General features: G+C 39.1%; 1 long non-coding RNA gene across 1 annotated transcript; it reads left to right on the top strand.

Annotated features, from left to right (window-relative positions):
• The first annotated feature begins 11565 nt into the window (after window positions 1–11565).
• Window positions 11566–64516, top strand: LOC132649299 (uncharacterized). The gene is made up of 2 exons (XR_009587736.1): window positions 11566–11667; window positions 64210–64516. It is a non-coding gene; the product is annotated as an uncharacterized LOC132649299 (long non-coding RNA).
• The last annotated feature ends 7573 nt before the right edge of the window (window positions 64517–72089 follow it).

The raw sequence follows: 72089 nt of genomic DNA, 5'->3' as shown, positions 1-72089 counted from the left end.
CCACCATCCCAAATGCTAAGATTATCAGATAATATAAAAAACTATAAGAGATTTCTCTATTTTTCTGCATCCTACCTACTTCACATTTCCACCAGTGCATTTGTAAAATCCCTCAATTTATGATTTTCATTGTTCTATTACTGTAGAAACCTCATGGAACTGTTACCACATTTGAAATCCTATTTTGGGTAACCTACATCCGTATTCCTGGGTCATGGATGATCATATTTGGCTCCAGCATAAACCACCTCTCATTTTCTCTGAAGAGAGGACTATTTTGTTGCTAGTTTTTTGTTGTTGTTGTTTGTTTGTTTTTGTAACAACATACTTTTCTACTTGTTTACATGTATGAACTTAGATTTTACAGCAACCCTACTAGGTAGGAATAGTGGACCTTGCTTTATAAATAAAGACTATTGCCATGTAAAGAGAGATTGGGTGCTTGCCTGAAGCTATGGGGAAGTTTGGCTTGAAAGTCACACAGAGGGCAGAGCTCATCATCTTCTTTTTCTGGTCATCACTACACACCATCTTGAGCCATCTATGGCACTGGGTTCTGAGGAAGGTGTTCCCGTGTTGTCAGTACCGGCATTCTCAATGTGCCTTCTGGTGACTTTTTTTTTTTCCTTCTTGGACCACAGTATGGTGAAAAATGCAGAAATACCTTGTTTTTAAAAATCAAATCACTACACATTACTATAGTTATATAGTCACAATTTAGTTAGTCAAGTAGTAACTCTCATTGCACACATGTATATACTCAGGTGGATGTAAGACAAACACTTGGACAACACAAGGGTAAGCTAGGTTCTACTTGGTTTTAATGCTGGGTAATTCATACAGCTCAATATACCTGGTGATGATAATCTAGGGAAGGACATATCTGTCAGAGTAAGTGATTGAAATCAAGGAGATGAATGGAAGATTCTGGGCTACCTGGACCTAGGGTATATGCTGAGTGTCTGCATAAGAGGATCTGGGCTGAGCAAACCAGTATAAAGCCCAGGCTAATCTATGCCTATGGTTGTGTGTCCTTGCCTTGGCATTCAGGCTGTTATTCTCTAAAGAACTGACTTGACTGTGGGCCTCCTTCCTAAACCTTATGTTTGATCCCCTGCCCTTGAACATGGTAATCTTAAAGAGAAGCATGAATTCTGCGAGAAGTAGATAGCTAACATAGCCTAGCACAGAAGTCAGAGATTGGTTTTGTATCTGTGGCTCTCTAATAGTGAACCAGTCAAATCAAAGTGTTGAAGACAGTTGTCTTACCAGAAACAGTTGTCTTTCTCAGAAACTCTGTACCCATGTCTCCTTTTCTTCAAGTCCCTATACTAAGTTTTTAAGGATACATTCATCCATTTTTGCTTTCACCATGGGTGGGCTTTTTAGGCTTGTCTTCAGCCTTTGCTTCATTATCATATCCTATGCCACGACAGTGACCTAGACCTTGCACAAATGTCAAGCTCTAGTGCCACAGGCCAACATGATACCGCTCATTCCAGAAGGATGCTTTTTGTTCCTTATCTAATTCCTTCTCCAGAGAAAAACACACACACACACAACCAACAAAGCACCCAAGGAACTGAAAGGCAGGTTTAAGTGAGGCAAGGTAAATCTTTATTTGTGTTGACTTTTGTTCAATGTCTTTAATTTTTCCTTATTTTACTACTACCTTCTACATTTCCCTTTAAAACAACTTGGGGAAATACTGAAGAGAAGCTAACTTCAGTATGTCCAGTCACACTCAGAACAGGAAAGAGTTCTGTGTGGGTTAAGTTGCTGGAGTCATGATCACATGGCAATGTCAAGAGCAATTAGCTATTCATGGGCGAGACAAGAACGGAATGTCCCTAAATAGAGGAAATGTTATTCTTAGATTCCAACTGAGAGAAGGAATGTGGAAAGTTATTGACAGGGAAGCTTTTGCATGTCTAACAGGCCTTTATTTTAGAATTGCACACACACAGTTACATACATTCCTGATCACAGAAAAATAGATACACACACAAACAGATACACACAATCAGACAATTACAGTCACAAGATAGTCATGTACATACACATACAAATACACAGTCATAGTATATACACATAGGAAAACAGATTCAAACACACAGAGATAGATACATACACAGACAGAAAAGTGCATAGTCACATACACACACATAGAGAGACACACATAATACAGAGACACACATACACATACATGTTCACAAACTAAGACAAATTATACACAAACACACACATACACACAGACATTCACAAGTCACATATGTACACACACACACACTCACAGTCATAGAGTTCTCCTGCTTTTTCAAACCTAAGTATATGTGGCTATGTTTTGCATATTTATTGATCATTTATGATAGAGCAGTGTTTTTTTTATTAATTTTTATATCAATCGCAGGTTATTTACTTTGTATCCCAGCCGTAGCTCTCTCCCTCATTTCCTCCCAATCTCACGTTCCTACCCTCATCTCCTCCCTGCCCCTTTCCAAGTCCACTGCTAGGGGAGGATCTCCTTCCCTTCCATCTGACCCTAGCTTATCAGGTATCTTCAGGACTGGCTGCCATGTCCTCCTCTGTGGCCTAGCAAGACTGTTCCTCCCTTGGGGGCAGGGGGAGGTAAAGGAGCCAGTCGTTGAGTTCATGTTAGAAATAGTTCCTGTTCCCCTTATTAGGGTACCCACTTGGCTACTAAGCTACCATGTTATGGAGACTGGTTACAACTGTCTTCCATTGTTAAAAATCTCTAAAATCCTATCTTTATTTGCAGTTTCACTAGATTCCATGAACAGCCATTTGTTGTTGATAATTCTAGTGCTCGTCCTCAAATGTGTTATTTTAAGAGGTTCATATCCTCCATGTGGGCTCTGAAACATCTGTTCAGACCAGAACATATCAGCAAAAACCATATTTTGATCTCCTTAGTCTGAGTCCAGATGGTTACATTTATGTACCATGTACCATAAGTTTCAATTATGTACTGTGATTTAATCTATTTTATTTTTATATGCCTAATGAAGCTAATTATTTAAGAAAATAAGGACTCCTAATATATTCATAATGGGCTGTGGTGAAAGTGAAAATAACACATGTGTGAATGTTTTTGCTTTATTTTAGAAGCTATCCTTAAAAAGGATGTTTCACATTTAGTATTTTTTTTAAAAATAAATGTGTAAAATCCATAATTAAATAGAAGTTTAAACATTCCCTTTGAATGGACATGTTAAATCTAAACAAAACCAGCTTCACCAGAAATGTAGTTTCTAAAAGGAAAATCATTGAAATTGCAAGGGATTAATAACTTAATTAAAACATAATGATTCATTTATCATAGAAAAATAAAATGAAGTGATTTTTCACACAGTGACCAGAGGAAATGAATACAAATGTGGAGTTGGGGATAGCATTGCTTCAGCAAGGATGTTTCAGTATGTTACAGAAAAAAATATCTTCAAGGTTTATTGCAATACTCTTACTTTGAAACTAGAATTAATTTCTTAGCCTGTATGGGAGTGTGTGTATGTGTTCATGTGTGTGCATGTGTGTCTGTGCATCTGCCTGTTTTCCTTGATAGTTTCCCATGTTGTTTACCGAATGTGGAAATTTCTGATTAGTCTACCTAGCCAGCCTGCTCATGGGAATCTCCATCTTTCTCTCCTAAATGTTGGATTTCATGTACACTTCCAAAGATCCCCCTCAGATTTTACAAGGATCCAAACTCTTATCCTCATGTTTGCATAATAAATCCTTTATTTACCTAGCCATCCAGACATCCTCTGGATCATTATGAAATCAACACAGATTGTTATATTTGTTTTTTCTCATGATAAAGAGATAATGAAAATTTCAGTCATGATGACAATAGTAAGAAATTGTCTCAAAATAATTCACCAACAAAAAGAACAAAACTCAAATTTATAAAATTGTTCCTTTAGAACCAGAAAGGCACACATGGTATATACTTACTTATAAGTTGATATTAGGCATATAATATATAGGATAAACATAATAAAATCTATAGTCTTGAAAAAGTTAAACAACACTAGGACCCTAGGGAAGAGGTTGAATCCTCATTCAGAAGGGCAAACCTAGACATTGGAATTAGGAGAAAACAGGGAACATGACAGGAGCCTTCCACAGAGGGCCTCTGAAAGGCTCTACTGATCAGGGTATCCAAGGAGATGCTGAGACTCTTAGCCAAACTTTGGGCAGAGTGCAGGGAACCTTATGGAAGAAGGGGGAGATAGAAAGACCTGGAGAAGACAGGAGCTCCATAAGGAGACCAGCAGAGCCAAAAAATCTGGGCCCAGGGTTCCTGCAGAGACCAATACTCCAACCAAGGACCTTGAATGGAGAGGACCTAGAACGTCTGTTCAGAGAAAGCCCATAGGATGCAGTTTCCCAGTGGGTACCCTAGTAAGGGGAGCAGGGCTCTCTCTGACATGAACTCAGTAGCTGGCTTTTTGATCAACTCTCTCAGGGGCAGAGGGGGTAAGGTGCAGCGCAGCCTTGCCAGGCCACAAAGGAAGAGGATGCATCCAGTCTTGATGAGACCTGATAGGCTAGGGTCAGATAGAAGGGGAGGAGGTCCACCCCTATCAGGAGACTAGGGGAGGGGCATAGGGAGACCATAGAGAAGGTGGGTGGGAATGGGAGGAGGGAGAGCTACAGCCAGGATAAAAAGTGAATAAATTGTAATAATTAATTAAAGAATAAAATTGCTCTTTTACATGCAGTCAGTAGAATTTTAATAAAAATATGATTTGGCACTCATCATTTTTCATAGAAAAGTGTGTCATGAAATGCTGCCTTTGTATGAAATTGGACATTCTTAAATTTATTTATTTATTTTATTTATTTATTTATTTATTTTTTTATCAGTTACATTTTATTAACTCTGTATCCCAGCCGTGTCCCGATCCCTCATTCCCTCCCAGTCCCTCCCTCCCTCCCTCCCTCATCTCCACCGTGCCCCTTTCCAAGTCCACTGATGGGGGGGACCTCCTCCCCATTCATCTGATCCTGTTTTATCAGGTATCTTCAGGACTGGCTGCAAAGCCCTCCTCTGTGGCCTAACAGGACTGCTCCTCCCTTCGGGGGTGGGGAGACCAAAGAGCCAGTCATCGAGTTCCTGTTAGAAATAGTCCCTGTTCCCCTCACTTTGGGAAACCAATTGGTTACTGAGCTACCACAGGCTACATCTGAGTGGAGGTTCTAGGTTATATCCATACATGGTCCTTGGTTGAATGTCAGTCTCAGAAAAGACCCTGTGCCCAGATATATTTGGTCCTTGTGGAGCTCCTATCCTTTCCCCATCAGACTAACTCCCCTTCTTTCTTATGATTCCCTGTACTCTGCCAAAGGTTTGGTCATGAGTCTTTGCTTTGAAAACACTGCTAGTTAGAGTCTTTCAGATGCGCTCAGTAGACTCCTGTCATACGTTCAATGCATATCCCATCTGTCTTTCTAAATGAGGATTGATCATCTTACCCCATGTCTGCTCAATTGATTAACTTTTTTAGGTGTATAGATTTCATTATGTTTATCATATCTTATAGGTCTATATAAGTGAGTATATCCCATGTTTGTCTTTCTCCTTCTGGGATATTTCACTCAGAATGATCTTTTCTAGATCCCACCATTTGCCTGCAAATTTCATGATTTCCTCCTTTTTGATTGCTGAGTAGTATTCCATTGTATAAAAATACCACAATTTCTGTACCCATTCCACCGTTGATGGACATCTGGGTTGTTTCCAGGTTCTGGCTATTACAAATAGAGCTGCTATAAACATGGTTGAGCAAGTGTCCTTTTTGTGTACTTGAACAAACTTTGGGTATATACCTAGCAGTGGTATAGCTGGGTCTGGAGGAAGCACTATTCCTATTTGTCTTAGAAAGCGCCAGATAGCTTTCCAGAGTGGTTGTACCAGTTTACATTCCCACCAGCAGTGGAGCAGGGTTCCCCTTTCTCCACAACCTCTCCAGCATGTGTTATCGCTTGAGTTTTTCATCTTGGCCATTCTGATGGGTGTAAGGTGATATCTCAGGGTCGTTTTGATTTGCATTTCCCTGATGGCTAATGAGGATGAGCATTTCTTTAAGTGTTTTTCTGCCATTCGATATTCCTCTACAGAGAATTCTCTGTTTAGCTCTGTTCCCCATTTTTTAATTGGATTCCTTGGATTGCTGCTTTTCAGCTTCTTTAGTTCTTTGTATATACTGGATATTAGTCCTCTGTCAGATAAAGGGTTAGTGAAGATTCTTTCCCAATCTGTAGGCAGTCGTTTTGTTTTGATGACGGTATCCTTTGCTTTACAGAAACTTTTCAGTTTCATGAGGTCCCATTTATTGATTGTTGCTCTTAGAGCCTGTGCTGTTGGTGTTCTGTTCAGGAAGTTGTCTCCTGTGCCAATGAGTTCTAGGTTGTTCCCCACTTTTTTTTCCAATTGATTTAGGGTATCTGGTTTTATGTTGAGGTCCTTGATCCACTTTGACTTTAGTTTTGTGCAGGGTGATAAATATGGATCTATTTTCATTTTTCTGCATGTAGACATCCAGTTGGTCCAGCACCATTTGTTGAAGATGCTGTCTTTTTTCCATTGAATGGAATTGGCTTCTTTGTCGAATATCGAGTATTCATAGGTGTGTGGATTTATTTCTGGGTCTTCTATGCGGTTCCATTGATCCTCCTTTCTGTTTCTATGCCAGTACCATGCAGTTTTTATTACTGTTGCCCTGTAGTACAGCTTGAGATCAGGAATGGAGATACCTCCAGATGATCTGTTGTTGTACAGGATCGTTTTGGAGATTCTGGGTTTTTTGTTTCTCCATATGAAGCTGAGAATCTTTTTTTCAAGGTCTGTAAAGAATTGAGTTGGTATTTTGATGGGAATTGCATTGAATCTGTAGATTGCTTTTGGCAGTATGGCCATTTTCACAATGTTAATCCTACCAATCCATGAGCACGGGAGATCTTTCCATCTTCTGATATCTTCTTCGATTTCTTTCTTCAGAGACTTGAAGTTTTTCTCAAACAGGTCTTTCACTTGCTTGGTTAGGGTCACACCAAGGTACTTTATGTTATTAGTGGCTATTGTGAAGGGTGTTGTTTCCCTAATTTCTTTCTCAGCCTTTTTGTCTTTGGTATATAGGAGGGCTTCTGATTTTTTTGAGTTGATTTTGTATCCTGCCACTTTGCTGAAGGTGTTTATCAGCTGAAGGAGTTCTCTGGTTGAATTTTTGGGGTCGCTCATGTATACTATCATATCATCTGCAAATAGTGACACTTTGACCTCTTCCTTTCCGATTTGTATCCCCTTGATCTCCTTTAGTTGTCTTATTGCTCTGGCTAGGACTTCAAGTACTATGTTGAAGAGATATGGGGACAATGGACAGCCTTGTCTTGTCCCTGATTTCAGTGGGATTGATTTAAGTTTCTCTCCATTGAGTTTGATGTTAGCTATAGGCTTGCTATATATTGCCTTTACTATGTTTAGGTATGTGCCTTGTATCCCTGATCTCTCCAAGACTTTAAACATGAATGGGTGTTGGACTTTGTCAAATGCTTTTTCGGCGTCTAAGGAGATGATCATGTGGTTTTTCTCCTTCAGTTTGTTTATGTAGTGGATTACATTGATGGATTTCCGTATGTTGAACCACCCTTGCATGCCTGGGATGAAGCCTACTTGGTCATGGTGGATGATATCTTTGATGTGTTCTTGGATTCGGTTTGCAAGTATTTTATTGAGTATTTTTGCGTCAATGTTCATAAGAGAGATAGGCCTAAAGTTCTCTTTTTTTGTTGGGTCTTTGTGTGGTTTAGGTATTAAGGTGACTGTGGCTTCATAGAATGAGTTTGGTAGTGTTCCTTCTGTTTCTATTTTGTGGAATAGCTTGAGGAGAATTGGAGTTAGCACTTCTTTGAAGGTCTTGTAGAATTCTGCGCTGAAGCCATCTGGTCCAGGGCTTTTTTTGGAGGGGAGACTGTTAATGACTGCTTCGATTTCCTTGGGAGATATAGGGCTATTCAGTCTTTCTACCTGATCTTGACTTAGTTTTGGTAGATGGAATCTTTCAAGAAAATTATCCATTTCATTTAGATTCTCAAATTTTGTGGCATATAGGCTTTTGTAGTATGACCTAATAATTGTTTGGATTTCCTCAATGTCTGTGGTTATGTCCCCATTTTCATTTCTGATTTTGCTGATCTGGATAGTTTCTCTCTGCTTTTTAGTTAGTTTGGCTAAGGGTTTGTCTATCTTGTTGATTTTCTCAAAGAACCAGCTTTTTGTTTCATTGATTCTTTGGATAGTTTTATTTGTTTCTAGTTGATTGATTTCAGCCCTTAGTTTGATTATCTCCAGCCGTCTGCTCCTTTTGGGTGTATCTGCTTCTTTTTGTTCTAGGGTTTTCAGTTGGGCCATTAAGTTGTTTGTATGTGATGTTACGAATTTCTTCTTGCAGGCACTTAGTGCTATAAATTTTCCTCTGAGCACTGCTTTCAGTGTGTCCCATAAATTTGGGTATGTTGTGCCTTCCTTTTCATTGAATTCTAGGAAGTCTTTAATTTCTTTCTTTATTTCTTCCTTAACCCAGCTGTCATTGAGTAGTAAGTTGTTTAGTTTCCATGTGCGTGTCGGCTTTTTGTTGTTTCTGTTGTTGTTGAGGTCGAGCTTTAGTCCATGGTGGTCAGATAGTATACAAGGGATTATTTCAATCCTTTTGTATCTGTTGAGGCTTGCTTTGTGGCCCACTATATGGTCTATTTTGGAAAAGGTTCCATGGGGTGCTGAAAAGAAGGTGTACTCTTTTGAGTTTGGGTGAAATGATCTGTAGACGTCTATTAGGTCCATTTGATTTAGGGATTCTGTGAGTGCTTTTATTTCCCTATTTGGTGTCTGTCTAGTTGATCTGTCCCTTGGTGAGAGTGGAGTGTTGAGGTCTCCCACTATTAAGGTATTAGGATCAATGTATGATTTAAGCTTTAATAATGTTTCATTTACAAATGTCGGTGCTCTTGTATTTGGGGCATAGATATTCAAGATTGTGATGTCCTCTTGGTGGATTTTTCCTTTGATGAGAATATAGTGGCCCTCCTTATCTTTTTTCATTAACTTGGGTTGAAAGTCTATTTTATTAGATATTAGGATGGCTACTCCAGCTTGTTTTCTGGAACCATTTGCTTGAAAAACAGTTTTCCAGCCCTTTACTCTGAGGTAGTGTTTGTCTTTGTTGCATAGGTGTGTTTCTTGGATGCAACAGAATGTTGGATCCTGTTTCCTTAACCATTCTGTTAGCCTGTGTCTTTTTATTGGTGAGTTGAGTCCATTGATATTGATAGATAATAGTGACCAATGCATGTTAGTTCCTTTTGTAATGGAGTCGATGATCTAACCCTGATTCATTGCTTGTTTTCTTTTCATTTTTGTTGGGATATTATCTGTATGCCCTGTTTTCTTGGGTGAATTTGTTTTCATTGGATTGGAGTTTTCCTTCTAGTATCTTCTGTAGGGATGGTTTGCTGTGTAGATATTGTATAAATTTAGTTTTGTCATGGAATATTTTGTTTTCTCCATCTATGTTGATTGAAAGCTTTGCAGGGTATAGTAGTCTGGGTTGACATTTGTGATCTCTTAGAGTCTCCATGATACTTGCCCAGGCCCTTCTGGCTTTCATAGTTTCTGATGAGAAGTCCGGCGTGATTCTGATAGGTCTACCTTCATATGTTACTTGGCCTTTTTCCCTTGCTGCTTTTAATATCTTTTCTTTGTTCTGTAGATTTAGTGTTTTGACTATGATGTGACGTGATGTGTTTCTTTTCTGGTCTAGTCTATTTGGAGTTCTGTAGGCCTCTTGTATATTTATGGACATCTCTTTCTTTAAGTTGGGAAAATTTTCTTCTATGATTTTCTTGAAAATATTTTCTGGACCTTGGAGTCTGGAGTCTTCTTTTTCGTGAATTCCTATTATTCTTAGATTTTGTCTGTTCATAGCATCCTTGATTTCTTGGATATTTTGTGATTGGAACTTTTCTGATTTTACTTTTTCTTTGAGAGAAGTATCCATTTCTGCAAGTGTGTCTTCAGCTCCAGAGATTCTCTCTTCCATCTCTTGTATTCTGTTGGTGATGCTTACTTTTGTGGTTCCTGATCTTTTCTCCAAGTTCTCCAGCTCAAGGGTTTTCTCATTTTGTGTTTTCTTTATTGATTCTAATTCTGTTTTCATGCCTTGCACCATTTCTTTCATGTGTTTGAATTTGGATTCCTGTCTCTCTACGATGGCCTCTATTTCTTTTTTCATTTCCTTCTTATATGCCACTAATTTTTCCTCTACTTGTGTATCTATTTGTTTGGCTATGTTTGCCTGTGTTTCTTTAAGGATATTGTCTATTTCTTCTTTCTTTGCTTCCAATTGACTGGCCATCTCTTTGAAAGACTTGTTCATTTCCTCCTTATGAGCCTCAAATAATTGGGCAAGCATGGCTTTAAAATCATTTTCCTGTGCTTCTGCTGAATTGGTGTATCCATCGATTTTGGGGTTTGCTGGTGAAGTCATGATGTCCTGATTTATGTTGGAAGTGTTCTTTCGCCTACCTCTGGCCATTGGCTTATCTGAAACCTTCCCTGTTTGTTTTTGGATTCTGCAGATCAGACTGGTGCTGTCTCTCTCTGGTGTCTGGAGAGTTCTTCAGGAAGCTGAGCACTCTCAGCGGGTGCTGAGGACTAGCTGTACCTGTGGGAGGAAAGTAAGCAGGCGCAAACGGGGCAAATGCAAGCGTGTGTGTGTGTGTGTGCGCGCGCGTGTGTGACTGTGTGTGTAAGTGTGCGTGGATGAGTTTCTCGAGGGACAGAGTGATGGCTAATGTTGAACCCTTGAGTGTGTGGGAGGGGCTCTGTACTGTATATGTCGCAGGCGCTAATGATGATCGCAGCACAATTTCTGGTATTAACTGTCTTAGCTCCTCAATCAGGCCCACAGGGCAGGAACTTCAATGTCCCTAGTGCCCCTCTGTTTCCCAAAGTGGGTATGTGGGTGGGAGGGGGGTTCGATGCCTGGCTTCTGATTTAGAAGGACCCAGGATCTGGGGAACTGCAGATTCTCAAGGGTGCACTCACTTACAGGCAGGTCTCTTGGCCGAGATCGTGGTATCCGGGGCTCTCTGCTCTCTGGTTTGGCCCTGCTTCTTTGATGTGTTCCGCCAGTTCTGTGCTGCTGTCACTGCCAGGTTCTGAGGTCTTGCTGCAGCTGGAGATTTCAGGGTGGTCACTTCAGCAGGGATGGGGTAATCAGGCTCTCTGTTCTCTGGTTTGGCCCTGGTTAGTCTTAAACTGGAGGGCTGTGGTGCCCCGCCAGTTCAGTACTGCTCTGCTGCCACGTCCTGCTGTAACTGGAGACTGGCTTGCTAGTCCCAATGCTTTCTGGGAAGTCCTGGGATCTCTTCGTTGTGCTCTCCAAGCTTGGGAGGCCCAGTGCCTGGTGTTTCCAGGTTGTATGACGTTTCTGCCTGGTTTCGGTGAGTATATAGCGTATTCTCTGTCACTGTGGGATTGGGCGGGTCGTAAGTACGTGATGGCGATCCTGCGGAGCTAGTATGGTGTCTAGCAGATTCGCGCCCTGGGAGGATGGTGCAGCCGCTGCGCGAATCTGGGACTCCGGGGTACGTACTGCTGGCTTTTGTCTGCAGCTAAATTGTTTGGGGCTCCGTCTCAGCGGCTGTATACCCCAGGCAGTTAGGTCTGCGCTGAGAAAGATGAGTCCGCTGTGCCGCTGTGCTGAGGAGGAAGGAGGTCTGGGGGAAGGGAGTGCAGCAAGAACAAAGGATCTTTTCTCTCCCTCCCCAAGCAAGTCTCCAGGTGACTGGAGGCCAAAGTTTTCACCTCCTGAGATGTTCTCTGGTATTCAGAAAGCCTCGCTGTGGTTTTCCTGGGTTGGGGGTCCTTCCATTCTCCAACTCAGAAGATCAGGTATCCCACTGCTCAGAAACTGTTTGTGCTAGTCACCATCTTGGCTCCGCCCCCATTCTTAAATTTATTCTTGAACTTGTTTTGACTTTATTTCCTTATAGATTTTTCTTTGATGTAATATTATTTTTGAATTTTGAATAACATTTTATTAATATTTTTATTATTTTGTAATGTGTTATATGAATAATACACAAGTTAGAAAGTATTCACATTTTGTCGAGATAGATTCAAATGTTACATTTTCCACAGTCAATGATGATTATAATGAATATTTACAAAAGACTAATCAAAACAACAACACATTATATAAATTAATATTCAGTAAATTAAGACTACAATTTAATTAGTGGTGTGAGCCAGGCTCTGCTGTTTTGTGACGCTCGTGCATTCTGACTAAACTGGGATAACTCCTGAAACTATAGTGACTACATTTCCTGAACCCAAGTAGCTTGCTTTTCTAGATCCTTGACATCTTCATCTACATAGCTCCTTCAAAGGCAGAGCGGTGGCGTGTGCTCATCATTCTCATGGCCTAGTCCTTCTCCCTTCTCTGCAACCTGTAAGAAAGTACTGACACAGAGGCTTGAGTGCACCTCAGAGGCTGTGCTATGCTATGCTGCTCTCTGCCTATAGCATTAATTACTCTTTTAAGAAATTTCTTACCCAAAAGGTCACTAGAATTAATCATACCTGGTTCAATTACTTTTGGGGGGCGTGTTGAGATGATGTGTGGTTTTTTTTTTTTTTTCTGTATAGCCTTGTCTGTCCTGGACTCCCTTTGTAGACCAGGCTGGCCTTGAACTCACAGCGATCTGCCTGCCTCTGCCTCCCTGAGTGCTGCGATCAAAGAGTGTGCCACCACGCCCGGCTAATTCTTTATTATATTCATCTGGCTCTAGAAACAAATTGTTTTGGAATGTTGCAGAATTTCACTAAAGTCTTTACAACATTATTTTGTCAACTATGTTAAAAACCAACAGCAATGGACTAAAAATTTAATTAAATATGACTTACAAAAACAATGTACTACCCTTTAATATCAGTCCTTTAAGAGTGTCTTCACTGCTGGTTCTCTGTAAATTATCATCTGCTTTTTCTTCTTTTGGACTTTGTCTTTATTTCTCCATGAAAAGATGAGGCTTAGTGAAGTGGGCCACACCTTCCTCTGTTGCCCAACTTTCATCACCTTTGTTTCTCCTCATGTTCCCCTTTCTCATCTCATGTTGAGGCTCTCTTTGATTTAAATTAATTTGGGGAAAAGTTTTATTTTTTAATTTTAAAAATTTATTTATTTATTATTTCTTACAATTTATTCACTTGGTATCCCCACTGTAGCCCCTCCTCATTCTCTTCTCAACCCCACAGTCTCTCCCTTTTCTCTTCCCATGCCCCTCCTCACATGCACTGATAGGGGAGGTCCTCCTCCCTTTTTATATGACCCTATCCTATCATGTTTTATCAGGACTGGCTGCATTGTCTTCCTCTGTGGCCTGGTAAGGCTGCACCCACAGCAAAGGTGAACAAAGAGCCAGCCACTTAGTTCATGTCAGAGACAGTCCCTGTAACCATTACTAGGGAACCCACTTAGACACTGTGCTGCCTATGGGCTACATCTGGTCAGGCTTTATTTTATTTTCATTTTTTTTTTTTTAGGTCCTCTCCATGCATGGTTCTTGGTTGGAGTATCTGTCTCTGCATTGACTGATGGGCCTAGATCTTTTGGCACTATAGGTATTCCTATTTTCTCCTTCTTTTATAAAATTCCCTGCACTCTGCCCAAGGTTTGGCTATGAATCTCAGCTTCTGCTTTGATACCCTGCTGAGTGGTCTTTCAGAGGCTCCCTGTGATAGGCTACTGTCCTGTTTCCTGTTTTCTCTCTCTTCCAATGCCCATCCCATTTGCACTTCTGAATGAGGATTGAGCATTTTCCCTAGGGTCCTTCTTCTTACCTACCTTCTTTAGGGGTTAGATTTTTAGTATGTTTATCCTATCTTATAGGTCTAGTATATACTTACAAATGAGTATATACCATGTGTGTCTTTCTGCTTCTGGGATACCTCACTCAGGATGATCTTTTCTAGATCCTACCATTTGCCTGCAAATTTCATGATTTCTTTGTTTTTAGTTACTGAGCAGTATTCCATTGTGTAAATGTACCACAATTTCTTCTTCCATTTCTCAATTGAGGGACATCTAGGTTGTTTCCAGATTCTGGCTTTTGCAAATAAAGCTGCTACAAACACGGTTGAACAAATGTCCTTGTTGTAAAGATGAGCATATTTCAGGTATAGGCCAAGGAGTGTTATGCCTCGATCTTGAGATGGGAAATGTTTTAAGTCATTGAATAAATAATTTTCTGTGTAAGCATATGGTAGATGAATACATACATTCCAGAGAATTATCTTTACTTTTATATTTGTAGAAAAATAAGTATTACTGTTATTGCTGGTAAATTCCAAAAGTAATCTTTAACAATGCATAATATTCCTTTTTCAATATTTTACTCAGTTTATTATTTAACATGTAAATCAAATTATTGGCTTTAATAAATCAGAGATTCTTGCTAAGTTCACAGCAAGCAATTCTTTTTAACCACTATTAAAATCTCTGTCTTGGGAATCCAACATTTAACTGGATCTCATTGAAAAAATTACAAAAAGCATTCCATTTAGACACAAATGCATAGTATTGAGGGATGACTATCAGGCCTCACATACAAAGAAGCTGTAACAGAAGCTGCCATCTGTCCTCTGGTACTGCCTCTTCTGTTTGTATATATCTCTGCAACTCAGGCTAGAAATGGAGTATCTTCTTTTTAGATCTTTATTATTGCATATAACATTGAACTGATCCTGTTATCAATGTTTATATTTTTATTTATAAAGATGTTCTTTTCTGTTATTTTTCTGTTTTCATTTGTATTTTAGTGAATCATTTTAAAACAGTGTTATTTGTTGGAAGGGGTTGAAATTACATCTTAAAAAGCCATAAAAATGCAAAGTAGAAAGATTAACTCATTAGATGGGGCTGGTGTTGCAAGTCAGTGCTAAAATACTTGATTAGCTGTATGAAGCCTTGGTTTTTTTGTATGCCTGTTTGGTTGGTTTTAGAACAAAATATCACTATATAGCACAGGCTAGACTGAAACTCACATTTCCTGCCTCGGGCTTCTTGTTAGACTTATAGGCATGGAAGATCTTTCCATCTGATAACTTCTTCAATTTCTTTCTTCAGAGACTTGAAGTTTTTTCAAACAGGTCTTTTGCTTGCAAGGTTTGAGTCACACCAAGAAACTTTATGTTACTAGTGGCTATTGTGAAGGATGTTGTTTCCCAAATTTCTTTCTCAGCCCCTTTGTCTTTGGTATGGAGGAGGACTTCTGATTTTTTTTGAGTTATTTTTGTAGCTAACCACTTTATTGAAGGTGTTTATCAGGTGAAGGAGTCTCTGGAGGAATTTTTGGGGTTGCTCATGTATACTATCAGATCATCTGCTAATAGTGATACTCTGACCTTCTTCCTTTCTTATTTGTATCCCTTTGACCTCCTCTAGCTTTCTTTTTGCTCTATCCAGGATTTCAAGTATTATGTTGAAGAGATAGAGAGTGGACAGCCTTGCCTTGTCCCTGATTTCAGTGGGATTAATTTAAATTTCTCTCCATTTAGTTTGATGGTGGCTATAGGGTTGCTATATATTGTCTTTACTATGTTTAGGTATGTGCCTCATATCCCTGATCTCTCCAAGACTTTAAACAAGAATGGGTGTTGGATTTTGTCAAATTCAGCATCTAAGGAGATGATCATGTGTTTTTTCTACTTCAGTACATTTATATGGTGGATTACATTGATGGATTTCCATATATTGAACCACCTCTGCATGCCTGGGATAAAGCCTACTTGGCCATAGTGGATGATATATTTTATGTGTTCTTGGATTCAGTTTGCAAGTATTTTATTGAGTATTTTTGCATCAATGTTTCTAAGAGAGATAAGTCTGAAGTTTTCTTTTTTTTGTTGGGTCTTTGTGTGGTTTATGCATCAAGGTAACTGTGTCTTCATAGAATGACTTTGATAATGTTCCTCTGTTTCTATTTTGTGGAATAGTTTGAAGAGAAGTGGAGTTAGCTCTTCTCTGAAGATCTGGCAGAATTCTGGGCTGAAACAATCTGGCCTTGGGCTGTTTTGGAAGAGAGATTTTTGACGACTGTTTCTATTTCCTTGGGTGATATAGGACTATTCAATATTTCTACCTGATCTTGATTTAATTTTGTTAAATGGAATCTATCAAGAAAATTGTCCATTTCATTTTAAATTTTCAAATTTGATGGCATATAGGCTTTTGTATTAAGACCTATGAATGTTTGGATTTCCTCAGTGTCTGTTGTTATGACTCCCTTTTGGTTTCTGATTTTGTTGATTTGGATAAATTCTCTCTGCCTATTAGTTAGTTGGAATAACCGTTTGTCTATCTTGTTGATTTTCTCAAAGAAAGGAAAGATCTCCTGTGCTCATGTATCATTAGGATTAACATAGTAAAAATGGACATCCTGGACATCAAAAAATGGACATCAAAAGCAATCTACAGATTCAATGCAATTCCCATCAAAATACCGACACAATTCTTTTTTTTTTTTTTTTTTTTTCAATGCAGTTTATTCAGGAACATTGAACAATCCTCGGACCCCGGGGAAAGCCAGCCCACAGCTTAAATAGCCTCTGGGTAGCCAACCCAGGCATGCCACGGGGGCAATGCAGATAGGTCCACATACATGGAAGCAAGTCAGATCCTCAGCCTTAGCCAAATGTGGAATTGTTCATGACAGAGAGCACTCACCATCGGGAAGGTGGAAGGCGGAAACCAGCTCCATCTTTAAGGCATAGCATTCCGCAGCTCTCTACAGTTCCCCCTTTTTGTTTTAGACGCATCAGGCAAGAGTAGAGGTCTGATCTCTGATATTAGAAATAAATTTGGACTTTGTACTGATGTTCATTTAGGTGTCATCCACCCAAAGAGCATCAGACCCGTCCGATACCTTTTTCTCAGAGGCAGGACCTGGGGCATCAACCCGCATGCAATCAGACATGCTCTTCTCTGGGTCCAAAGCGGCTGACCCTGAGTGCAGTGCTTAGCCTCGCATCCTGAGCGTATCATTTTAGCTTTTTATGGTAGCTAACCATGCTTGGGGAGAATGTCCTGCTTCAATGGCTGTAAAGGCCTGAATGATCATGGCTGCATCACACTGTTGTGAGACTCTAATCTTGTATATATACCACAGGCAAACCAAGGAGACCAACACCAGAAGGCCTGCTAACGCTCCCATGCCCACCCATTCCTTCAGATGATTCATGGCTGCAGCAATCCATGTTGATAATCCTGTGGCTAGTCCTGCGTCCACTCTGGTAGAATTTACTGTGACAATGACCACTCTCAGCTGCTCCATCGTAGTATCGAATTCTCCAGTCCAATTACCTAAAATATAGCTCGACAATTGTTTAGACAGATTTGCAGCACAGGAAAAATTCTCATGTTGTATGCTAGTGACACAAAGTCCAGCATACTTTCATTGACAGCCAGGTTGAGCGATTTGCCATAGGGTATCAATTTGCTCCTGCAAGAGGTCAATCCTCTGATTGAACACCATCAAGCTTCCTTTTAGTTGAGCATTAATTCCTTTATGTACAACTAAGGCATGAGCTACATTGGCTAAATGATTATTCAGGGTCTGAGCAGTCTGCCCAGTATGACTCATGGCTAATGCCCTGGTGGTAGCTCCAACAGCCGTCAATGAGATGGTAGTAACAATGGTGGCTGTAGTTCCAAGATCCCTTTTCTGTCTGAAGAGAGTCATAGCGTGAGGGGCATCAATGGGCACAGGCACCCAGTGAGGCATGCGAGTAACCAGGGCATACCTAAATTTACTAGCATTCCAGCATTGGGCAAAAAAGCAAGTATCATTACCACAATTACTTGGCTCTATCTGGCTAATAATGTATAAAAATGGGGGATATAGACAAACAGGTGTGGGCTTATAGGAAATATTATGAGAAGCCTTAACCCCTCGTTGGAACATCCTGCGTCAGTTCTAGAACTAGCAGTGGTGGTGTCCGAGGTCTGAGTAGGTTCAGGAGACCATTGCCCCCAGGGGCGAGACGTGCTCCATGCCAATTGACTAACGCCATGTTTTCCTCCAATTTTGAAAGTCATTTAAGGTTCTTAAATTATTTTTTCCCTTTTTTCTTAAATTTTTCATCAATTACACTTTATTCATTCTGCATCCCCCCATAAGCCCCTCCCTCCTCTCCTCCCAATCCCACCCTCCCTCCTCCCTCTGCTTGCATGCCACTCCCCAAGTCCACTAATAGGGGAGGTTCTCCTCTCCTTTCTGATCTTAGTCTGTCAGTTCACATCAAAAGTGGCTGTACTGTCCTCTACTGTGGCCTGGTAAGGCTGCTCCCCCCCCCCCAGAGGGAGGTGATCAAAGAGCAGGCCAATCAGATTATGTCAGAGGCAGTCCCTCTTCACATTACTATGTAACCCAATTGGACTCTGAACTGCCCTGGGCTACATCTGTGCAGGGGTTCTAGGTTATCTCCATGAATAGTCCTTGGTTGGAGCATGAGTCTCTGGGAAGTTCCCTATGTTCAAATTTTCTTGTTCTGTTGCTCTCCTTGTGGAGACCCTGTCCTCTCCAGCTCTTACTATTTCCCAGTTCTTACCTAAAATTCCGTTCACCTGCCCAACAGTTGCCCATCCGGCTCAGCATCTGCTTTGATAGTCTGAAGGGCAGAGGCTTTCAGAGGCCCTCTGTGGTAGGTTCCTAGGTTGTTTCCTGTTTTCTTCTTCTTCTGATGTCCATCCTCTTTGCCTTTCTGGATGGGGATTGGACGTTTTAGTTAGGGTCCTCTCTCTTGCTTAGTTTCTTTAGATGCACAGGTTTTAGTGGGTTTGTCCTATGTTGTATGTCTATATGAGTGAGTATATACCATGTGTGTCTTTTTGCTTCTGGGACAACTCACTCAGGATGATCTGAAAAGCTTCTGTAAAGCAAAGGACACCGTCATCAAAACAAAGTGACCACCTACAGATTGGGAAAGAATCTTCACCAACCCTTTATCTGACAGAGGACTCATATCCAGTATATATAAAGAACTAAAGAAGCTGAAAAGCAGCAAACCAAGTAATCCACTTAAAAAATGGGGAACAGAGCTAAACAGAGAATTCTCTGTAGAGGAATACTGAATGGCAGAGAAGCACTTAAAGAAATGCTCAACCTCACTAGCCATTAGGGAAATGCAAATCAAAACAACCCTGAGATTTCACCTTACACCCATGAGAATGGCCAAGATCAAAAACTCAAGTGACAACACATGCTGGAGAGGTTGTGGAGAAAGGGGAACCCTTCTCCACTGCTGGTGGGAATGTAAACTTGTACAACCACTCTGGAAATCAATCTGGCGCTTTCTCAGACAACTAGGAATAGCGCTTCCTCAAGATCCAGCCATACCACTCCTGGGCATATATCCAAAAGAGGCTCAAGTACACAAAAAGGACATTTGCTCAACCATGTTTGTAGCAGCTTTATTTGTAATAGCCAGAAGCTGGAAACAACCCAGATGCCCCTCAACTGAAGAATGGATGCAGAAATTGTGGTACATCTACACAATGGAATATTACTCAGCAATGAAAAATAAGGAAATCATGAAATTTGCAGGTAAATGGTGGGATCTGGAAAGGATCATCCCAACACAATTCTTTACAGACCTTGAAAGAAAAATTCTCAACTTCATATGGAAAAAAAAAACACACAGAATTGCCAAAATGATCCTATACAACAACAGATCATCTGTAAGTATCTCCAGACCTGATCTCAAGCTGTACCACAGAGCTATACTAATAAAAACTGAATGGAATCAGCATAGAAACAGAATGGTGGATCCATGTAACAGAACTGAGGACCCAGAAATAAATCCACACACATATGGATACTTGATTTTTGACAAAGAAGCCAAAACCATAAAATGGAAAAAAATTAGCATCTTCAACTAATGGTGCTGGTCTAACTGGATGTCTACCTACAGAAAAATTCAAATAGATCCATATTTATCACCTTGCATAAAACTAAAGTCCAAGTGGATCAAAGACCTCAACATAAAACCAGACACATTAAATTTGTCAGAATAAAAAGTGGGGAAGAGCCTTGAACTCATTGGCACAGGAGACAACTTCCTGAACACCAACAGCACAGGCTCTAAGAGCAACAATCAATAAATGGGACCTCATGAAACTGAAAAACATCTGTAAAGCAAAGAACACTGTCGTCAGAACAAAACAATAGCCTACAGACTGGGAAAGGATCTTCACCAACCCTATATCTGACAAGGGGCTAATATCCAGAATATATAAAGAACTCAAGAAGTTACAAAGCAACAAATCAAGTAATCCAATTAAAAAATGGGGTTCAGAGCTAAACAGAAAATTCTCTGTAGAGGAATATAGAATGGCATAGAAACACTTAAAAAGATACTCAACGTCCTTAGGCATCAGGGAAATGCAAATCAAAATGACACTAGATTTCACCTTACATCCATCAGAATGGCTAAGATAAAAAACTTAAGTGACAATACATACTGGACAGGATGTGGAGAAAAGGGAACCTTCCTCCATTGTTGATGAGAATGTAAACTTGTACAACCACTTTGGAAATCAATCTGGTGCTTTCTCAGACATTTAGGAATAGTGCTTTCTTAAGATCCAGCTATACCACTCCTAGACATATATCCAAAAAATTCTCAAGTACACAATAAGGACATTTGCTCAACCATGTTTGTAGCAGCTTTATTCATAATAGCCAGAACCTGTAAACAACCCAGATATCCCTCAACTGAGGAATGGATGCAGAAATTGTTGTACATTTATACAATGGAATACTACTCACCATTTAAAAACAAGTAAATTATGAAATCTGTAGGCAAATTATGGGATCTAGAAAAGATCATCCTGAGTGAGGTATCCCAGAAACAGAAAGACACACATGGTGTATACTCACATTTAAGTGGATACTAGATCTACAATATAGGATAAACCTACTAAAATCTGTACACCTAAAGAAGCTAAGCAAGAAGGAGGACCCTGGGTAAGATGCTCAATCCTCATTCAGAAAGGCAAAGAGGACAGACATCAGAAGAGGGAGAAAACAGGGAACAGACAGGAGCCTACAACAGAAGGCCTCTGAAAGACTCAACCCACTGTGTATCAAAGCATATGCTGAGACTTATAACCAAATTTTGTGCAGAGTGCAGGGAATCCTATGAAAGAAGAGAGAGTTAGTATGACCTGGATAAGACAGAAGCTCCACAAGGAGAGCAACAAAACCAAAATATCTGGGCACAGGGATCTTTTCTGAGACTGATACTCCAAATAAGGACAATTCATGAATATAACTAGAACCCCTCCTCAGATGTAACCCACAGCAGCTCAGTATCCAAGTGGGTTCCCTAGTCAGGGGAACAGGGACTGTCTCAGACATGAACTCAGCTGCTGCTTCTTTGACTCCTCCTGAGGGGGAGCAGCCTTGCCAGGACACAGAGGAGGACATTGGAGCCAGTCCTGATGAGACGTGATAAGTCAGATGGAAAGGGAAGAGGACCTCCCTTATTAGTGGACTTGGAGAGGGGCATGGGAGAAGATGAGGGAGGAAAGGTGGAATTGGGAGAGCATGAGGGAGGGGATATAGTGGGTTACAAAGTGAATATAATGTGAAATATAAAAATATAAATTTAATTTAAAAATAATAGGCATGTACCACCAAGACATGGTTGCATTTCAAATTTTGTCTTTGTTTTTTTTTTTTTATAAGACTTTTTTCCTTTATTAATTACACTTTATTCACTTTGTATAGCCCCTGTGGTTTCCTCCCTACTCCTGTCCTAATCCCTCCCTTCCACCACCCTCTGCATGCATGTCCCTCCCCAAGTCCAGTGATAGGGGACTGATCCTAGTCAATTAAGTCTCATCAGCAGTGGCTGTCTTGTCTTCTTCTGTGTCCTGGTAATGCTGCTTCAGGGAGAGGTAATTAATTAAAGATCAGGCCAATCAGTTCATGTCAGAGACAGTCCCTGTTCCTATTATAATAGAACCCACTTGGATACTGAACTGCCATGGCCTACATCTGTGGTCTTAGGTTATCTCCATGCATAGTCCTTGGCTGGAGTATCAGTCTCAGGAAAGACCCCTGTGCTCAGATTTCTTGGTTCTGTTGCTCTTCTTGTGGAGTTCCTGTCCTCTCCAGATCTTGCTGTTTCCCACTTCTTTCATAAGATTCCCTGCACTCTGCCCAAAGGTTGTTCAGAAGTCTCAGTATCTGTATTGATAGTCTGCAGGGCAGACCCTTTCAGAGGTCCTCTGTGTCAGGCTCCTGACTTGTTCCCTCTTTTCTCCTTCTCCTGATGTCCATCCTCCTTGTCTTTCTGGATAGGAATTGAGCATTTTAGCAAGAGTTTTCCATCTTGATTAATTTCTTTAGGTATACAGATTTTAGTAGGTTTATCCTATATTTTATGTCTATATGAGTGAGTATATACCGTGTGCATCTTTCTGCTTCTGGGATAGCTCACTCAGGATGATCTTTTCCAAATCCCACATTTACCTGCAAATATCATGATTTTCTTGTTTTCCATTGCTGAGTAATATTCCATTGTGTAGGTATACCATAATTTTTGCATCCATTCCTCCACTGAGGGGCATCTGGGCTGTTTCCAGCTTCTGGCTATTACAAATAAGGCTGCTACAAACATGGTTGAGCAAATGTCCTTATTGTGTACTTGAAACTCTTTTGGGTATCAAAGTAAAAACAGATACACTAAACCGCTTAGAAGAAAAAGTGGAGAAGAGCCATGAACTCATTGGCACAGGAGACAACTTCCTGAACACCAACAGCACAGGCTCTAAGAGCAACAATCAATAAATGGGACCTCATGAAACAGAAAAGCTTCTGTAAAGCAAAGGACACTGTCCTCAGAACAAAACGACAGCCTACAGATTGGGAAAGGATCTTCCCCAACCTTATTATCTGACAGAGGACTAATATCCAGAATATATAAAGAACTAAAGAAGTTAAACAGCAAAAAATCAAGTAATCCAATTAAAAAATGGAGTACAGAGCTAAACAGAGAATTCTCAATAGAGGAATATTGAATGGCTGAGAAACACTTAAAGAAATGCTTAACCTCATTGGTCCATCAGGGAAATGCAAATCAAAAGGACCCTAAGATTTCATCTTACACCCATCAGAATGGCTAAGATCAAAAACTCAAGAGAGAACACATGCTGGAGAGGTGCGTGCGTGTGTGTGTGTGTGTGTGTGTGTGTGTGTGTGTGTAGAAAGGGGTACCCTCCTCCACTGCTGGTGGGAATGTAAACTTATACAACCACTCTGGAAAGCAATCTGGCGCTTTCTCAGACAACTAGGGATAGCGCTTCCTTAGGATCCAGCTATACCACTCCTAGGCATATACCCAAAGGACTCTCAAGTACACAATAAGGACATTTGCTCAACCATGTTTGTAGCAGCCTTTTTTGTAATAGCCAAATTTTGTCTTTAACCTCACTCTTAACAGAGATTTTTAAAGTGACAGAATGTCTAGTCCACAAGTCTTAAACAATGGATTTGTAGTGTTAGAATACACATTACTATATACCTTATATAAAATTACAAAATAACAAATTGATATTTGGTGAAGTTTTATTTAGAAGAAAAAAGTAAATGATGAACTTGTAAGATATGAAAATATTAAAAGATTTTTAGTTATATATTTCAGATGAACTTTATAATTTAAAAGCTTGTAAATTAAAAACTAAAGGATTCTTTTTAAAGAAACAAAGCTAACACAGAGGGCTGGAGAGATGGTTTGGCACTTAGGATTATGTGTTGCTCCTTCAGATGACCTGTGTTCAATTTCTAGCACCCACATGATGACTCACAACTGTCTATAACTTCAATTCTTGGAGATCCCACAGCCTCTTCTGGCCTATACAAGCATAAACATACATAGAGGTAAAGTACCCATACCTATAAAATAAGAGTAAATGCATATAATAAAAAAACATAGTTTTATTTTTTAGATGCTTCATGTAACTATGAGGCCCTTCAAAAATCTTGAGCATGCTTAAATAACAGCATGTTCAGATGAATATATTAGTCATGTGATATTTTTTCCTGCACTATTTGTGGTCCAGCTCAGGTCCTTCAATATCACTATTATGATGATAACATCCTGAGATCATTGAATAGAAAAATTTTAATGACTAGTTTAAAGAAATATATTTTTTCCATTTTGCAAGTTGTTATTGGAGATTAGCATGTAAGTTTTTAGATGCTATAAAACCTGTAGAGAACTTTACTAAGATATTTAGCGATGAAGTAAGTTATGAAGTTGGTGAAATGGCTTAGTCAGTCAAGTGCATGCCACCCAAGCATGCAGACTCGGGCTCAGATCCATAGCTCACACATGAAATTCTGTGTGTGGTAGCACTAGCCTCTAACTCAAGCACTGGGAAGCAGGTGAAAGACACAGGAGGATTTCTGAAACTCCCTGTCCAGACAGCATAGCCAAATAGATGAGCTTCATTTTCAGTGAAAGACTCCATCTCATAAGTTAAGGTAGAGGAATAGCAATAGAGGAAAGAAACCTCTGGCCTCCACATTCAATATGCACATGTACACATAGACCCACAGATACCCATGCACATATCCATCGTAGCATGGACAGGCACCATGCCTATAATACCACAACCACAATGCAATCAATTATCTGCCATAAACCACCTAGGTTGTACAATTTCAGTGTGTTTTCATAGTTTTATAGCCCTTTACTCATGCTTAATTGCCTTGATTGATGAGCCTCATTAACCAGCTGGTAAAAAAAATGCCCTATTTCCACTAGTGCAGTATATGTTTCATACTAACTTAATCAATGCCAGTGTTTTGTGTCAGATCAGCAAGAAGTTACAAAGTGTCCGTCTTCAGGGTATGCCATTCTCTTTAAAAGTGATTTCCCCTGGTTTGTGCTCAACATTTATTTATTTTTACCTAAATTATAATTACCAGATTTATTATTTCTGGTGTAATCTGAAAAAATGGTTATTAGTTTAGCTGAAACAAGAAAAGAAGTGTTTTAAAATATTTATATACACACACACATATATATATATTGTTCATATTTCATTCAGCTTTGCTTACATTTCTTCCATGTTCTAGTCAATAAACACAATAAAATGATTGGGATATTTGTATCATATGTATAAAATAAGAAGGTTGTTGTTTCTTGTTTTGGAGTCTTTCAAACTAAACTCACAATGGCACATTCAAATATTATCAGCCATTTAAATGGACGTATTTTTTATTTGACTGCCTGTTATGAATTTTTCAATAGGAGTATAATACTTGGTTAGCTTTATCTGTTAACTTGAGACAAGCAGAGAAGGAAGCCTCAGTTGAGAAATTATCTAGAGTTATTTTGCTTGAAGTCTTTGGGTGGGTGTCTTGATTGTTAACTTGTAAAAGAAGACTTAGACCATTGTGGCTGACACCATTCTCTAGGTTGAGAGTCCTGAAAAGTTGTAAGCAAGAAAGTAAGCAGGCAAGCAAGAGTGCATGCATTTATTTATTTCTATTCCTTCTTTCCTTTTGATATAGTGGTCTCACCATGTAGCTCTGGCTGGCCTAGAACTTGCTATGTAGACCATGCAGACCTCTAACTCATACAGACCTCTGTGGCTCTGCCTCCTGAGAATAAAGTGTTTGTACTACCAGGACCAGCTCCTTTTTCTTCTTGGATATGATGTGACCTTTTTCTTCATAGATATGATGTGACCTTTTTCTTCATAGATATGATGTGACCTGCTTTTAGTTTCTGCTTAACTTCCCCTTGATGATGGATTAAAACCTAAAATTTTAAGCCACACAAACACTGTTTTCCACCTAGATGCTTATTGTTAGGGCATTTTATCAAAGCAGCATAAACAAGACTACAAAATACTTGCTTTTAAACACATCATGGGACCCAATTTTTAAGGTTGAACATATAATAATGCCCTATTTTGTTGAACTTAAATCAAAGAAAAAGTCCAACCTTCCTTTGCTGAATGAGGTTCCTAGAAATAAAATATAAAACTTACTGAAATTTTATGAACTTTAAAAATCTTTTAAAGTAATTTTTAAAATGATGAAAAGTTCAACCTTTTCACAACCTATTACATAGGTGACTTTCTCTAACAAATAAATGAACTTGTCTGCTAAAGCCTCTCACCCTTGGTGTCAGTGTCAGATGACCTGATGTGAGATAGAAAAAGCATGCCCACAGATCTTCTCCACTATTGTCCTCATTAGTAAAATATTAAGAATTTTAGAACCACACAATTACCTTATAGAAACCCAAACTCAAAGCTTCTCCAACTCAGCTTCTCTTTAGACAGTCCTTCCAAATTCTTCAAACTGTATAGCTTTAGAGGAACTGTGCCACATTTGCACCACACCCCTACTTAGGACCTGGAGAACAATAAATCATAATTTAGAATCTATGTCTTTAAAACTTTTATATGAGGTCTGATCAAGTTGGAGTCATCAAGGCTTTAAAATAGCAGTGTTTTAAGTTACTTTTCTGTCACTATGAGAAATTGCCTGCTATAAACAATAAAATACTAAACATAACAATTTCACAAGGAGACAGATTAATGTTAAATTGTGGTTTTAGGCTTTATCACATTATTTTGCTTTTGTTAAGATGCAGAACATACTGGTGGTCATGGTAACCAGATAGCAGAAAAAAAAGAGCTAGGGTGCAGCTCTCAATACCTTATTGAATAGCGCACCCCAATGACCTTCCTTCCTTCCACAAGACCCTGAGTGAAAGATTCTACCACCTCCCAAGAACGCCATGAGCTGGAGATCATGATTTTACCACACAGTCTTCAGAACTCATTTCAGTTTCAAAACTACCAAGTGTTCTAGAGGTTCAGGTTAAGATAACATTAGTTTGTCATAACAAAACACCACAGGCTGGGTAGTTTAAAAAGCAGATTTTTTTTCACACTTTTGGATGCTAGGATGTGTAAAAACGCACTGCTACTTGATTAGGTTCTGAGTCTTCAGAAACCTGCCTTCTCACTATGTCCTCATATTGTAGAAGGAATGAGAACTGATTTTTATAGGTTCCTTAACAAGGACATTAATCTCACTAGATAAGGGTTCTGCTGTTATTAACCCCATTTAATTTGAACTACGTTCTTTTATGTTCTGAGTCTCCCCAAATATATTGTGATATTTGCGTAATTGGGGCTGAGATATAGGCGAAGGCTGCAGTGGCTGCATCATCTTCTCTCTATGAATTGTAGCAACTGCTCAAAAACATGTATCTAGAATTGCCTCATGGCCAAAGATGTCTCTTGCTAATGTCCTACTCACTCTACTTTAAGTATCTTTCAGACTTCTCACTGTCAATGTCCTCCTTCTTCTGATCTTGCAATAATCACCTCATTTCACAAAAGGTGTCCAAAGCTCTGGTTTTATTTGTTTGTTTGTTTTGGCCTGTTTTTTTATTTTTTTTTTTAATTTTTTCAATTGAATGAATTATTGTCCAGGTGTAGATCATCTACTTGGAAATTGCAGAGCGTTGTATTTTGGGATTCCAGCTGTGGCTTTGGGCCCATGATGCTTGCCTGAGGAAGCAGGACTGGCCCCCAAGCTAGCTCACTCACATCACAAGCAAATCACTGTGAGATTTTGGTAAAGTCTGTGTTGTATATAAACTTTCTGACTGTGTTTATGGCATAGAAACGGAGTGTGGCATCCAGAACTGAATGACATAGAAGTGACAATGGCATAAAGACCTCAGTTGACAAGTCCAACATCACTTCTGCAAGACTTTATTGGTTAGAAGAAAATCAAAATCTTGCCTACTTTCAAAAGAAGGAAAAGTGAGCCTTCTATTTGGGTGGGGATAATTGCTAAAGGATTTGTGTATATGTTTTCAAACCTTTATATGACTGCTAAGTTATTCGTGAAATTTTGTTCACATAACAGTGTGAGGGTCAGACAAGATTCAAGTGTAGCCTGAGCAAGAACTTAGCTTTCAGTCTCATATTCTCATGGATTTACCAAAGACCATATTTGTCTTGATTTTTATCTGCATCTCAGTGACAATGTTTCTGCAACATCTTCTGTAACTTCATGTACCAATCACACTGTCCAGTGGGAAAAATTGCTATCTACTATGGGTTCTCAGTAAATCTGATTAAATCAAACTTGACCGTAGAGTACAATAATGTTCAGTTCTCTCTTGTTAAGGGTAGCTATGGCATAACTCAAATATATATTCTCATACTGAACAGATTTACTACAAGTTTAAACCACAGCTCAAGTCTTCTTTTTTAAACTGAAAGTTTAGCAAACTCAAAAATTAATGTACTATTTCCTAAAACCACGTATACTAAGAGTTTGTAATGGTGGAGAGTTTTGTCTGTCTGCCTCGCTAGCACAGCCCTCTAAAAGAGGACCCAAGTAGTTCCTGAATAAAGAGTCATTGCAATAACAAATAGAGGAAAAGGCAATGATAGTCCTCATGATTATGTGAGTGTAGAAGCATGTTCCTGTCACAACCCAGCTGTGGAATCTTGTTGGGTATTGCCCTGTGGAATGCTGTTCCCACGACTCATTACTCTTGGGTTATTTTGATTCTACTCACTACTTTTCCATCTTCTCAGATCCCTTCTCTTCCCCCACAAAGACTCAGAACACCTTATCTCTCTGCAAACGCTCCTCTAGACATTTCCTTTTCTGCAGTGGAAGGAAGCGATTGCATGTGTTCAGACACACTGCCAATTGCCAAGAAGTTCTATTTCTGTCTCGCTTCATTCATCTGCAAGGAAGTACCCAAAGCAGTAGCAGCTCATCAGCATTTTTCGGACATCAACAAGTTATTATCTACTGATGAGGTCACACTGTTGCACTTGTATTTCATGAACCCAAGGAAATTTTATGCAAAAATAATGAATACCACCCCCACCAAAGAAACATGCAACATAGTAGAATTCATTAGTCACTGGCCATACAAGTACTCTTAATAGTAATACAATATTTGTTTCCTGGTTCAGTCTTATCACCTTGAACCTCTGGTTTTGAAGGGAATTATGAAACATGGACAGTTCAGTAAACATTAAAAGAAAAAAACCAGCCTATGTTTCCAATTCCTCAAGAAAGGAGGCACAAATTAAAACTTTTATCCTTTGATAACTGACAATCAGCATTTCAGAACTGAAAGCCATGCTAGTGTCAGAAAAGGACAACTAATAATCTGCCGAGAAAGATAAAGGTACCCAAGGTATGCCTTTCCTCCAATTTTTCCTGAGGGACTCTTGGTAGTTACAGTTGGCAGATGAGTGGGTGTGATTTTCTTAAGTGGTGTAGCCATTTATAAGTCACTCTTACTGCAGTAAATTACTTCCTACCTATACCCAGCCAGAAAACACTAATTAGTCATACTGTCATTGGAAAATAGGCAGATGAAACTACAGACTTGTTGAGAATTCAAGTGTGGAGGAGGGTGAGAGAGTTGAATAGAGGGTGAAAATCCATTCTGTGAATCAATCTGCCAAACAATAAAACAAGCTAAAAGGTGAAAAAGGAAGTTTCTTATTATTATATAAATGCATTTCATATTCTCCACCTATTCTGAATGCAGACCAGCTGATAAAGGTACCCACTTTTTTTTTAAAACTAGGTTACTATTCTCACCAAGTGGGAACAATAGCTTTTCTCTTAAACACTAGTTTGTTTGTTTTTTAATTATATAAGGTTTTTTTCTTTACATTCCAAGGGTGCCCCTTCCCTTCTCTTCTCCCAACCCCCTCTTTTTCCTACCCCTCTTCCTTTCCTCCCAGAAAAGGGGAGCTCTCTTCTCCCAAATCAACCCTCCACAGCACATATCAAGACTGAGCATATCTTAATCCACTGAGGTCATACAAGACAGCCCTGCCAGGGAGAACTGATCTAAAATCAGGCAGTAGAGTCCATGTTAGAAACAGCACCTCTCTACTTCTACTTGCTGGGCACCCACACAAAGACCAAGCCTCCCATTGGCTACATATGTTCAGAGAGCCTAAGTCCAGACCATGCATGCTCCTTAGGTGATGTCTTAGTCTCTGTAAGCCCCTGTAGGTCTGTAAAGTTGTCTCTGTCTGTCTTCTTGTGGAGTTCCTGTTTCCTACAGGTTCTTCCATCTTCCCCCAAAGCTTCCACAAGTCCCCTGGATCTTCTCCTCATGCTTGGCTGCAAGTCACAGAATCTGTCTGGATCAGCTGCTGGGTGGAGTCTCCCCAGAGGACAGTCAGGTTTGTCTCCTGTGCAAGTATAGCAGAGCATTATTAATAGTGTCAGCGGCTGGCTCTTTACTGTGGGGTGGGCCTCAGGTTGGGCCAATCATTGGTTGGACATTCCATACAATCTCTGTTTCCTCTATATCCCTGTACTTCTTGTAGGCAGGGTAATTTTTTTATCAAAGGTTCTGTGGGTGAGTTGTTGATCCACTCCCTCCACTAGTCCTGCCTGGCTAGGAGGTGGTCACTTTAGCTCAAACTCCTAACTGCTCTAGTTAGGAGTTTCAGCGAGAGTCACACCCATATCCTAGCCTGTTAAATGCCTCCAGCTTGTCAAAGAGATGCCCCTTCAGTTTCCCATCTAGTTCCCAACCCTCTCACCACCCAACCCCATTCTCCCCACATCTGAACACCACCCTTGTTTCCTTCCCCGTTCTAACTCCTACCCAGTTCCCTATCTTCATCCTCTTCTGCTGTCTAGTCTATTTCCTCTTCTGAGTAACATTCCAACATCTTTCTCTAGGCCCTCCTTTTTACTAAGCTTCTTTGGGTCTGTGGGTTGTAGTATGGTTATCCAATACTGTAGGTCTAATATCTACTTAGAAGTGAATACATACCATGTATGTTTTTCTGAGTCTGGGTTACCTTACTTAGGATTATCTTTTCTAGTGCCATGCATTTGCCAGCAGATTTCATGATTTTCTTCTTTTTAATAGCTGAATAATATTACGTTGTATAAATATACCACAATTTCTTTATGTATTCTTTGGTTGAAGAACATATATATTGTACCCAGATTTTGGCTATTACAAATAAAGCCATCATGCACATAGTTGAGCACGTGTCTTTGTTGTATGGTGGAGAATCTTTTGGGTATATGTCCAGGAGTGGTATACTTGGGGGTTGAGGTAGAACTATTCTCAATTATCTGAGAAAGGGCCAGATTGATTTCCAGAGAGGTTGTACAAGTTGGCACTCCCATCAGCAATGGAGGAGGGCTCCCCTTTCTCCATATCCTCATAAGCATGCACTGTCATTTGAGGTTTTGATCTTAGCCAGTTTGCCTGGTGTAAGATGAAATCTTTCATTCATTTTGATTTGCATTTCTCTGATGGCTAAGGACATAGAGCATTTCTTTAAGTGCTTCTCAGCCATTCAAGATTCCTCTGTTGTGAATTCTTGGTTTAGCTCTGTACCCCAATTTTTAGTTGGATTATTTGATTTGCTGATGTTTAATTTCTTAAGTTCTTTGTAAATTTTAGATATTAGCCCTCTGTCTGATGTAGGGTTGGTGATGATCTTTTTCCAGTCTGTAGGCTGCCATTTTGTTTTATTGACAGTGACCTCTTACTTACAGAAGCTTTTCAGTTTCATGAGATTTCGTTTATTAATTGTTGAACGCAGAGCCTGTGCTGCTGGTGTTGTGATCAGGAAGTTGTCTCCTATGCCAGTGAATTCCAGATTTTCCCCTCACTTTGTCTTCTAATCTATTTAGTGTCTTTTATTTTATGTTGAAGTCTTTGATCTACTTGGTCTTGAGTTTGGTGCAGGGTGATAAATACAGGTTTATTTGCACTTATATACATGAACACATCAGTTAAACCAGCACTATTTGTTGCAGATGCTTTCTTTTTTCCATTGAATGGTTTGGGCTTCTTCATCAAAAATCAAGTATACATAGAAGTGTGTGTTTATTTCTGGTCTTCAATTTGCTTCCATTCCTCAATCAACCTGTCTGTTTCTATGCCAATATAGAAGCTTTTATTTTTATTTTTAATTTATTATTATTATTTATTACAATTTATTCAGTTTGCATCCTGGCTATGTCACCTTCCTTTGTCTCCTACTAATCCCACCCTACCTCCCTCTTCTCCCCCTATGCCTCTCCTCTAGTCCACTGATAGAGGAGGTCCTCCTTCCCTTCTGTTTTACCCTAGCCTATCAGGTCTCCTCAGGACTGGCTGTATTGTCTTCCTCTGTGGATTAGCAAGGCTGCACCCTGCAGTGGGAAGGTGATCAGAGAGCCTGCCACTGAGAGAGGCATCAGAGAGTTCATGCCTGAGAATTTTGCTCTGTAGAATAGCTTGAGATCAGTGATATTGACACCATCAGTTGTTTTATTGTGCAGAATTTTTTTCTATTCTGGGTCTTTTATTTTTCCATAGGAAGTAATGGTTGCTCTTTCCAGGTCTGTTAAGAAGTATGTTTGAATTTTGATGGGAATTGCATTGAATCTGTACATGGTTTTGGTAAGATGGCCATTTTTACTGTGTTAATTGTACCTCATTGTATCCATGAGCATAGGAAATTTTTCAATTGCTGGATGTGCTAGTTGGGGCTGATATCTGTGGTGCCTTAGTATCTGTCAGATATATGCCCAAGTCCTTCTTGCATTTGGAGTTTCTGGTGAGTAGTCAGGTGTAATTCTGATAGATCTGCCCTTATATGTGACTTGGCCTTTTCCCCTTGTGGCTTTTAATAGTCTTTCTTTGTTCTATACATTTAGTGTTTTTATGTGTTAGGAAGATTTTCTTTTCTTGTCCTTTTGATGTTCTATAGGTTTCTTGTGTCTTTATTGGCATCTCTTTCTTTAGGTTAGGGACGTTTTCTTCTAAAATTTTGTTGAAAATATTTTCTGGGCCTTGGTGCTTAGAGTCTTCTCCTTCCTTTCCTACTGTCCTTAGGTTTGGTCTCTCATCTTGTCTTGTATATTTTGTGACAGGAACATTTTAGATTTAACATTTTCTTTGACTGATGTATCAATTTCTTCAATCGTACATTCTACACTTGAGATTCTCCCTTCCATCTCATGTATTCTGTTGGTGATGCTTTTGGTTGTAGTTCCTGTTCGCTTCCCTAGGTTTTGCATCTTGAAGATTGCCTCAGATCGTGTTCTTTTCATTCTATTTCTGTTTTTAGTTGTTGGACAGTTTTATTCATTTTCTTCTCCCACATGGTTGTATTTTTCTATATTTTAAGGGATTTATTTAATTCCTTCACCTGTTTGATTGTAGTTTTCAAATTTCTCTGATGGATTTACATTTTACTTTTAAGGCCTTTATCATTTTCATACCTCAGGGATTGCTGTAGTAGGATAGCTGGCTTTTGGTGGTGTCTTATGGCCCTGAGTTTTGTTGCTTGTGTTATTGCACTGAATGAAGCCATCTGGATGGCTCTGGTATTAGCAGGCCTAGTTATCTCTGATGGTAGTAGGTCTCTGGTATTGTAGGTAGAGCTCCTGGTCCCAAATTGTTGCAGTCTTCTGGTTTTCCTGCTGCTCTCTGATGCATGCTGGTCTATGGGGCCACTGACCAGCTCCGGTCCCAGGAAATGGCATAGACCTGGGAACTGGAGTGTGAGGTTCACAGGAGAAGAGGAGCTCAGATGGCCTTGTGTAGCTATTGCCACTGCTGCTAGAAGGACTGTGGGAGACCAGTAGATAGGGAGAGCCCTCACTTGCTGCTCCCTGATCCTTGCTGGGGTCAAATATAAGGGTTGGTCCAGGGAAATGGCACAGGCCCACATGGGGTAAGGGACACACAGGAGAAAAGGAGCACAGAGGGCCCTAGGCAGATCTCAGCACTGTTGCTGCAGGCCAGTTTTTTCATTTAATATGTTTTTATTTGAAGTATGCATTGGACTGTGCAAAAAGTATCTGCCTGACTACTCAAGTCCCTCTGACCCTGTCTCTGCCTCGTTTTCCTTTTGTTTTTACCCCTCTTTGAGCCTCTTACTTTTCTATATTCTTGAAAAAAAAATCAGATACCAACATCCAGGTGTGCTCCCTCTGCTTTGCAAGGTTTATGAAAGCTAGAGGCTGCCTATCAGACTCAGATCAATGAAAGCCTTTGACTCAGCAGAGTGGTGAGGTCATGGTGAATATTAGCTCATAATAGGTTTCCTAGATGCTGGAGCTGTCATGGCTAACAGCACAGTCTAGGCAGCTCACAAAAATGTTTACCACCTCACAGTTCAGGGGTTGACAACCTTATAATGAACGAGTCACGGTAGATGATTTCTCTTGAGGGACTACTTTTTGGCTTATAGGTGGCTGCACAGTCTCTGGAACTTCTATCTTCTCTAGGTAAACGTTTCTGTCCCAGTGTATTTTTACAGCAACTCCCTTAGATTGGAACATTCTGCTGACCTAATTTACTTTAATTATGTCAGTATAGACCCTAAATCAAAATATAATAATATTTGAAAAGAATATGAACTCAGATAGACACACACACACACACACACACAATGGGACAAAAGTCCATACAAGGAAACCTTTCAAACTAACAGAAAGCAAGAGACAGGGCTGTATGTTTGCACTCAGGAAAGCAGGACAGGAGGAGAATCCTGAGTTTGAGCTCTGCTCAGTGTTACATAGTGAGATCCTTTCTCAGTAAATGAACTAACAAACAACATGGAAACAAACCAAATCAGTCTATCTTAGCACAGAACATTCCTTAGTGAGCATGCCATCACATATCCAAAAAGGATAAAATATAATTTGGTATTCTGAAGGCAATACAGGGTAGACAGAACAGGCAAAATTCAACTGGTCCTGAGAGGGTATTACTTTAGATGAAACATTTATTTTCTTTTTCTCTTTTGTGGGATGTAGAAAAGATTGTTCTACATAGTTCCTTCATTCCTAATGGGAGTCCTTCAAATTATGAATGATTTTAGACTAGGCAGCTATCTTAAGTTTCTTTTTATCATAAGGAAAACAATTTTTCTTTATTAATATTTGCCTGAATAGTTACAACAATGGATGGAGACATTCTAATCCTCTTTACTCTCTTCTAATTGATGTGAGTGATTATTGTAGGTAGGACATTTAAGCATTCAAGTCAGAGAATAGATTTTAGGTGTGCTCAAATTTTAAAGATAATAGATTTGAGCTTGTGGAATCTCAGATGTAGAAATTGATTTTCTAAGATAACGTGATCTAAATACCACACAAACCATCTGGGTCTTCATTGTCTGGAAGTATTCTGTCCCTTCTTTTTTTTTTTCCTTAGGAGATGAAAAATTGATACTAGACAATTATTTTTGTCTTGTGAATTTATTAAATGTTCTTTTGATGACATTTCATGATCCAGATAGAAAAAAAGAAAGAACAGAAACTATACTGCCCTACGAGGATGACATTGTCTGAGTCTGTGTAGCTATCTGGTTGACCTTACAGCCTGCTTAGGCAAAACATCAGAAAAGTATTTTTGAAAATTTAAGGTTTGATAGTCAAAAAAGTTCTAAATGGCATCACTTTCCTGTGTATAGCAAGCATCTTTTGTTTTCAAAAACATGTCCCCGTAAAAAGTGTCAACTAATTTAAAATTGAACTCACATGACATTCAAAACTTAGGTTGTCAAAGTAATGGTTAGACATTTCACTTTGGAAAAATTTCTTTCAGTGCTGCTTAAATCTTTCCATGCACTAGGCAATTCTATGCTGTCCAAATATTCAGGATTCAAAGAACATGTGTGCTTAAATGTAAACATCCATTCTATACATCATCACACTGTATTTCGGAGTATTTATTATATTTGTATCTTATGAAGTAAATATGTATGTAGGGTCACACTAAGAAACTCATTCCTGTCTTACTTTTGACAATTCCATTGCGACAATTGTAATAGGATCATATTCACCTCATTACCCTTTTTCAATTAATTTTTTATTTTTTATATTAATTACAGCTTATTCACTTTTTGTACCAGATGTAGCCCCCCTTCCCTATTCCCTCCCAATCCCACCTTCCCTCCCTCATCTCCTCCCATGCTCCTATCTAAGCCCACATTTAGGGGAGGTCCTCTTCCTTTTCCATCTGGACCTAGCTTATCAGGTCTCATCAGATCTGGCTGCATTGTCCTCCTCTGTGGCCTAGCAAGGCTGCTCCACCATCAGGGGGAAGCAGTCAAAGAGCCAGCCACTGAGTTCATGTAAGAGACAGTCCCTGTTCCCCTTACTAGGGAACCCATTTGGAGACTGAGCTGCCATGGGCTACATCTGAGCAGGGGTTCTAGGTTATATCCATGAATGGCCCTTGGTTGCAATGTCAGTTCACAAAGAGCATACATGGTAAAAGCTGCCAAGCTAGAAACAACATTGAATTTTATCAAGCAAGAACAGTCAGACAACCAGTATTACAGGAAAACCTGCCCTCCTTCCCTCTCCCCGCTCCTCCCTCTCCTCCCTCCCCTCCTACACTTCCTCCCCTTTCTCTGCTCCTTCCTCCTCCCTTTTCCTCCACTCCCCTGCATTCTTTCTTTCTTCTTTATTTGGTCTTTACCCTGTGTTTTATGTAAGGGATGTATGGCCTTTGGTAATTTATCTTCAGTATCTTGTACTCTATTGTCTCTAGATTCCTTGCAAGAGCCTCAGACAATGTTCCTACAATTAGTCTAGCACCATAGTCTGCCTTTATCTAGAAAGTTGGAAGCACTTTAGCTTGGCTTTACTAGAAACTCATCAATTACCTTGGGTCTTAGTGGCTTAGTAAGGTGAAGGCAAATTTATTCATTGCTTTAACTGATACAGATCCAAAAAGTCAAATCGTGCAATGTCACTTACTGTTTTCTCATCTCATCCCAGTATGTCTGGTCTGCTAAAGCACCTGTTCCCAAAAGGCTTCCCCAGTGTAAAGTTTGTTGCCAACTACCATTCTTTTAAATAAAAATCACAATTTGTTGTGTGTGTGTGTACATATGTGTACATCATGAGGTTGAGGATCAAAGACAAGTTGTAGGAGTCTGTGCCAGACAATTTGACAGTATTAGGTAAGGAATGAGTATGCAGGATTCTTTCATCTATGAAGTTTAAATTTCTATAAAGTTTCAGTTACAAGCATTAGGGTGGCTTTAGGAATGAAAGAGCTACACAATCATGTTAGAAAACTTCCTGTAGGTATAGACTAAGCAAATTCTCCTGAGTGTTTTAGAGCAGAAGAGATGGAAAGAAACCCATGGACCAGAGCACCAGTCAATGAGGAAAGATGGCGAGTGCACTCTGAGTTGATCAAGTCTCCTTAACAGGTCATTTGTTCACTTTGCTGGGTTTTAACCACTAGTGCAGGCTTCTCTACAGAATTGGCTGAGCTGGCTAATGAGGGTAGGAGGTGATAAATGCACTGACTAAAGATCAGCAAATGTAAGGCTATTACTTCATCCATACTCATCCTTCATGTGGTTGGGAGAATGCTCTGGTTGCATGTGATTCTATAATGGGAAAAATGTTACTATGGTCCTAACTCAAGCCATGGATTGGATAAGACTCATCTGATTGCCTTGGGTAGGTGTGTATATTAAAAGCACTGTTTTCAGATTTGGAAACTAATCAAATTCTCCTCAGACTCTAGCATGACCAGAAACAGTTTTTTTATTATTTACTTTTGTTGACCATTATGTATGGCACAGAAAGTGAGACCATGCCAATGGGATTAACATAGCAGTTTTGGCATATTTCTTTTCAAACTACAAAGTTTAATTTTTTTTTCCTTTTTGTTTTTTTCTTTTACTTTGGCATAGGAGACTTTACTGGTTAGTTTTTGTGGACTTGATATAAAGTATAGTCACCTAAAAGAAGGGAACCTCAATTGAGAAAATGTTACCATCAGATTAGCAGTAGGCATGTCTGTGTGGCATTGAATTTATTCTGTAGTTGAAGATGAGCTTGATCTCTGGATCTTTCAGCCTTTAGAGTGCTGAAATTACAGGCTTGTAATACCACATTGGGTTTATGCATGACTGGAGATGGAACCCAGGGCTTTGTGCTTGCTAGAAAAGCCCTCTACCAGGCAAGCTATAAGATCCAGCTCATAATAGGGGTCTTACAATAATTTTTATTTGAAAATTTATGAGGGTGTTGGAACTGACTCAATCCCCATTCTGTAAACTAGGCTCAAAAGACTTAAGTGATTTCCTGAGCGAGTAAGGTTGAATTTGAACTCTAGCCATCCTGTCTGACCAAGATTTATTTTCATAATGAGCAAAAGAAAAAATAAAATAGACATCGATTTAAACATAAGGAAGATGATATTTCTCTCTAATCTTCATAAGTATTGGCTGGTACTTAACCTCTTTACCCATGGAATATTAAAAATAAACAACTTCAAAATCCAGCAAGGGATTTGCTAAGACTTTTTCTTTCTGTTCGCCCTCCCACTCAGGATCTAGAGTGTTTCATGGTTAATTTTCTAGTTATTAAAACCATCTCTAAGCTGAGCTCTGTTCATTACAGGGAATGATCAGTTAATTTCTTTTTCTCTGCTCTTCAGCAAACAAGTACACAGAAACTGTTTTCTGCAAATCTACCCCTGAGCATTTAAAAAGAAGGCCTGTCACTTGGTGTCAGATGAACTAAATAGTCCCCATAGGAGAGTTTAGGAGAGACAGAGGACCACAGCTATTATGAAAGTTTAGTGGCTCCCCTGGATCACATACATACAGAGAGTGTATTGGCTTCATGGAAACTTCACAACAGAACACATACCACAAGACTCTGCTACTTAGAGCATTTCTAATGGAAAAGAAAGTATTGCAGGAGGAAGAAGTGGTTCCTAGGGGTGGAGAGAAAGCTTGGTGGGTAATACGCTTGCTGTACAAGCATGAGGACCAAAATGTCATCCATAGAATCCCTGAAGAAATGTTAGGAGTGGTGAAGCTTCTTACCATCCTGGCTCTGAGAAGGCAGAGACAGGTAGCCCCTGCGGTCTTCCTGGCTCGGCAGCCTAACTGGTGAATTCTATAGCAGCAACAGGCCCTGTCCTGTGGCTCCTGATTAGTGACAGCCAGTGTTGTTTTCTGTCTTCCATACATAGCAGCACACACATGACCAGGTGCACATACACACCCCACATGCAAAGTCCTGTTAAACTTTCAAAAAAAGATTAGTGATCACTGTGCTACTACACCCAAATGATTATGGTGCCACTTAAATCTCAAAGTAAAAGCTGAAAGTCAGATGTGGGCTGCAGACTGCAGTCAGCTTTTTCTTTGGGGGAAAGTATAAGTTCTGGTAGAAAATAAGTGTGTGTGTGCTTGTGTGTGTGCATGTGTATCTGTGGCAGGGAAGCTCAGGTCTGGAGAGTATGGGCTGGAAGAGATCCCAATAGCTACATTTTCAATATGAAATTGTGCCACAAATCAATATACTTTGCAGAGGAATGCAAGAAGAGCTCAAATCTGTAATCCTGAAGCTAAGAATAGAGAAATAAACAAGGTACTCAAATTAGTCTCCCGGGGCAGGACCATGCTCCCTCGCCTGATACATATTAAGTTAACTACCTGACAAATATACGATCAGGAAAATTGTGAAAATAAGCTAGATAGAATACTCCAACCAAGGACCATTCATGGAGATAACCTAGAACCCCTGCACAGATGTAGCCCATCGCAGTTCAGTGTCCATAGTGGATTCCATAGTAATGGGAACAGGGACTCTCTCTGACATGAACTGATTGCCCTGCTCTTTGATCACCTCCCCCTGAGGGGGAAGCAGCATTACCAGCCCACAGAGGAAGACAATGCAGCCACTCCTGATGAGACCTGATAGACTAGGGTCAGAAGGAAGGAGAGGAGGACCTCCCCTATCAGTGGACTTGGGGAGGGGCATGGGTGGAGAAGAGGGAGGAAGGGTGGGATTAGGAGGGGAGGAGGGATGTAGCTACAGGGGGGATACAAAGTGGATAAACTGTAATTAATACAAATAAAAATAATTAATAAAAAAGAAGTAAATCATTTGAAAATTTTTACAGGATGAACATCAAAGGTTAAACACAGAAAAATGTCTCAAGGGGTAAATGCACAGAGAGTGAGAGCCAGAAGGATCATAAAATCACTCTTAGATGCTGGAATAACACGATAGCATAATGTGATATAATATGTATTATAAATGGATATATAATTTTAATAAGGTTAAACAAGTGTGGCAGCTAACTGAAATCTAATCACAAAATAGTGAAACAGAGTTGGAGTCAAAACACAACATGAAATAAAATAGGTGCAATTTTTAAAAAAGTCAAATTTGTACTGTGAATTACACAATTAGAGGCAGGCAGCTAACTGGAAAATATACCTGATATAACAATATCCACAGTGTCACTGGCCAAATTGGAAGAGGGTGAGTAGAAGTCATAGGTTATAATAGTCTCAAGGGTTCTGAATGTGTCTCCTTAGGATTGTAAAGAAAAAGAAAATCGAGGAAGTGAACATGTGAGACACTTACGGGTTTATTGAAAGCCATCAACTCTGAAGTCTAAAGCCAAAGTCACGCATGGTACAGAAAAAAAAATGTCCACAGTTGAGTTACTAAGAATGAAATTTGCCACACTGTGCAATAGCTAAGAACTCTCAGGAAGTACAGGTTGTGTCCAGGACATAACAGTCGCAATGGACAGAGCTGCTCCCAAGCTTTAACAAGGAGAGCCAGAGATGAAAGTTTCCTGTTTGCATCTGAAACGTTCTTTAATCAACTTAACTTTTTGCTTGCACTATTTTTTGAAAATAAGTATGAAGACCTGCAAACTGCATCAATTGCTTCCAACCCCCCTAAAAAAGGGCAAGTCTAATTTACAGAACTGTCAAAGTAAGAATTAAAATGCAGGATATATACCGAAGCGTCTTTGAATCATTGACTTGAACTAGGGAGGAGGAAAGTTGCTGATTGAATCCTGACTTCTTTATGAAAACCAAAGGATACTTCTGTCTGTTGGTTTGCATCCACTGCTCCCAGATATTTTCTTAGCTATGAACATTACTTGGTCAGAATATGTGGAAAGAAGCATGGAGACAAAAGAACTGTCTTTTAGAAGCTGTGATTCAGTTATCTGGAAGTTGTATGTGTTCCTTGGCCTTATCCATTTTCCCTTATGTAGTTACACTTTGTTTAAACAAAGCTTTGGAAATACGGAGCTCAGAACATTTGCCCAGGGTTAGGAGAAAATTTCTAGAAATAAAGAACAACAGATCAGGAAAAAGCATAGGTACTCTGGGCAATTAGAACTCTTCAGTAAAATACTAAATGTAAACACACCAAAGTCTTTTGTCTGCTATATAAGTTCCAACCTCCAATCCAGTAGAGGCCTGAAACCAAAGATAGGACTGAGTCCTAAGTATAAGCAGTGCAGTACCAAGTTAAGTATTCAGTAGCCACTTAATGAGATGGGAAGTTGATTCAGCCTGTATACTTTAAACAAAGGAGTGGTTCACATCTTGGGAAGGACAGCATAGGGAACTGTAACATTTGAACTGGACCTCAAAACAGTGTAGAGTTTTAAAATGCTAGAATGTTTATTTATAAAATTGAGCACTTGAAACTTTGGCATGATTGTTGACCAAAGACAACTGGAATTCCAGAAGGAGAAATCAATGATAAAGGGAGACAGTAAATATGCTAGATGAAATACAAACATTTTAATAGTAGATTTTAAATTGTCCAGCTAATTGCTTTTTACAAGACAAATAAAATGTTAAGAATTAAAAGATCAGGTGGCTCAAGAGATGGCTCAGTGGTTAAGAGCATTGGCTCTTCTTCCAGAGGAGCCAGGTTCAATTCCCAGCACCCAAAATGGCAGTTTACAATTGTCTATCACCCTTTTCTAGGTAATCTGATGCTCTTTCCTGGCTTTTGCATGTGCCAGGCATGCATATGGTCCACAGATATGCACCTGTACACATAGAATATAATAATAATATAGTTATAATAAGCAAAAATTTACAAGAATTTTAAAAATTTTGGCAATTCAAATAAATTTTCTTTTCTTTAACTGATGTCACTTTTTTGTTGTAACTGGCATTATACTTAAACATATGTAATATAAGATATCATCATATAAATTAATAAATGTGTAAATAAATATTTCTTGTGTCTATATACATATGCACATGTACGTATATATGTATAGGGGAGTATCTAAAATAAATATGAGACCGGTTGTACACACTATTTTTGTCAGGCCCCAAACAATCCCACTTTAAAGCAGAAATAATTACTGAAGATAAAGAGAGACAATATATAATTAAACATTTAATTTTTCTAATTAAGTTATAAATAAAATTAGGTTGCTTAATTATAAAGATGCAAAATACTTTTTTTGTGAAAACAAGTACAGATGGATAGACTTCAACAGTGCATTGGTAGAGGAATTAAGAGATTGGGTGTGGTTTGACTTCTCAACTACAATATATGGAGCTGCTGCTTATGCTGCCTGTGATTGGTAGTGATCCAAAGGTGAACACTCACCAGAGTGGTAATGAAGACCTAGTAGATATGGCACACAAGACACCAGTATTCTGGAATTTTCCAAAGAAATTAAACAACAATGTTTCTTTTATAACATTCTTGATTAAGAAGGCAAGAAGATAAAATTGTATTATAGAAAACACAAGGGCTAGGTTAACAGTTCAGTCAGTAAAATAGAATTTTATGCAGTCATGAAGACCTGAGTGTGAGCTCCAGAACCCATGTGAAAAAGCATGACTAGGTAGCATGACCTTGTAATTCACTACTGGGAAGGTAGAGACATTCAGATCTTTGCGGCTTGCTGGCCAGCCAGCCTAGCCAAAGTAGAAAGTTCCAAGCCTGTGAGAGACCTCTTTCAAACTAAGATGACTATGTTTCCGGATCCCAAGGAGAGACCCTTGTTGTTCTCTGACTTACATGCACACATGCTCACACACACACACACACACACACACACACACACAGTACAGTATAATAATGCTGTGTAGTTATTGAAAAGAAGTGCTGAAGTCCCTGGAGAAAGGTAAGTATGAGGAAGAGAAAGTGGAAGCTATTTCTGCAGTCCCAAATATAATACAATAACCTTTTCATTTCAGACTGTTTCTATGACCATACCAGAAATAAATGAAGAAACTAACAAATAAATAAAGGCAATAGAAAGATGTGAAAACCAGAAAGTTATTTAATAATGGAGTTTATTGCTTTACTTGCCTTGGAGGCAAAACATACTGGAGAAAAGTCTTTTTTTCTCCAAATTCTTCAAATTTTATCTTTACATGTGTCAACTCCTTTAAAATTCAGTCTTTCTTTTTGTCCTGGCTAAGTAACATGCTGACCCTTAATGCTCTGGTTGATAATGACCCATTAATGTGTAGTGTGTAGATCTATGTGAAGACACATAGGAAAGACTTTAAAGCCGGTAGGGCAGAATCAGTGCGGTGATCTCAAATTTATTTCTTTTGGATGGTGTTCCCTGTGTGATCAAACATTTGGGTACAGACTGAATGTCAAAGTATCTACCCATGACAGTTACTTCAAAATCATACTGTAAATGCATAACTCTACAGCTGAGGTGAGGTGATTCTCCAGCCACCAACACAGTAGCTGTGGGCTAACAGAGTCTGTATTTGCTTGCACTATCTAGATAGATTAGATTCAAAATGAGCTCAGGCATCTTTGATTTAGCTGCATGCTATTGGCTAGCTGGAGAATAAACACTATCAAGGTCACTTAAATTCAGACTGTGGCTAAGTGTCTTTGTAAAACTTTAGGCACATACAAACCCACTCTCTTACTTACTCTGTATTAACCAAATCATGGTACCACTGCTTTATAAAAATAAGGCAGTTGAACATGCATATTTTTTAAAGAGGCAAATTTGGTCAGTCTAAAACAGAACCATAAAATTGCACAATCTAAAGGAAGGAACAGTTTGTTTTGCCCCTTTTATTGCCAGTTAAATGCCAGAGGACTTTTAAAGCAAGAGCAACCAGTGTAGAGGAGGAAGAAAAACTAATAAAAATTTTATGATCTTAAAATAAACCTATCACTCTCTTTCCTTCCATAGTTTTGCAAAACTTTCTGTACCATTTGGCACCAGAGCTTACATGTAATGCTTTAACTCTGAAAATACCAGCAGGGTGTCATATAAAATCATATCTGGAGAAATAGAGATGCTGTAAAACAAATCAGGGAAACAGACAATTTTCACATACAGCAAAACAGTTGATATTATTTTCACCCTAAAATAGCAAAAATTATTATGAGAGAACAGGAGTAGAATTGAATGCATGCTCTTATTTTTTCCTAAGTAAAATCTTTTCAAAAAGTTGCATTAGAGCTGTTTATTTTTTAATTATATTTATGTATGTATTTATTTATCTTTTTTTCTTGGTGGATGTTTATATGTGTGCATTTGCATGGGATGTGTACAAACTTGTGTGCACACCCACAAGGGTACCTGTGGGGGCCACATTTTGACTAACATGCTCTTCAGTTGCTTGTCATGTTACTATATCATCATTGTCACCACCACCACCTCCAGTTAGTGTGAAGCTTGGTGTTTGAACTAGACTGGCCAGCCAGAATGCTTCCTAGAATCACCTATTCTCAGCCCTCCCCAGCCCAGTACTAGGCTGATAGGCACACACTACATCAAACTCAGTTCTTCATGTCTGTTAGGAAAGTGCTTTATGTGCTGAGCCATTTCCCCAGCAGAGTACTTGCTTCTTATCTGTCTGAGTCACATTTAACTCCTTCAGTAGATCATGGCCATGAATGCTCATTGACCAAACCTTAGAAAAATCAGTATCTTCAGATCAGAGGAACTCAAAAGATTCTGAGTCAACTGACTCATTCCTGAGAATTTTCACTGCTCCTCTGGAGACTTTGCAGGTAGTCATAAGCCCTACAGCCTCTAAATAAGGTCATCTTAGAAGAGCAGCTTAGATCAATAAGAAGTATATAAAATCAAGCCAGCAGGACATGGAATATCTCTTGAGAGAAAATACAAGTCTTACTTGTTACTGCCTAGCATTCATTGATTATACCCGTTTGACTGAACTAGAGGTTGTTCTTGAGGAACTGGCCTAGCAGTCTCTATTCCTGCTAATTTTTCCCACACCTTACCTACAAAGAACAGAATAACTGTAGTTTGAAGATGGAGTGACAGGTGAGAAAAAAGCTATTTTTTCTTCTATCCTCTGCATTTCAAGGGGCTGGAGAAATGACCTGCTGGGCATGCATGAGGACCAACTTTAGAGTCATAGCATCCGTACAAAATACAAGACGTGACGGTATACATCTGAAACACCAGTACTGGGACTGACAGACAGGTGGGTTCTTGAAACTCATTGACTAGCCAGCCTAGCCAAATCAACGAAATGCTGTTCAGTAAAAGTTTACTTCAAACAATGAGGAGGAGTGTGAGCAAAGATGAGACACATTGTTAACTTTTGGCTACAAAGGCACTCGTGCGCGTGCACACACACACACACACATGAGATAGATAGATAGATAGATAGACAGACAGATAGACAGATTGAATGATCTCTTAACGGCAGCTAGTAGGGTTTATTGATTATTCTCTATGTATTGGGTTGTTTCTCTTCTTATCTTCTTGCTTGCCTGTACGGTTTTTGCATTTCTTTGGCTAGTGAGGCTGAGCTACAGATGCCATTGACTGGCAAGGGGCAACATCATTGTGGGTAGAGAAAGAAGCTTGAAAGAAGGTGAAGCAGGGAGGCTGGCAAAATAGCAGGCTACTCCTTTCCCAATCCAAAGCTCAACGCAGTTTGGTGCACAGTTGGGAGCTATGCATATTTATGACTTACTCTGAGCCTAATGTTAAACACAGTTCTCATCACCCAGCATTGCTAGAAAAATCAAACTAACTAGAAATTGAAAATCTTCTCTTCTAAATCTTGATGGGATACAAAAATACATGTTTGGCTATATCCATGGAAATGCCACGTAAGGATTAGAAATTAAGTTGAAATAAGAACTGAGCTTACCAGTTTAGAAACTTTACTAACACAAAAGATTAACTTTTCTATCCAGTTTATAGAATAGAGCACTAATTGGTAATAATACAGTTATAATAATATTTGTTATTACATTAATAAAGAATTGATGTTACAAATAGTACATTATTAAAAGTAGTAATTTATACTTTAGCAAATGTAATCATTTCTAAATCAAATAATAATTTACATATAAATTAATAAAAACAGAACTTCAAATTAGAATACAGTTGATAAAAGCATCTGTGTAATAGAAGAGGAGAAGGACCTCCCCTATCAGTGGACTGGGGGAGGGGCATGGGAGGAGAAGATGGAGGGATGATGAGTTTGGAAGGTGATGAGGGAGGAGGCTACAGCTGGGATACAAAGTGAATAAGCTGTATTAATAAAAAGTAAATTAATTAATAAAAACACTCTGTGGGTCACAACATATATTCAGACCTCTATACTTACATATTCATGTATACATATATATATATTATCTTCATTTTTTTACTTATTCACTGATTCCTATATTCATTCATGAACCACGCATTATTTCTGGGTGTAAAAGAGTATGACATTTTGTCTATGGTTATTAAAAAAAAGTCTGTCTTCAGGTCTGTCTTCAGGGCAATGGGTTTTAAATAAATGTCCAAATGCATATATTACTGTAAAATGTTTAACTGTGTAGAAGAAAGGAATGGTGACAATAAGATAATTTGCAAGATTTTTTTGATTCCAGTGTTCTGAGTGAACACTTTAAAGAAATGACATTTAAACTGAGTTTTGAACCATGCAGGGATTACTGAAGCCATATAAAAAGGAAGGAGGCCATTTTATTTATTTATTTATTTTTTAACACAAAGTCATTTTTATTGTGAATTCCATTTTTGATTATGCAATTGATAAAAATATTTTATACAATCTAGACAATATAATTCCATGAATATATGTTAACTCATTCAGTTCCTATGATTTATCTATGTTAGATACAAATATAATTTAGGCTTAACAGATTAGCAATTCAAAACTTTGATTAAAGCTTGAGGGGATTAATCAGAATCTATAATAATTGAGGCCCATAACAAAAATTTTGTTCAAAGGCATTTTTTTTTCAGACTAGGAAGTCTGATAACACAGTAGATTGTGTTCTCTGGAAGCCAATCATCCTGTCTGTCCTAAACAATATCCAGTCCATCCCTTCTCTGTCAAGTTTGTCTGCTGATTCTGAAATATTTAATTGAACCACAATTAAGAAGCCCATCCCTAACTGTATTTCATGTCTTATGTGTTCTACCTGGAGTTTATCTTCACCCAAAACATTCATCTGATTGATAAGCATTTTTTTTTTCCAATGCATTTTTTTTTCAATGCAGTTTATTCAGGAACATTGAACAATCCTCGGACCCCGGGGCCATTTTATATAGGAAGAAGGTCCTATGTAATGTGAGATAGAACTACCTCATAAAGAGGTGTGCATCTACATACACATATATGCACTCAGACACAAATCATAAGCACACATTCACGCACTCATACTGAGAGTCTACAATCCACCAAGCAATTATACGGTCATGTTGGTGTTTGGCTCCCTCTCAGAGTCTCTGCATAAGGAATGAGCCAATTGAATGCCAACATCAACTTCTAAAACAGGAGCCATGAAATGCTGACTTTTGGCAAATGTATCTCAGATTTCATCTTGAAAATATCATGCATTCATCCCTGAATGTTTCTTTGGAGTGTATCCTTGTGCTTGCTTCAGCTAGCATGTGCCCAGGATAGGCTACACTAAACCTTCTACACATGCTGATGTCCTTCTGGGAGGCAGCGTGGCGGAATGGGCTTAGCTCAGGACCCGAGCGAAGTGAGTCTTTTCAACTTCAGGACATGAAGGCTTAGCTATCATCGGAGAAAGTGAACAGTCTGTTTATTTGGAGATTTGGAATCACTGCTTAGAGAAGAGATAGGCTAACAGTGAGCTAAGGCAAGCATGCCTCCTTTCTGCATATTTCTGCCTTTTTGGTTCAAATGGCAGACCAGAGTCACTTAAGTTATTAAACTTGTTTGCTGTACATCCTTCCTCAGATATTTGAAAGTTGTGTTTATATACTTCCAAAGATTTTGAACTGGGCTGCTCTCCCACATTGTGTAGCTCATCATTCCAACAAGGCTACAACCTACTGAGAATACAAACAGTGCGTTTCTGTGACTAAAGAGGCAAAAAGCAAAACAACAGAAGTTTACAGCTATCTCAAGTGGTATCTTCCGTAAAGCATTTCCTTTCCTGTGTGTAATTCTGTTTCATGGAGAATGGGGTGGTCTTTGCAAACAGTTCTAGTACCCAGATGCTGATAAACTTATACTAATGCCAAATCCCCAGAGAAAACATCAACTCTAAGTGTATTACCTCCTTCTTTCTCTCCAAGGTCTCTTTCCTCAAGCCTTTCCTGTTGAATTTTATTCCTGAATTTAATTTTGTGCTCATGGTTATTTCTAGTGTAGATAAGTGAGATTATTTCTAAACATGCCAGTGTTTCTGCTTTAATGGGTCCAGAAGGTAGCTCCTGTTCTTTAACACTGGAACAGACACAGCTATATAGTATAAACTATAAAGGGGTTCCTTTGTTTTTTTGTTTTGTTTTGTTTTGTTTTAACCAGAACTCATTCTTCTATGCCAGTGAGACCTGGAATCTAACTACTATGTTTTTCTTTTACGTAGTCACAATCTTTGGGCCCAAGCCTTATTGAATATATTTATATATCCATTTGTTAAGATGGATCAGCTGTTTGTCTCTTTGTCCTTTTGGAAATTGGCTAAAACTGGAAGGCAGCCTATCACATCATTGTCCTTCTGAGCAATCTTTACTTGTAGGTAAAGCAATGATATATCATTTTCCTTGAAGTGTTATTTGTTTTATTGCCATTGTTTTCTTTCTTTGTATGTGTGTGTGTGGGCACTCGTGTGTGTTTCTGTGTTTGTGTACAGAGGTCCAAGGACATCTTAGCAAATGTATACACACAAACACATATATGTATGTGTATATATATATATATATATATATATATATATATATGTACACATTATATATATATTAACAGATGGATATTTCTATATACATATATATAATCTTAGCAAATGACAAAACTAGTTGGTACTGAGCAGAGCTAGGCTGTCTTTGACTTAATGCAGGCAAACCTTGAGCACAATTGGGTGCATTAACTCATTGTAGCCTCCGGTCAACATGTGGATATGCCTGAAAAAATGGGGCTGATAATTGCAGTTGAATGACTTCACACTTGTGGTGTCCCTGGTGGATCGGCAAGACTGGGATGCTAGAAGACTTGTTGGAAAAGGTGTCCCAGTTCATGACTACTGAGCCAGAAACTATTAGGGCAGGCTCTCTAGATGACTCTGCATACTAAGCTTTGAAACTTTGTGGCCCCAGCATCTTCATAGCTCTGCATTCTCCACTAGTAGAAAAACTCTTCTTGGAAGAGGGGCTTTCGTCTGGTGTGGAATAGACACTGAGTGTCTCCTAAGGAGGAACAGAGATTTATGGGAGAGTCTGCTAGGCAGTGGGTAGATGGGCAGGGTGATAGGGGACATGTTCCTATACAAGGTAATAGCTGAGAGTGTGTGCCCACCTCTAGATGTGTTGACAGATAAACAAAAGTTTGAGAACTAGTGATTAAAGAGAAAAGTTTCAAGAGGAATATGAAAGCAAAGAGAGAAGTTAAGAAGTTATTTCAATATTAGCAACCTGGCCATTCTGGGATGGGGTGTTCAGAATTTTGATTTCTCAGGACAACAGAAGACAAAATGAGTTTTAGACTGGTGATGCATGGGAACCCTCCATGGCCAAATTTAAAGACTTATTTTAATTGCAGTTACAGGTGGTTTGCGCACCTCTTCACAGGTCATGTTAGAAACACTATTCGGGTGCTTTGCAAGCAGGTAGTTCTTAACCCCTGATCCATCTTTCCAGCTTCTCCATGGGCAAATGTAATTGCTAAATGTGTGTTTTCCAACAGCCTTCATGACCTTCAGCATGGGTGTGGAGCGCTTTGTGGTTTATGAGGGAGGAATAACAGAAGATACTGACAAGCTTCAAAAGCTCCTGTCTTCTTTCCTGGGTCTAAACCAAGTGCTTTGAAACCACCTTTGGCATATGTGCATTAATTGTGAGCGGATATGCACAACTAACTTTTAAGAAATGAGCCAACAGTTGAGAAACATTTCAAAAAAGATGTTTTGCTTGGAAGGCATATCATCTGATTGCAGAACAAGGCTGGCTAAGAACTAGGGAAGAATGTAGTCCTCTGTTACAGACACTCCATCACATGATAGAACACATCAGCCTCCCAGAGGTCTCCTGCCTCCAGCTGCCTGTCAGCTGGTTTTCTCTTTGTCCTTTTGGGACTTGGCTAAAGCAGTCTATCATATCACTGTCCTGCTGAGCAATCTTTACTTCTAGGTAAAGAAATAATGCACTGTTTCCCTGGAAGTTTTATTTACTTTTATTGCATTTGTTTGTTTGTTTGTTTGTGTGTGTGTGTGTGTGTGTGTGTGTAGCAGTCCAAGTACAACTTTTAAGAGTCCATCTCTCCTCCCATCATGAACAATCCATTCACCAAACTCAGAACATGAAGTTTGACAGAAAGCAACTTAATACAGTGCACCATCTTGCTGGCCTTTCTTTGAAGTTTTAAAAATATCATTTCTCCCCCTTTAAAATAGAAAGGCTATAATAAAGAGAAAGAAGGGCAACTTTTTCCCTATATGTTTAATACTTGTCTCCACTGACCAAGATGAGTCCAGTGGTGCCTCGTCAGACAGTGATTCTTCTTTGAGGCTACTGACTGAAACTATTAGAGCCGAGGAGAGAAAACTTGAAAGGGGATCTATTTCTCCGCAGAAATCATCCCTCACGGACAGAACTTAGGTGAAGGCTAAGTGTGAGGCCCTCTCTTCAGTAATGGCCCATTTTCTGTTGGGAAATGGCTTCAATTTAACCTGGGAAGGGTTATGGCACTGAAATTGTAAAGCCTGGCATCAGTATCATAGATTTCCTTCCTGGCATCTGTTCTTAACAACTTAGACAATTTAAGGCACTAGAGCCATCTGTAAAACAGTAACTAATGTTACACACATGGATGCACACAAGTAGATGTGTAATATATGATATATTCAGTACAATGAAGTGCATTTCTGGGTTCTCCACCCCAACTTTACGTCAACGTATTTTACTCTTTTGTTTTGTTCACTTAAAAATAAAATTTTTGAGAGAGAATTGCATATAGCCCATGCAAGTTGAAGATGAGCTTAAAGCTCCATCCTCCTGCCTTCACCTCCGGAGGGCTGGAATTAAAATGTTCATGTAGCTTGTGCCCAATTGCATGCAGTGCTGGGGATAAAATCCTGAACTTTTATGCATGCCAGGCAAGCACACTATATAAAGATATATCACCAGCCCTTCACATCTCAGGTTTATATGCTTGGGTTTCATACATGTTGAAAAGCCATTTCCTCGGAATTAAAATACTCCTTGGAGAAAGAAGGGAAGCTCGTGCGAATTATTAGACATAGGAACCTGAGGGTATTAACAGAGTTACCTGACCTTTCTCACAGTTATAGAATAGGAGGTGTTGCTGAAGGACTCTTGACAGCCAAGCTGCTTGAAAGTTGAGCAAAAAGCTCTAAGAACGAAGATTTTGTGAATCTTCACCCATGCTGGTATAGGCATTTTTCTGTGAGGTAGCTGTCTTTGAGCTAGCTACTCATATTCCTGAAAGCTCATAGGTTCACTGAGCTGGGTTGGCGTAGAATGATTTATTGGATGTGCTATTGGTGCCTATGTGGGGTGAAGAGGTATCTGTTCATTGTTCTCCAAGAAATGTCACACAATAGCCCCCAAGATGAATATCTTAGGAAGCAAATCCTTTGAAAAGGGATCTCATCATGAAGACAGTGTCTCAAGAATGAGATTATTTACCTTGGAAGGAGACCCAGGAGTGGGTTGCTGCCTCTCGTACTATGTACAGATGTAGTGAAACGTCATCATTAATAAGTTAGAACATGTGTCTTCATTAGTTATGGATATGATAGTGCTTTAATCTGGAACCTTTCAGTTTATGGAACTAAGAAAAGTGATGTCTGTAAATTACTCAGCCTAAGGTATCTTGCTGTAGCAGCTCAAATCATGTAAGTCATCAGATTATCACTATCTCCTCATTCCTGGATGGCTCTCTCCTTTCCTTTATCATCAGCATAACCTAGACTTGTTACAATATGTTCCCTGTCAAATGGCAGGGAAACAGACTCCTTCTCACTGCCTGACCATTTACTGAGGCTCTTTGCATCTTAGATTCCTTGAGAATGAACCCATGAATTCCCCACATCACACCAGTCTCTCCCCTTCCTCTGCTTAGATTTGCATGTCCAACAAAGTGAAAGGTAAGAACTTTAAAGTGGTAGCATCTGAAACATCTCCAATGTCACATTTCTTTGTGTAACACATACACTGTGTAACCAACCACAAGGAAAGTGTCACGAATATAAAAGAGTTCTCACACATAATGTCTTAGATTTATTTATTAGAATGCTTGTTAGATTATGCTATGAAAGACTGGCCAAAAATTATGCAAGAAAATAGAAGCACGGGAATCCCATATTTATGGACCCAGAACTGAAATTTTCATATCTGAACATGATTTATAATAATCATCAGATGAGTGATCTAGCTTGTCTTCAGTCTACAAATAATTGAAAATGAGATCAGTTCTTGGCTAAACTAGCACAGGATGGTTATTTTAAATTAAACAAGATTTTGTTATCAATTTCCTACCAATTTGAATCTTGCATTTTTACAGGTCTTTGTGGAAATGGATTTACTTCTTTTAATTTGACTCTATTCAAAACTCATGGTTAAAAAAAATACCATGGTTAAAAAAAAATAAACTGTTCTCTGATGAAAAGAGAGGCAAAGCTGTCTGGGCAAAAGTCCAGTAGCTTTGGAATCAGAAAAAAACTAGGCTCAAGTTAGACTGTCACTGATGATCTATAGCAATTTAATCAATATTATTCTTTGGTGGAAAATGAAAAAAAAAAAAGACTAGGCTACTTTACATTGGGTTAGGGACAAAGGATCCTCTTTTACTAGGCTATGTTTTTTTGAAGTTTGCTTTCATACTCTCCAGTACCTGTTTAATAAACCAAGGATTCCTGAATAGTTATGGAAAATAGTATGGTCATGATGCTTAGTGTCTGCATTTGGGGAAATAGTCCCCAGAACATCTCTGCTACTATGGACCAGCAGTACCAGGGCTTCCAGAGATGCTTAGAGCAGAAATCTGTCCAGTATCTGACCTGATTTGTAAGGACCTGCCAGGGAGATTTCCAGACAGAAGTGGAATTGGGCAAAAGATATGAGAAGTATATATTTATTTATTTTTGCCCTTACCTCATGCAGGTAAGAGTACAAGCTCTCAGAGCCCCCAAATAAACAGGACAACTGTTTGGTCCTTCTTTGTACATCTCTGAGGTGGTGATATGTAAAGGCACATTGTGGCCTGAACACCATCATGAGACACAAGAACACTTTAAGAAATTACCCCTGGCCCTGAATACTCACTTTGGATCTCAGTTGGTTTTGGTCACTGGCTCCGCTGTGACTCTTCATTTCAGGAATTGATGGAATACCTAAGCCTCGCCTTGGAACACAGCGTCTTCTAGTAAAGAGACACTTCCAGTGCCAACTTCTTACTCAAATACTGTATTAGTTGCACAAGCCTCAGTTCCTATGTTTTTTTTTTTTTTTTTTTTTTTTTTTTTTTTTTTTTTTTTTTTTTTTTTTTTTTCTCTGCAGGCTGAAGATAGTAACAGCAAACATTGGATTTTCATGAGGGCTAAATGAGCTCTGTGAGGAAGGTGTAGCTAGCAAGTTTTTTTTTTTTAATTTATTTTTATTTTTTTACTAGTTTAAATATTTCTGGGCATGATTTTTCTCTGACCTCTTTCAAAGCTAATGCCTTCCTCTCATTCATATCTTGTTATTTAGTGTACTTGGAGTCTGATTTCTGTGTTCCTTGAGGACCTGTGAGCAATTCAGTACTTCCACCCAGTATCTCAGGCCATTATCCACCGATGTCATACTGACTGCCCTCACTCCCTACAATCAAGTTTTATGGGTTTCATTGGTCCAACAACTCTAACTACAATCTTTGTTTCCCTTCTAGAATGTGTTCAAAGGACATACCTACAATCTCCAGTACCTATTTTTGTATCTTTCTTTCCCAGGGATTCCCTTTCTGATTACACATTTCTGACTCCTTTCCCTTTGCCAATACCCCCTCCTGCCAATGAACATGTCATTTTGCTACTGTATCCCTCCCAGTTTTTGATAACCCCTAGTTTCCCATTCCTTTAGACCAAACTCCTCATGCTTTTCTTCTTCTAGTTTAAACATAAAATTATGACAATAAAAATCCCCGTTCACTTGTCAAATGTGTACAGAAGGAAAAAGCTGTTCAAATAGTCTATTTCAATTTCTTTCTCCTGCACCTTTATATTCAATTAAACAGTTCCCTTTATTGAGCTTAGTCACTCATCACATGCTTATATTTTATCAAGTTGAAGGCAATATCAATAATAAAGTGCACCATTAGTACATTATGCATCTCCTAGAATGGAAATTAAATAGTAAAATGCCATCAACTGCAAGATGTGTTCCAGTTCTGGAGTTGTTAAAATATGAAAATATATGCACTTTACAATAAACAGAGTAATGATATTTTTAAAATCATTGCAAATATTCTTCCTAATCTTTCCTTCTTTTAAATATTCCATTTCTTGAAATAGACTGAGCTGTCAAGCTCTGTCTACCTATATCCCAAATATCCCTTATTCCTCTGAAATTTGGCCAAATGAGACTACTCTCTTAAAAAAAAAATTCAAGTCAGTTTCTAACTGCTGAATCTGAGGCCATGCTATAGGCGCTGTAATTCAGGCCACAACACAAGATGCTGCCTTTCTGTGCACCTTCTCTTCCTGAGCCTCTTCCTGTCAATCCGAGACTGACTCAAGCCTTCTTGTTCCTCATCACAATTCAGCTCATCTATCTTTTTTTTTAAACTGTTTGATCTCTCCTCATCAAGCATGTACCTATTTTTTTCCATGTACCTATTTTCATTCACCTGCTATCCACACTGTCTATCTGGATTTCTTCTTCTCTTTGAAGCCCCTGTGTCAGGTTTGGTTACTAGCACATTGCTGTTATTCAACAGCTTTCCTGAAGACCACCTGCTAGTAGCCATGCCACTAAATCCAGCCATGAGATCCCAACTGTTATCTCCTCTGATATTTTTGTGACATGTGGCTAAGCAGATTCTTTTTTTTTTTAAATTTCTTATTTTATACATATGTATTGCTCTGGTGGTAAATACTGGGATGCCCACCCCCCTTTTTTTTTTCCTTTTTCCATTCTTTCTTTCAATGTACCTTCCAACTCTAATCTGAAGCAGATAGGAAAACTATATCTCTATATCTAAGAAGTTAATACATATAACTACATGAAAGAATCACGAAAAACAGGTTGGTGATGAAATCCTAGCTGTATAAACATATTTTTCCATACAGTTGTTTTTAAAGTTAATTTTCAGCCTCCTTATCTGAGGGTTCTCTGTCTACTTACTCAGCCAACTTCAGATCAAAAATACTTTTAAACAGATTGTGTTTGTACGAAAGGTATAGGTACTTTTCCTTGTCATTTTTTTTTTCAATGCAGTTTATTCAGGAACCTTGAACAATCCTCGGACCCTGGGGAAAGCCAGCCCACAGCTTAAATAGCCTCTGGGTAGCCAACCCAGGCGTGCCACGTGGGCAATGCAGATAGGTCCACATAAGCAGATTCTTAATCATGAAGATGTGGGTGTTTTGGGCTTGGTTTGTTGTTGTTGCTTTCCATGCCCTACAAGGATATATATTCTCCTGGGTTCCTCTCCTACTCTGATTGTTCCTCCTCACACTCTGACATCCTGGGGCTTGGGGCCTGGAATTCACTCTCTCACTGGCATTGTCTAGCTCCATTGCATGGCAGAACATCCACTTCTCATCTAAAGACTTCCTTGTTGCATCTCCAACCTTCCTCCTTAGACCTCAGCCTCAGTTGCTTCATCACTTGTTTTATGTCAGGGTGAAATAACCTGTATTTCACTAATGCTATGTCCAAAGATAAATATATGATGCCCCCAAACCTGTTTAATTACAAGATTTCCATCAAAGAATGGAGTAAGTTTCTCTCTCCCTTTATAGCCCCAAAGCAGGAAGTTTTATTTGATTTGATTTTTCTTATATGGTCTTTATGAGCCGCTCTCAAAATTAAAATAAAATACAGTAGATATGGAATCCAGTAGAAACTCTTTACTTGAAAGCTTATCATGCTGGGTTCTCACAGACATTATTCACTACCAAAGACTATTACCTCTCCTTCCAGATCCACAGTGTCCTATTACCAGCTTACTTCTTAATAAAAACATCCACAACAACCCCTTTGGAATACAAGTAGAGTTACAACATGGCACTGCAACAACTAAAATGGCTTCTCATTTACTTTACAGAAGTTCCAGGGTCTGTACTCATTATTCAGGCTTTGTCTCCTACATGTCTTGTTCACCTGTTATTGTGCAACAGTTTCCTCAGAAATTCAAACAGTCCATCCTGCAGAAGCTCCTTAAACATAATGGTAAACAACTCAAAATAGCTTCAGGAAGGCTCTGAAACTGAGTAGATTCCCTGGGACCTTCCCCAGCAACGTAAACAATAAAACCTTCAAAGAAGACTCATACAAGAAAAGCTGAAAAGAAGACTCTGATAGCAGACCAGCTGCTTGGAGAAGGAAGCTGCCTGAAAGAGGTTTTGACCTAGAATGAATGATTTCAAACTTGTTGAGCTGCCTGTAGGATGTGAAGTATGATTCAGGTTCCCAACTTTTGCGAGCGGTCATCTGTGTTGGGGTGGACTGTGATGATGCAGGTATGTTTGAGTCATTGCTGCTCCTATAAGTAACCCTTCGACCATATTCCTGTAAGTAACTCCAACAAAACTCATGGTTCATGAAGCTGGACTTTGCTCTGTCAATGGGTTCCCTATCTGGGATGCATAGATTTGTGTGTTGTATCTCTCCAAAAAAAGTTTTGTCACACAACATAACTGACACCTGGACAAAGGATGAGTTGGGGTGGAGTGAGTACCATAGTCCTGGTTTGGGGTAGCAAGGTGTACAACCGAGCCTCCAAAGCCTAAGGAGGAATCATGTTTGGAGGCAGTTCTGATACAATTCCTGTGTGGTGTATGTTGATGTGCCTTTGTGCTGTGGCAGGAGTTTCATGCTTGCTATGGGTAAGTGAAAAGTGAAACTAAGTCTGAGTCGTCAGAATCAGTAGTGTCTGTGGGAGGAATCCTAGGATGGCAGTCTTTATCTATGTGGTTTGGGGTGGCATGCCTGATGGATGATTGGGGTTCACAACATGAACCTGGAGACACTCTGAAAACAGTTAAAGGTTTGGAGAAAATTTCGCAGTCATTGAGATTAGCACACAAGGGTCAAGACTGTGGCAACCAGCCTGGCCACTGTTGTGCAGCTGGAAATGCATCTGAGACAGAGATGGCAGCCAAGCAGGATCTTTCTCTTTCTTCCTTCCTTCCTTCCTTCCTTCCTTCCTTCCTTCCTTCCTTCCTTCCTTCCTTTCTTTCTTTCTTTCTTTCTTTCTTTCTTTCTTTCTTTCTTTCTTTCTTTCTTCATAAAGGAGCATTTGCAACAAGAAAGGAAGATTCAGTGGCATCCTTGCCTCTGATTCAGGGAGTAAAGTATATAAATGAGGAGATGAGATGGAGGTCTTGGCCACTTTTTAGGGATAGGGGGCCATAGAGAAATGAAAGTATAATTTAGATACATGCTCAAAACCCCTTCCTCAGAATCTGGAATCTATGAAAAGAATCTGAGTAAGGAGGAGGAGACCATGGTAAAAACAATAGAAGATATACCACAGATCTGCCTTCAATAGAAAAGAAAGAAGGAAAGGAGACTTATAATCCAGCATGCAGATGGGGACTTTAGCAATGCTCCAGCACAAGAACTAGAGTAACAAGGATCTACTCTCCATCTAAACTGCTGGACTTAGGGAAGACTTTTTAATAAACAATGAAAGAGCCTGTTTTAGCATGGCTTGAGAGCCTGTGGGACACAGGACTGGATGGCAACAAGTTGACAGCTGTAGAGGCAGGAAAACTGTCATGTGACTTCTCTCCATCCTTAAGGGAAAGGTTTCATAACCTCAGATACTATGTGGGAAATCAAAGCCATTCACAACACTTTGTCATCTCTAACTGAAGTTCCCATAAATGTCTGGGAATAAAGTACAATAGAAGGAAACACACTAATGAAGAAACAAGAAATAAGAAAAAACTGTGTTAGAATAACAGTTCTGGCCCAGGTAGAACTATGTTCCAGACAAGTTAAAGAATTGGTTGATACAGAGGGGACCGTGAAGTGGAAGTTTCTGGTTTCTTTGCAGACTAAGTTGTGTCATGTGGTGTTCAGCAAGAAGCTATCTTGTGAGAGGGCACCGGGAGACTTGCTGTTTCTGCTAAACTGTGCTGACTCATGTTGTTGTTTGGTGCTGGATTTTGGACTGGACTGCTGATTCCTGAACAATGAACAGTGGAATAGCCCAAAGGAAATATGCCTATAAAGGTTCATGCCTATAAAGGTTCTTAATAACCCTTTTTCTCCCCTACCTCCAGTCAATGGGTTGAAAGGATAGTAGAAGCATTTAAGAATCCTAGGCAAATTAGGTTTGTGAAAAATCTAAGCCTACAAAACCTCAGGGCTGGAATGGAGCTTTGTTGGCTTTGCTGAGTCCTTTTGTGGGGCAAAATCTTTACTAAGTTGGAGAGTGTTTGGCAGATCTCCATGACTTAGACCAGCATGTAACTAATATCCATAAAGTACAAGAACAAGATAAATGAAATAAGCAAATGGTAAAAGCGGAACAGGTCTATCTGGGATTCTCAGAGACAAATGTGGCAATAATTGTGTCAAACTGTAATCTCTAAAGGGGTAAAAAAAAAAAAAAAAAGTCAGAAAGCTAAATTGTGTGCCAAAGAATTTCTGAAAATCTCTAAAACTCGAGGATCACTTAACAATGAACATCCATTGTAGAAAAATGCATGCAAAGATCCTGCTGATCCTGTCCCGGGCATAGGCAAGTATACCCCCAGACTAAGGACGGTACATATATGTTGTGATAATATCAGTGATTTTCCTCCTGCACCCTAGCTCCCAGCATAATGACTCATGAGACAAAAAATTTTATTAAAAAAAAAAAAAACCTAGGTGATATAGCTAGGCTCTTCTCTGACTAGCTTAATAACTCATTTATACTCATCTACATTATTTTACAAGGCTGGTTACCTGTGTTGAGGTACAATGCATCCCTCCTTCTCACATCTTGCTGACAAGTGTCCCATGTCTGGCTTTATCACAGAATCCTTTCTACCTGCCAGACGTCCTACCCTGTGCTTCTCACCTCAGCTGTTGGCCATCAGATTGATTGTTACATGTAAAGTTTCTATACGATACACAAGATATTCTCTCAACTCATATCCCTATAGCAAAATGTTATGCTAAAGGTGAGGATAGTTTACCCAGTCAGGAAGAGTCAGTTCTGGTGGGTGGAGAGACAACACCTACAGCTACGGACACAGTATCAACTCAGGGCCTCTTTGACCCAGGAAGAGAGCAGGTGTGACATGGAGGGCAAGATTATCTTACCTTTGGTCCTGAGCAGGTATGAGCAGATTAAGTCAGGCCCACTGAATACATCAGGGGTGGAGAACTGTCAGAATCTGCTGTGTAAGAGCTCTGGCATATGTAAAGTTAATGGCTCAGAGAGAATGACTCAGAGTTAGAGGGAGCTAATGAAGTTAACGTCTTTTGTCAATGCTCTATACCCACCCTTGATTTGTGGAAGAAGCAATTGACACAACTAGATGGAAGCTTTCCACACCATATTAGACTTTGCTTATGTTTGACTTTAGTATTTTCTTTGTTATGAACTTCTGGGATCACCTAACATTTGCTGAGAAGATATGACAACAGACTTTCAGAGAGCTTCACCAAGGTTATCTTTGTAAGTCCACTATCGGTTGTGGGATGATAATTCAGGATAATGCCTCATCCTGCCAGTTCTCTGGAAAAGGTTTCTCAATATAGATAAAATAATGCTAACCTCTGGGTATTTATCATATTCAGAAAGCTACTGGAGTTACAACCAGATGCACTGCCACTTCCACATATCTTACAACCCTACTGGGGCTGGGGTAGTTGAAAGGAAAAAAGTCCAAAGGTACACTGCATGGAGTGGAAAAGGACACTCCCCAAGACCATAAGGCTACAGAATGAAAACTTTAGTACCAGATATGGGCCACTCTCCTGTGAGTTGTTCCCCAAGGAGGAACATGAGACCACACAACCATAAAGGCTACTGCTATTGGTGTTGGCTGTACACACAAACTAGACAATGAGACCATGTTGCCGAAGACACTCCATGTGTGTGCTATGATTGTAGGACACAGAGAAATTAAGCTGGGTTTGGACTGGGATGGTCCACCCTGCAGGCTGGCTTTCATAGAGCCAGAAGAGAGTATGTAGACTGCTGATGGAGAACTACCACCAACATTCCTGCTTGGCTGTGGATTTTCCATACCAAAATACTGTCATACCAGGTAAGATGTGCCTGCTTGTACAACAGTGGCTCAGCTCTCATGGGTAATACCTACAGGCTTTGATTGAATTTAAGACCTACTCCAGAAGAGAGAGTTTTCATCTGCTACTGTAAGCCAGGATGAAATAAAGATGAACTCAGCTGGGGAGGAAATATGTCCCTACGAAGAAGCAACTTACATTTTTTTTTTCCTAGATGGATGTCATGTACCTTTCAAACGTGTGTTTACAACCTTAGATCGCTGTTGTTGCTAGCCTCAATTCATCTCCACTGGTGAAGGTCCAGAGAACAAATGATGTTACTGTGACATGGTGGTCTGTTTCTTAGCCATTAAGTGGATATTATCTGTAGTCACCAATTCCAAGGTTCAGGAGTCATTGAGGAAGAGAGTATGGAACAGTTGTAAGAGGTGAAATGCTATGCAACAGTTTTCTCCCAGGTAGAAGCATTCCATTTTGAATTCAAGCTCCTTAAGTTAGACAAAGAACTCAAATAGCTCCAGGAAGACCCTAAAACTGACTAGAATTCACTGAGTTCCTTCCTACCAGAGTAAGCAATAAAACCTGCAAAGACTCAGAAGCCAAGCTGCAAAGAAGACTCTGATACCAGACCAACTCTCTGGAAGAAGTAGTAACCAGCTAGTCTGCCTAGAAGAGGTTTAGATCTACTGAGGTACATGGAAAGGACACTTTCTGGACTGTTGATCTGCCTATATGATAGGAAGTATGATCCAGATTCCCAGATTTTATGAACTGTCACTTGTGTTGGGGTGGGCTTGGATGACACAGTTGTCTTTGAGTTATTAATGCTCCCGTAAGTAACTCTTCATCCATATTTCTCTATGTAACTCCAGTTACACTCACTGGTTTATCAAGTTTCACTTTGGTGGGATCCTTACGAGGTGTTGTCATGGGATCCTTATCTTGGATGAGGAAACATTTCCCCAGGAAATGTTTTGTCACACAAACTCACTCTACTCTGTCACTCTTAGTGACTCTCAACACTCTTAGTGATGCTGAGAATCTGCCACTTCAAAATCTTTCCCAATATGCAACTCATGTATAGAGATTATTAGAGCATATTTCTTCATGGCCCATCCTTTCTTTCCTTCACATCTGTGTCATTTCTTTTCAAGAATCAATTTGTGATATTGCTTGCCTGCCTTACATCAAATAATCAGTACTTCTTTCATTGCTTTTCATCCATATTGTTATTGAATCAGCTATGTATTTGTTACGATACTGTTTACCTTCACCATTTTAATTTTAAGATGCAAAAAAAAAAAAAAATCCCATGACTTTGTTCAGCCTGGTTATTTATTCACAGCTTTCAGAAAGGCACTCAGAACATAGTGAGTTTTAATTGAATACTTCTTAGAAAGTTAAATATATAAATATATAAATTTTCTTTTTCCTGCATAGTAAACTTTTCTTGAGCAAAATCTCATTTACCTTGTTCTTTATTCTAAAATTTTATTTCCAGTTTAGTCTATAGACAGTTACCTGGGAATATCATAAATGCAATCTATTTTTGTTTATCCTAATTAGAAGCAGAACAATTTTATGCCCAGTATGCTCTTCATCTTTGATTCCCTTTGTCTCATCATGTATTATTTCTAGTCCCACTAAGAAAGCCATTTGTAAAAACAACAGAAGTTAACACATGCCATTGACCCATAGTTATTGAGGGGTATTGAAAATTTCAAAAGTAGAATCTAAGATGGAAATGTGGACTTGATCAAGACCACACAACAATGTGTGATACTTGCTTCCTAATTCTACTCTGGAAACATGGCCCATGCATCAAGAAAATTCACACAGTCTGTAAAATCAGAATCAGAAACTACATGGCATAGACTCAAAGAATGAAGGGTTAGAATAATAAAGATGACAACATTTAACTATATTTTTTTTGTATGTCAGTAGCACAAAGCTACTTTAGTAACACTGGTGTGTGCTAGCACAGTGTATAATTTTATGGGTCCACTGTTCTGGAGCAATGAAAAGTGAGGTGACCATGTGAGTATTTGTGGAGGAAATTAAGATCTAGCAGGAAACTATAGGCTAGGGACTAAGTAAGATTCTTTTCCCTGGTATGAATGGCTCACATCAGTCCAAACATTTAAAGACCTGAAAAAAACAAAAACAAAAACAGCAAAACAAAAACAAAAACAAAACAAAACAAACAAACAAACAAAAAAACAAAATAGCAATCTGTCCCAAGTATGAGGAACTCCAATTTTTATAATTACTTCACCTAGAAAATTAGTCATTTTTTTTTTCTTTTAGACTCAAACTGAAACATCTGTTCTTGAGGCAAGGCCCTTGGACAAGAAATTAAATTATCAGAGTCTCTGATTCTAAGGCCTTTAATCTTAGAGTAGGATAAAACTATTGGCAGTCTCAGGTTTCCTTTGGCTGACTGCAGCTTCTGGAACCTCTCAGTTTTCAGAATTGCATGAGACAATTGTGTAGAAAATCTGTCTGCTTATCTATGTGGGTCTACTTCTCTGGAAAACCCTGATGAATTCACATAATCTCAGTTGCGAAGTGTTTAGAAATAGGAAGCGAGTGAAGTTTATCACCATCGCCTCAAGGTCTGGCACGATATTTGAAAACACTTCAGTGCATCCTCGGCCTAGTGTAAGCAATAGCTAAGCTTGCAGTCTATTGAGTTTATTACCTTGATACAAGGATTGGTCGTGCTATTTTTGCACTGTGTGATTTTTTTTTAAGGCAATTTACTTAGCGGTCCTGTGTCTTTGGTTCTTGTTCTGAAAAAAAAAAAAAAAATGGACGCATAATTCTTGCTTCATAGAACTATTGTATGTAACCCAAGAATAAGTACTCATTAGGACTCAGAAGAGTATAGCGATCATAGGAATGTCCCAGTGACATCAACCACAGTCATAATAGGTAATGCACTGATTGGTTTAGGAGCTATGATTATGGTAGTCAGATCCCATAGCATTTTATGTCTGTCCCTTACTGCTGGGAGGACCTTAGGTGATGATCCACCCTGTACTTTGGATACTACAGTACCATCAGTACGCCTTATAATTAGATGTAAAAGCTCATAGAATCAATAGATATACATGAACGAGTGAGTGACTTTCTTAATATTTTTTTGTTTTGGGCATTTTTAGCTACTGCCACAATAATTAAAAAGAATTTGCCCAGAGTGCTTATAGAATATAGCTACACATAGATAATTGACTGTGACTGTAACATTTTAAAACACTTTTTAGTGTAACAATTTTAAGTCTGAATTATGGGTTCTTATCTGGGGCATCATCAGCTCATAGTGATCGCTTCTTATAATCATCTTTTTTTTTTTTTTAATGCAGTTTATTCAGGAACCTTGAACAATCATCGGACCCTGGGGAAAGCCAGCCCACAGCTTATATAGCCTCTGGGTAGCCAACCCCAGGGTGCCACATGGGCAATGCAGACCACATACATGGAAGCAAGCCAGATCCTCAGCCTTAGCCAAATGTGGAGTTGTTTGTGACAGAGAGCACTCACCATCGGGAAGGTGGAAGGCGGAAACCAGCTCCATCTTTAAGGCGCGGCATAACGCAGCTCTCTACAGTTCCCCCTTTTTGTTTTAGACGCATCAGGTGTTGTAGTTATAAATAAAAAATTAAAACCAAATTGTGCTCCTCATTGGACAAAAGTTAGCTTATTTTTTTTTTTTTAATATGCATCCTTAAGACTAAATTTTTACAAAAAAGTTTCTTCTTTAATTGCAGGGTTTCTTATCGAGGACCTCACCCAAGTTCCCCAGAAACAATGATGGGATTTTGTGTTTCCTCACTAAGACCTTATGTATACATTAACAAAGTACACTTAGTGTCATTTTGTGGAGGATTAGCTTACCTTTCATACCAAAAGTAGGAAACTATGAATGCATTTTTGAGGTCTCATGCACCTGAAGAGTGAGACAATTTAGAAACAACAACAACAAAAAAATTCTGATGAACTAAATACTTACAGAGGAGCTGTAAGTCCTCTGCATGTGTTCTGATGCTACAGAACAACACCTGCCCAGACACAACAAAATCTTCCCTGAAAAAGGTATTGAACTTTCCGGTAGTTGATGTAAAAATGCTGATCTCTTTTAGCTTACCCACTCTGGATATGAAATAGATAGAAGTTAAGTGATGGGCAGACAGAAGCAGGGATCAGGTGTCACACTGATCACAGGACTCCTTCACTGAGAGGTGCCACTGTGTTCTCAGCGCAAATGCTGAGGGCTCATGTGCGCTTATGTGGGCACACACAGGGCTTTTTATGGTTTACCCTGGGTTCTGTTTGGTGATTCATCTAGGCTTTCAAAGGCCGAGTCATTGGAACTCCTAAATGTTCATGGAATCTGTCACCAGAGTAAACAATGCACACCTCTAAGTTTTAGTAAAATTTCAAAGCAACACAGGGAAAAAGGATCTGCCTGAGCTGTGCCTGATATGCCATGGTCATCTGGCTGGCCCATCTTCAACTCAAGTACTCAAGGAGTGAGGATACTAGCAATAGTGACATGAATCCTCATGACTCTCACTGTGCTTTTTGATTCAAATGAAAAGAAGTGATCAAAATTTTGAGAACCATTTGTGTTTTGTTTTGTTTTTGAGACAAGATCTATATGTGTAGCTTTGGCTGTTCTGGATTCACTTTGTAGACGAGGCTGGCCTCAAACTCACAGAGATGTGCCTACCTCTGCCTCCATGATTGCTGGGTTTATGGCACTGTGCCACATACTTCAAAAGACTACACAAAGTAAAAGTGTAATATATTACATGCACAGCACATGTTAGAAGAAACCTAACAATATAAACGTATCCAGAAAGAAAATTCTAGAAATATGTATTTATTTGTTTTGAGTGTGCATGTATATGTTTGTTTCTTTGTTTTTGTGTGTGTTTGTGAGTATGTGTGTGTGACTTTTCATTTAATGCCATTATAGAAAATTTTAGTGCAACACTAGGCATATATACCCAATGTGTCCTTGGTTACTCAAAGAATACAGTACCAATGGAAAATGTCTACATTTTCGAGGTTTTAGGACAATGATGTCTGGGTTTCTCAAGCTTATCCATTATCGTTCATTGTGCTCTCCACAAATCATTACCCTTCATATGATCTCTGTTCATGGATTTAAAATTTTCACAATACCAAATCTCGCTTTGAGGATACATTTGGGGAGTTTCTATTTCTATACTTTGAATTTTTTCAAAGTATTCAAGTGTTAATCATGATTGAGATGTTTTTCTTCTTCAACAACCTCACCCTTCTTTATAAACCAACCAAAAATTATTAGAAGCATTTGGAAAACAAGGATCTACCAAATCAGAAGACTTCATATATACAATAGGGACTTCACATACAAGGGGACTGGAAGCCACAAAATAAATTAGAGGCTGGAAAGATGATTCCGTAGTAAAAATCACTTGCTGCTCTTATATAGACTCTGGATTAGATTTTTAGCACACCCATGATGGCTCACATGCATCTGTAAACCTATACCATATCTGTTACCCTCTTCTGACCTCTCTAGGTACCAGACGTGTGCATGGCACACATGCTTACATATGGACACACAAAACCAGAAAACAAAACAAAAAGAATGAAAACACTTCTAATCATAGAAGTATATTCATATGCCCAATGCATCATACATTTTTCCGGACCAGAAAACAACCATTTAGATTATTTAAATTTACATTCTGTCCTTCCACGTTTACCCAGACATCTGTCAAGGCAGCCCGATGTGACTCTGAGTTTTCTGTTTCATCTGACTGACTTCTTATCATTTACTGTCATTTACAACCATTTTAAAATGTAGGAGGCCCTCTAGTTAAAAACAAAACAAAACAAAACAACAACAACAGAACAATAAATACAAAATCTCATTAATTCTAAGACCTCAACCTTTGTGAATAAATCTTACATTAAGACATAGAATAAGGTGTGTATTAGCAGAAATTAGTTTTCACACAAAGAATAACAGAATTTTCATTGCTACATGTGGTGTGGTTATCAAGGAACAGTTTAACCCTTTATTTTCCACATAGTTTCAGGAAGTACTGAGGTTTCCATTTAGTTCATTTATTTTTCTTTGTTCACATGGTTTAGTGCAGCTCATAGATACAGCATAGCCCAGAATCCTAGATTTTATTAACTGTACTAGTGTCAGGGTGCCTGTTTTGAAAAAGTGTTTTTCAAAAATTGATTAGGGTGTACTGATGGGTTAGCTCGGTAGTTAAGAGCTCTTGCTGGACCCAGGTTAAGTTCTGAGCAACCACCTGACAGTTCACAACTCTTTACAGTGCTAGTATCAGGGCATCCAACATCCTCGCCTGGCCTTCACAGGCAGCAGGCATGAAGGAGACATACATGCAGACAAAATACCCATAAACATAAAGGAAAAGGTTGGCTACGTGTGTGTGTGTGTGGAGGAGGGTGTTGTGTGCTTGAGTATAGTGCCCTTAGAGGTATAACATTTCTCTGGAGCTGGAGTTACACGTGGTTATCCTAATACCTATGTGAGTTGGGTGCCAGAAAATGAACTCAGTTTCTCTGCAAAAGCACTCTGTGCTCTTCACTGCTGAGTCATGTCTCCAGCCTGTTTAATCATCCAAGGTAGTAAAAGTAGTCATCTCCCTATTCCAGTTGGAAAGCTGTTTCCAATGTCTGTTCCTTCCCTTTCCACTCCAACACCTGAAAGGCCCATAAATATAAATTTGTAAGTGGTCTTATTTAACATTTCCTGAGAAACAAACCTCCCTGAGATATGGGGGTTTGCATTCAACGTTTCTCCTAATGTGTGTCAAGATAAAAGCTGCAGTGGTTCAAGGATGTAAAAAAGTAAGCAGAAAATGGGATTCAGCCAAGATGGGGATTGATCTGGATTTGGTCACTGCCTCTTTGGTCTTGTGGGCTCTCAGGTGAGAAGAATTCTTCCAAGTTGCCCCTTTGTGAGGGTCACCTGACCTAGTATTGACTGGTAATTAGCTATAAATTTTCCCAGATACAGAACAGACAAGATGAATCTCAGCAGCTGAAGGAAAAGGAACAAAGTTGACCATTGTTTTCTAAAAAGTGTTGATCATGCTATTATAGCTGTATATCTCTATGTATATATGCGTATGTCCCTTGTGCATATGGCTACATAGACTCATATTCAAAAAGGTATAATGTAATTCATCCTCATAAAAATTTAAAGTATTCTATAATATGAGTAATGTCTAGAACAAGAGAGGAAGTCAAAAGATAAAATATGTTTTATAGATTTGTTTAACTATTCCTTGAACCTTTCACCCACAATACCCTCATCAATAGTCATTATTGCTATTACTAAGCACGACTTCTTCCCTTTCCCCCTGCAGGCTTCTTGTCTGCTTTCCCCAGGTGTGTAATTATTCATCAGACATCCACGGCAATGACAGACATAGCTAAAATGAAGATATAGGAAGAAGAATGGCTTTATCTAAGCAAGAAGAATGCTCATAATTCTGCAGTCACAAAACTCCCAGTCTGGGATGTGACTCTATCTATCCTTGACTTTTCTGTTCATTCCCTCTCATGTTCCAGCACCTCAGCTTTTTTTTTTCTGCTCTGTCTCACGTATTAGCCTTGCATTGAGTCACATTGCGAAGTGTAATCATCTCTCTAACTTTTATTCTGGAAGTATGGGCTTGCCTCTGCAGATGACAACGGGGCAATTCATTCCTATTCTGTCCCTGACAGACAATTTAATTTGCTGCACCAAAAACCTTTTGTTTCACTTCTAACTCTTACTAGATAACCTCTTCAGCAATAATTATATCTTCATGGTTCTCAGACACACTTTGTTCCTATCACAAAGACCATGTTAATATATGTAGGTTAGGGAGGTTCTTTCTGCCCCATTCAAGGTCAGGTTTAACTCCTTCACTGGAACTGTAGGTAGTATTTATAATTAGTAGAATATCATCGTTGACAAACAGAAACATACAATAACCTTTGGGAGAGACAACAAATAGGATATTAAAAGTATAATTTGTAAAATACCAGAATCTGCTTTGATATAAAACCTGTTTTTATAATGGTGAGTAAACTTTGAAATGCATGTTTTATACAATATTGAGAAGCTTAGACTTCTGGTGTGTTGTATGTGTTTTGTGTGCTTGTGTGTGTACCACATATGAAGTGTGTATCTTCCCCAAAAGCAAAAAAAGTTAGAGCTGGAAGCCTAACCCAATAGACTTTGACTGTCCTTCGGTCTATGCTATAACTGTGTCCTTGGATAAGTGACTTTACCTTTCTCTATTTTAGACTCTCAAAAAGGGATTTCCAAAGTGGTTGTACAAGTTCACATTCCCACCAGCAGTGGAGGAGGGTTCCCCTTTCTCCACAGACTCTCCAGCATGTGTTGTCACTTGAGGTTTGATCTTAGCCATTTTGAAGGGCATGAGGTGAAATCTCAGGGTTATTTTAATTTGCATTTCCCAGATGACTAAGGATGTTAAGCATTTCTTTAAGTGTTTGCCTGTCATTCAATATTCCTTTCCTGAGAATTATGTGTTTATCTCTGTACCCCATTTTTAATTGGATTACTTGATTTGTTGCTTTTTAACTTCTTGAGTTCTTTATATATTCTGGAGATCAGCCCTTCATCAGATATAAGGTTGGTGAAGATACTTTCCCAATCTGTGGTTTTGTTCTGATGACAGTGTCCTTTGTTTTGCAGAAGTTTTTCAATTTCATGAAGTCTCATTTATTGATCATCTTAGAGCTTGTACTGTTGGTGTTCTTTTCAGGGAGTTGTCTCCTGTGACAATGATTTCTAGTCTCCTCCCCACATTATCTTCTAAGAGGTTTAGTGTGTCTGGTTTTATGTTGAGGTCTTTGATCCACTTGTACTTTAGTTTTGTGCAGGGTGATAAGCATAAATCTATTTCTATTTTTCTAAATATAGACATCCAGTTAGTCCAGCACCAATTGTCTGGCACTTTCTCAAAAAATTAGGAATAGTGGTACCTCAATATCCAGCTATACCACTCCTAGGCATATATCCAAAAGATGCTCAAGTACACAACAAGAACATTTGCTCAACCTTGTTTGTAGCAGCTTTATTCATAATAACCAGAATCTGGAAACAACCCAGATGTCCCTCAACTGAAGAATGGATACAGAAATTGTGGTAAATTTACACAATGGAATACTAGTCAGCAATTAAAAACAAGGAAATCATGAAATTTGCAGGCAAATGGTGGTAACTAGAAAAGATCATCCTGAGTGAGTATCCCAGAAGCAGAAAGACACACATGGTATATACTCACTTACAAGAGGATATTAAACATATAATATAGGATAAACATACTAAAATCTGTACACCTGAAGAAGCTAAGCAAAGAGGATCCTGGGTAAGATGATCAATCCTCATTCAGAAAGGCAAATGGGATGGACATTGGAAGAGGGTGAAAACAGAGAACTGGACAGGAGGCTGCCACAGAGGGCCTCTGAAAGACTCTACACTGCAGGGTATGGAAGCAGATGCTGAGTCTCATAGCCAAAATTGGGAAGAGTACAGGGAATCTTATGTAAAAAGGGGGAGATAGAAAGACCTGGAGGGAACAGGAGCTCCACAGGAAGAGCAATAGAACCAAAAATCTGTGCTCAGGGGTCTTTTCAGAGACTGTTATTCCAACCAAGGACCATTCACAAAGCTAACCTAGAACCCCCACACAGATGTAGCCTATGGCAGCTCAGTGTCTAAATTGGTTCCCTAGTAAGGGGAGCAGGGGCTGTCTCTGACATGAACTCAGTGACCTGCTCTTTGACCACCCCTACCTCCCTAAGGTGGAAGCAGCCTTACCAGGCCATAGAGGAAGAAAACACAGCCAACCCTGATGAGACCTGAAAGGCTAGGTTCAGGTGAAAGGGGAGGAGGACCTCCCCTATCAGTGAACTGGGAATGGGGCAAGGGAAGAGAAGAGGGAGGGTAGGTGGTATTGGGAGGGGACAAGGGAGGGAGCCACAGCTAGGATACAAAGTGAATAAAGTGTAATTAATAAAAAGAATTTTAAAAAGACTTAACACGTTAAAAAAGGCAGTAAGAGCTGACACTGGAAAATTACTGTGACACTGACATGAATTTTTACACTTACAATGTTCAGAACATGGGCTTGCAGATATTAAACAATGAGAAATTAATAGCCATTTTCAGAGAAATAATCTATCATGAAATTTAATTTATGAAAAAAGATTTTTGAGGCTCTGATATATTTTCTATATGTCCAAATTTCTTACTGCCGAAGATCTCACAGACACTGTGAATTAATATAAGCACTGAAGGAGACCAGTGTTTCTTCAATACTGAGAATGTTTGAGTCATGTGTCCCTTGTAACAGAACATTCACAGCAAACATCCCTGCAGATAAGGAATGAGGAAAACAAGATAAAGCGGCTTTCCTGAGATCACGTGGCTTCTCACAATCAGATTCATAAGCCTGCCTCTGACTGTAAAACTCTGTTATCAAGTGGCCTTTGGTACAAAGAGGCTTGAATAAAGAACTGTTTACAGGCCTGTCATTCCTCAGACAGCCACAGTCTTTCCCCTTTTATGTTTATTTTCCAAACCTTCCATTGAGTTAAAACTTCAGCAAAATTCATTTAATTGCTTTTTATTCCCCCTTAGGAATTATATTTTAGGAACTGCAGTCATAGTTTGTGCTGGTATTCAGATAACCAAATAAAGGATCAAAATAAAGGATCTCTTCACTGCTTCAGAAAGTCCCTCTGGTACGCTTTCCCTTATATCTGTATTTCTTCTTTGGTTAATTTTTGTTACAGTTTTACTAATTAGCTGTGCAGTTTTGAGTGGGAAGCACACGTGCCAACGCATGTGTATAGAGGTCAAAGAACGACTTTCCAGACTCGGCTTTCTCCTTATAGCATGCAGGCCCTAGAGACTGAACACAGCCCATCAGGTTTCAGGGCAAGGGGCCCTCATCTGCTAAGTCTACTCTCTCGCTCTTACAGTTCTATTTCTTACAAGCAGAACAATATACTCTTCATTTGGCCCCTTGGATTTAGACTAATATACTTAATATAATATGATATTAGGTGATCACTTATGTATGATATGCCTTTTTCTTTGTTTTATCACTGAGTGGCATGCAGTCACATAGCTGTCCCAGTTTGTGTGCGTGTAGTGTTTGTTTCAATTTGGGGCTGGGAAGCCTGA

The sequence above is a fragment of the Meriones unguiculatus genome, chromosome 19 (genome assembly GCF_030254825.1).
Source record: "Meriones unguiculatus strain TT.TT164.6M chromosome 19, Bangor_MerUng_6.1, whole genome shotgun sequence".
NCBI lineage: Eukaryota > Metazoa > Chordata > Mammalia > Rodentia > Muridae > Meriones > Meriones unguiculatus.
Note: the sequence above shows the minus strand (reverse complement) of the source record. Positions and strands in the feature narration are given on the sequence as shown.